The following is a 71,954-nucleotide window of genomic DNA, read 5'->3' as shown; positions in this document are numbered from 1 at the left end:
TAGATACGACTTCGTGATTTTGTTTTTTAAAACAAGTAAATATGAATATCATGCGTACCAATATTTTAGTTGTCTTTAAAAAAACCAACAATAGCCATGTCCATTATCGTAATGTAATATTTATGGTAAGATCCGTTTAACTATTTAACTATGGTATTGAACAAATAGAGACATAGTTTCGCATATATAATATTAGTATAAATTAAAAAATCTCCCAACGAATTTCATTACTTCAACAGCTAGATAGTATGAGTATAATTGTTTGTATATATTTGAGTGTTTTATACACGTATGTATTTACATTATAAAAAAAATGAGTTTAAGTATTTTCAACACTTGTCTATATAACGTAAGCTCTGCTTAGGTCAGGACTAGATGGCGCTGTTTTATATTATCCTGCGCAATTATTATTCTTATATATTTGCCAGAATTCTCAATAGAAACAATCGCTTCCAGTATTATTTTTTGCGAGTTCAAACTAAAAACTACCTTTTGTTACAAAGTGGATTGCTCGCCAGGGGGCAGTAGTCTCATATTATGTCGTTACAAATATAGCGTATGTAATTGGACGACATTTTAATGTTCCAACCGGATGGCTTATTTGAGCAAAGTTGTTCTGTGTTGTTTGTCGTAGTCAGAATTGTGATGCATAATTGTTTAGTGAAGTTAGCAGTGCGTATTTAAATTAAAAAATCATTTATTAATGTACAATACATTTATGTATAGTATCTTCTGTACATTCCAGTTCAGGGTTTATATAGAAATGAGAAAAACTCCCAATAAAAAAAAATAATTCATATTTATTTAAACTAGTGGTCGATTTTTGACCATAATTAATGCCACATTCATTATGACCATAGAAAACTCACAAAACGTCAATTATACCTAAATAGGAAAAACTTTAAAATAACTATAGGGATAATAATAGGCCACGGGTCTCTTAAATAAACAAAATAAGTGCAACAGACAGTCCCATTTGTTGGGGATGCTTTGAAAACGAAGAAACTAGCGCTCACGTAATCCTGGACTGCGTAGCAGTGGCCACACAACGAACTCAAATGCAATGATGCTGTCGCTCCGTGAAGCCAGTGAAGTCATCAGGAGACTTTTGGGAGGAGCTCGGCTTGCTACTTTAGTAGTCTCGGCTCTACACGTACAATAGCCCAGATGAGAAGCTCAATGCGGAGATTAGAGTCCTTATTACATTACATGACTATAGACAAATAATATAATTCTAATCTCAATTTGACCACAGACTTTACCAATAAACATAAAAGTATATATGCGTGTGTATGTGTCAAAAACATGGTATTGTGTGTAAAATTTTCTTTATTGAAAATCCACACAACCTTTATAAAAAGGGGCAAAAAGTTTTATTTCTCGTATTAATTTATAAATTTAATTTGTTAACAATACTTACTTATCTATGTATTAAATCGAAAATCCCGTACATGAATAACTATTGGTATATACGTTTAACGAATTAGCAATTTGAGTTTTAATTTTATTCAAAATATTTCCGTATACAATGTTCATACAAAAAAATGCATATACATTCTAAAAAAATATTTACAAATAATTATTTGGAAAGTTTGTCGATATATAAGTAAAAATACGTTATATATATTATTCATTAACAGCTAAAAGAAAACCTGAAAGTAGTTAACAAGGTAAAATACCTCGGCTTAAGTGGGTCATTTACACTATCTCCTTTTTCCACATTTAGACCACACTTCGAAATAAACAAACTGGGGGCCATTTTTTCGGCATATTTATCGGCTCTTATTAAGCCTAAATGACCCCGACTGAACTTACCAGCGTAATGATAACAATAGAAAAGACAATCTTTTTCTATGGCTGAGGCCATGAAATCCTTATTAACATAAAGCGAAACAACAATATCGGAGCGATTAGCTACTAACACTACTTTACATTGTTTATTTGAAAATCGGTGACCATATTTATTACTACTTTATTTATTAAAGTTAGCTGCAACTTATTTTTTTTTTTTATGTAATGTTGTACCTAATGGTAAATGATAACTCTCGCCTCTACAAGATCTACATGAACATCATCATAATGACTTGCGCTATACACCTCACAATATGCCATTCTGGAGAACTAAGATTCATATCTCTTATTATATTATTTGTTTTAAAAATTGGGGACCATATTGTTTTCTTTTTTTGGAAGATATGTACAATATATTGTTCCATAGGTCGCCAAAAAGCGAATCAGTTTGTTGGCAAGGCTCATATTTATTTATGTTTTCAGTTAAAGGTCTATGCATCTGTAATTAACATATATAATCGTTTTAGTATTTATGACTCAGTGCTATTTGGTAACAATATTAATAAATATGTGTTTATTTATTATATTATTTAAAATAATATTTTGCTATCAAACAAAACCTCGACATTATACCGTTCTTCATTTTATTGTTAGAACCATTTCTAAAATAATATGCTTGCATATTATACAAAAGTTTTGCTCATTTCATCTTATTAGACACTTAATGTGACGCGTGAGGAATCTGTGAAAGCGTTAAGAGGTAACAAACCAACAAACTTGCTCTCACAATTTTATTGTATAATTTTATAAGTTTCTAGAGATAAAATTGTCTCAACAAATAACTTATAGAAGTTTAGGGAGAAATAAATGATAATATTTTCTTTTATTCTACTTAATTTTGTTTATAATTTTATCTGAATATTTTACCTAATTTAGGCGCGTAAAGTCAATGACCCCGTGATCTCTTGTTTTAGAGCCACACCCATAGGGACGTTCATGTTAGTATATTTCACAGTAATCTTTATTTATTGGTGTGTATAACTGTATATAAGTATGTATGTAGGAGCATTTGCTTTACGTTTTGTTATCTTAGTGTATGAATGAATAAGTTATCTTGGTCTAGATTTTTATTAAAGACAAAATGTACATATGAAACGAAATTTAACATGTTATTAAATTATTTGTAAACATAAAATGGATTTATTATTAAACTATTAAAATATTTTTCTTATAATTTTCTATATTATCTAAGTTTATTTAAAATTATTACCTTATTTTTTATCTGACACAAAAGTATACACACTGACAGCACACACAATCTTTTTAGAACAATTAAAATTTTCTTAAAATACTTTTATACAATAAAAACATTACTTGTTCTATTTACGTTAAATGTCTAACTATTCTAAAATAAAGTTTGTAACTATTCAGATACAGTTCTTTTAATTGTATTATATGAAATGAGAAATTTTATACTATTTTAACATCTGGGAAGGTACGGAAGCAAATACAAGATGAAATATTGCTGTTAAAAATATATATAAATATTTAAGTTAGTATGCTAAATCTTAAACATAAAAATTAAGCGTACTGTGTTAAATTTGTAATATTTTAGGGTAGACATAGTCAATTCAATTAAAAATATCTTTATTCATGTAGGTCTATTAGAAATTCTTATGATATGTCAAATCTACCGTCAGTTCGGAATGATTTCGAGATGAGAAGAACTGACAAGAAACTGAGCTCGTATTCTTTTCAATTTAATGTAATATTAACATTAACATGTTTACAATTTTTAAATTCAAATTTGGGAGAATAGAGTAACAGCATATGCTATTGCAAAAGCAGTATGTATTGTCTATTCTTTTGTTATGTTGTTCATTTCTTATTTCATTGTTATCTACATACTTGGGTGGTTTTTAATAATGTGGTTATTATCGGGTTGGATGTCACAGTTCAAGGATCACAGGTTCAGCAATATGAGGGTTAAGATGGCGACATTTAATTATTCTCAAAGGACAACAAAATTGAAATCATACAATACAAGAAGGTATTGTAATACTTTTCTTTGTTTATTCTTTTGTAATATCTCAGGACCTTTCACAAAGCGCCATCTACTCCCAAATTAAGATATTGTGTTATAGGTACTACACTACTCGCAAAAATTAAAGGAACAGAAAAACATTTTAAAAACATTTTACAAACAAAACACAACCAAATTTGTGGGTGATTTTCAACAGGCCCTATTTCAGTAAAAAATGGTCGTACAGAAAAAAAATTAAGCTATTAAAGTTCAAAATTCTAGTTTTCAGATTTCAGGTATCTTATACTGGCTCATAACAATTGTGCTATGTAAAAGTGAAAACCCCTATTTAACGTGTTTATTTGCAAATATTTATTTATTCATTCGTTCAAATAAATCTCAAGAAACGACTTTTGGAGAAATGTTATCTCGTAACTAAATGTAGATATGTTAGGTTACGTTAAGTTTGAGTTACAGATAGATCTATATACCTGATATGAAGGTATATTATTATTACCTAAGTTCAGAAATTTAATATTGTTATTACAATCTCAAATTGCGACTATTAGATCTCGGTTAAGGCAACATTTCTTGCCCATTCTAAATCCCTTGTTGACCCAGTTGTCCGTTGAAAGCTGACAGAAATCAGATTCTGCAAAACGGGAATAATAATTGTATTATTGCGTTCTAGTTGGCCACAGTGAAGATTTAATAACACTTTTTTAATTGATGATAATTTAATGATATATCCGCCTTCGCTAAAGATTTACTCTGGCCGGGTGAAAGTGGAGGATGATAGGGCGAACATGAGGTCAGGTGAGTTATTCCTAGCGACAAATTCAGCAATAATTTATCATGATGGTTTAGTTTAGTAAGTAATCACGTGGAGGTCAATCTGACATAGCAATAGGGCAATCAGTTTTGTAAGTATCCCTTTTCCTCCCTACAATTTTTAAAACACAGTCAGACGAACCTAGAGTGTCTAATCTTAATATTGTTTAGATTGTTGCAAGCTGCTTGGCTATTGAAAGTCTGAGTTACTCACGCACATGACCTTTTTACCAGTCTACTTCGGTTTTCTAACAGATTTGAACTCTCGACCTTTTGGGCATAACTTTCTTTTCAAAACTAACAAGTTGAATAATATACATAATACAGCTTACTGCATCTGTACCTTACAAATTCCATCGCCTTCCGAGAATCCGTTCTGGATTATCGTATCGTATCAAATAACCAGCTAAGTTTTAGTTACAAAAGCGCCCGGATTTATTGACCAAATTGGATAAAGTTAGGCCCAAGCTTGTTTGTATTAGGAATAAGAATAAGAAAAATATCCTTAGTTTTATTTGAATACAATTTTAAATCAATTACTTTGAGAGCGCTATTTTCAAATAATATGTTTTTTGATGATTTCGATAATTGTTTTTTTTACAACAAACCAACGTCGCCGTTATATAAGTCAGTAGAGGAGCCTTTATAACAATTAACGAATATATAATTATGTACCCGCTTTTTATCATAAATATACTGGTAATTATATAAAGAAAAATAATCGTTAAATGGCAAGAAATCTCATGATAAATATTATTAATATGGTAAATAGGGTTTAAAAGATTGTTAGTGTGAAGTAGAGAATAGTGGGACCCAGAGGTCGCATTGCTAGCAATGTACCTATTATTGCAGTGCGACTGCCATATAGGGCTGACTGATCTAGCATTATTTTCACCCTATAATCTGATGACTGATGTTCCATCAACGTTCATCATCAATCATATAATTATCAGCCATTAGAAATAGCATGGGGTTTTTCAAAAAGCCTTCATGAAAACTCCATGCTATGGTTTCTCATATTAAGGTTTCTGATGGGTCGACAACGCGCACGCGACGCCCCTGGTGTTTCAGGCGTCCATAGGCTATGGTAACCATTTACCATCAGGATCGTATGTTTGATTACCAAAGCCGCAGTATAAAAAAAATGTCATCTAGTAGTTACATTATCATAAATGAATCCATTTTTTACTTTATTAATTATGATAGAAATACCTTCTTTCAAAGCGTTTTAAGAACTAGTACTCTATACTAGGTAATTTATTATATCCACGTAATTATTACGTTCAAGTACTTTCTTTGTCAGGAATAATAGGTTTAAAACCTATTATTTCTGACTTTCTGTTTTATTATAATTTAGATAAAAAACTAATGTAATCCATGGTTAATTATTCATAAGCGTTGTAGTACTGTTTTCTCAATGTACAATTTAGAACGTCAAAATTCTAATAATTTATAATTTAGATAATTAAAAAGGGCACCAATAAAAGTAGCGTAAAGAATAGCGAAGATATTGCATATTCTTTTTTATCTTCACGTACATTAACTAAATGTGTGGCAGTATCTGTTTGTGTATTAAGGCTTCACGTTAAAAAGGGTGAGTATGAGGCATTAAGCTAAAGAATATTGGGAAGTCATTCTCACAGTGATGAAATAATTATTTCTTGTAATATTTTATAATACACCACTCACTTACTATATAATTAATTTATTGATAAAATTATAGTTGATGTTAATAAAAAGGTTTATTTTTTGTGTATAAATTAATATCTCTATTAAAAAACAGGGGTAGGTGACACAAAGGTGAAAATTCAGAGTTGCATGTATTTTTTATTGCCACATATAAAAAAATAAAAATTGTTTAAAAATAAAAAATAAATGTTAGTGTTGGATAACCCTTATCACTTAGGGGTATGAAAAATAGATAGTAACCGATCTCAGACGTACTGAATATGCATATAAAATTTCATAAACATCGGTCAAACTGTTTCGGAGGAGTATGGTAACTAAGATTGTGATACGAGAATTTTATACATAAAATGTAAAAATTGATTGATATTTATTTAAATTCTCCTTCGTGTACATCTCCTTAATGTAGTTCCCCGAAATAACTTGTTTAATGGCATACATTTATTTCAATAGCGCACGATTGCTATCACCTACAAAGTGTACAAAGTTTTCTAACGATTTTCAATTTGGCTTTACTACGTAACAACGCACGTGTCGAATTTATAGCGTAATTCGTTTCTGAATGTTACTAATTTAATTCAAACTAATTCAATCGCGTAATTTGAAAATTCAATTGATACAAACGAATTGCTTCGTTTCTTGAATTGTTTCTTTTGTGTTCGCATTCAGAAGTATTTCGTAGATATTTAATAGAAAATATTTATTCGTCATTTCTCATTCTTGTTTTATATGAACAATTCAATAAAACTTGTTGTTAAGTAGATAGACAGATAGATAGATAAATGTTTGTATCTTTGGCACACACAAAAGAACACAAAAACAAAAAATGTAGTTAAACAAATGTAGTTCTAAATATGTTAATACATATTTAGAACTACATTTGTTTAACATACACACTATTCTTTTTTACAAATAAATTGCCTTACTAACAATTTTATATTTAAAATTTAATAATGTAGGAATTATAAGTAATACCTACTTAAAAAGATAATTCTTTTTAAGTAGGTATTACTTTAAAATATGTAGACTTTGTATAAAGTCTTCGGTGCCTTTATCTTACCTTTCCAACCAACTCCGTCCCTACCAAGCTATCATACACACACACGACACCGTCCTCCCTGGCGAAGACGACGACCTTAACCTCACGATACAGCGTCGCTCTATACCGGCACGCCTTACTCCTCTGACCTATAACACAACCAATTCCAACAGGGATTGAAGTTACGATGGCCTGAGTCAAGGCTGAAGCCAACCCCTAGCAGTGTCCTTAGACTAAAGCAGTATCTATTATCATGCCTAACAGAGCCTTTATCCGCTCCATAAATCCTTCCACGGATTCGGAGTAACATATGGACTCGTCCGTTCGTATCGTTCGGTGAAGCTGTGAAGGTCAACAGCATAAGAATAGTTCAAAAAATATTATGGGAATTGGCAAGAGCTCCACCCACAACAGCTTGTCTCTTAATCCATGAATTTATCCATCGATCAATCGTCCTCCGTTGTATATAGTTCCGTATACCGTACAGGTTTCTATTTATTGAGCAAACATTGACAAATTAATCAACAGAAAAAAACTTAGGAGTAAATATAACATTTTTAACAGGATCTCCCTAATATAAATAAGATAAGAGAGCACTAAGAAAATATTGCGCCATAATTTTCACTGGATTACTTACGTTGATGGTTCTGTGAAGTAAAGATATATGACCGGAAATCTAACCGATATTGTCCTGTACTCAATATTCTCAGTACTCACGATTCACTGAGTATATTTAAATGCTATTTGGTTACTCAATTTATATCATTCGAGAACCCGAGTACCATGTGCTAGAGGCAGTTTAAATCGATACTTGACTCGATTCGCCCCACTCGATTGGATCCCGTAATGAAACAGACACAGTTCCTTTATACCAATACATACTCCATGATTGGATACTTGTTTTGTCATTAATTTGATTAGTTTTCATTAATCTTTATAACATACTTTTTTTACTAGATGTTAACTGCAAAAAATGGGTCTATTTCATTCTTACCTATTTCAGCCGTCAAGCAGCAAGCCGCTTGCTTTGTGTGTTACAGTAAATATTATGTTATCTGTGGTTACAGTAATAGGATGAGAAAAAGTAGTGAAATTACAGGGTAAGAGACAAAACCCCTTAATTGTCTGGAATAGCAAATCGCAGGCCCAATAACGTGATAATCGTAGAACTGACCAAATAAAATCAAATTAATCAAAATATCTTCATTCAAGTGTAATGACTGGATGTTGTTGTGAGAGTAAAAACACACACAGTAGGGTTGGAACTTGTGTATTTTGGTTCTTGTATATTGTATTTTGATTCTTACGTGTTGATACTCTAACATACACTAGTTATTATGACTATACTAAACGTTACTTGAATTACGTGACGTTCGGTGAAGAATTAATCTAATGAACACTGGAAAAGTCCAATATTTATTTATAAAATGCGTGTTCCACTAACATATCACATATGTAGGTTACTATTACAGATACTTATGATATGGCAAATCTACCGAAGGTGTTCTACTCACCTGTGTATCAGCTGGCATCTTATTACCATTCTATAAGTCGTTACATACAGCTAATACCGTATTACAGAGAGTGGTAATAGACACTTTAAATATGAACAGCGCCATACATAATACGTAGTCTCATGACTCATAACTAACGTGACCATTTATTCTTTGACTCAAAACGGGACATTTATTTATATCAATTAATAGACAGTCAATAAAGGAAACAATTTATTACAGCTAATTCTTTAAAAAAAAGTATTACCCCCGTAAAAAGGGAGATGTAACATATATAAAATAATAATAATAATTAACTCTTTATTGTGTACACAAAATAAACAATAAGAAAATACAGTAAATAGAAAGTAATTACAATAGGCAGTCTTAACGCTATATGCAGTCTCTTACAGACAACCTAGAAGAGAGAACATATCGTCGAATTAATAGAAAAATGACAATTTTCAAAATTAAAAGCTAGAATTGCCACCTTTTATATAAGTCAATCAAATTAACCACGCCGTCTTAATCATTATCTAAATACTTTTAAAATGATATATGATACTTCTTTGTGAATTTAAAACTTTAAAGGTAAAGATGATTTAAATTAATTTAAAAACTTTAATTGCTTGTCTACAAGACAATATAAAAATGGCACGTTTTTTTATATTCACGTTAATTATCAACAATAATCTACATCACAACCGGCCCGCTCGACTAAACATATTTTCACCGAGTTTCCAAAAACGGGACAATTTTGCGTCCCAGAGTTAATTTCGGGGACACCGGGACTTGTTGTTATAAAAAGGGACAGTCCCGTTTAAAACGGGACGTCTGGTCACGTTACTCATAACATACATAGATATGCGTTGTCATTCCTGATTACTAAGGTGTTATACTACCAAAAATTTTTTTTTGTATGGAGACATACAAAAAAAATGTTGGTAGTATGAACAGCATCCATTTGACTCTATCGCTGATGCTGCTTAAGTCTTTACAATTGAGTGTCTAATTTATATCACTCGAGAACCCGAAAACCGTGTTCTAAGGATTCCCTGAATCGATACTCTTGACTCGATTCGCCCCGGTCGATTGGGCTCCGTAATGAAGCGGACATCGGCCTACTAAATGAACACACTTTGATAGGACGTTTTGTGATCGAATCTACTCAAAATCATGTTAACCTATGTTTTACAATTTTTAATTCTGTAATCAATAATTCTAAATATTGCTCAAATTAAATTGTAGGTAGAAGTACTAAATGAAACATATAGCAATATCTATCTGCACTAAAATACATATTACATGTTTAATACAATACCGGATTAGATGAAAAATTCAATTATTTTGAATTAGACTTTAAAATTAAAAGTTTTAAGTTGAATTCTGAACTTTTCAATTAAATAATTTATTAGGATAATTTACATGGTAAGCATCGTGGAGATAGTACTTACACTTACAACTTGGTAAATAATTAGCAACAGGAGCCAGTAATTCCCATTACTACCGATCCCCTCATCAAAAAAGATCTCTACTGGAAATGTACATTAACCCATTAAAAAAAAAGTACAATTTATGCATCCATCACCTTAGAGGGATGCAGAAAACCAGTGTGAGTATCGCGTAATGACAGGTTATATAATATACTGTTAATAAATATATACAAGACTTATATTGTTATGAATACTCAGACAAAACCGGGACGAGCCACAGAAAGGTAACTAAGTTAAGTTAAAGGCAAGACATAAATAAAGATATAATATACCTACATATAACCAATTTCTACTTCAAAGCATTAATACGGGCATTGTTGTGATTCTACGAAATACAAATTATTCTAAACTCAAATGCAAGAGAAATAATACAATAATCCTCAAGGGTAGCTTGCTAGTGAATCATCCGTATACATTTCTAAGTAAATAATTCAATTTTCAGTGTATCCATGATTCTATCCACATACAAACAAACAAATATACCGCAAATACTTTCCTCAATAAGGAGAGGTATATTTGATAAACCGATGATCCATAAAATTGCGAAACCTCCGTCCGAAACAAGTATCGCGTTTCCCATAAACAAGCGAAAACATAATGCCCTAAATAACAAATTTCGCGAAAAAGCAAAACGGTAAAAATTTCCTTCACTACCTGTTTACTTGACAGTGAGGATAACAGAAGGTCTCCAAGGTAAAGACCGTTGCAGTAAGGGCTTCACGGAACAGCGTTGTATAATCAAAGTGAGGGGCTCTCCTTTGCAAGGCTTGAGATACAATGAGTGCATATTTTAAGTAAATAAATTTAATGTTTAACTATTAAGGCCACGATTACTTAAGCATAGTAATATATAATTTTATTTGTTAACAGATTATCGTGGAATAAATACTAAATTATACAGGAATGCTAGAATACATAATACAAAACACATTCATGTAAATTTTGCTGTTACCGTAGTCATCAAGCTGAAACCAACATAAAAAAACTAATAAAATTAAGAAAATTACGGTAACATACAACGTTATAATAATCCCGTTGTATTGTTTTTCGAATAAATAATGACCTCGTTATATTTGACAAAGTATAAAATAAATGAAGTTCTAAAATTTATTTTTTAGATGATGAAATGTATATATTTTTTTTTATAATATTTAATGTACAAACTCTTTGTAAGATATGAATATTACATATTATATAATAAACTATTATTGTCATACCGTTCCAGTAAATTTAATATTAAATAATTTAAAATTATAATTACGGAGGCGCGTTATAATTTTGTTGACCAAATTATACGTATCATTATAAAATCATCTGCATAAAGGAATTAAATTTCTATTTAATTCCTGACTCCGTTTTTCAAACTCATTATATTATTTCTCTATAAGAAAAGTTTTATGCACCCATTGTATCACCATCCTAAGTTTGTAGCAATTTTAAGATTGAATTTGTGTGACTTGTGGGTTTATAAATGCCTCAAGTCTCACTACTGCGAACTGTCACGCAAGAACTTTTATCGCTACTTGAATATAAATTTAATGGAAACCTATCAAAAGGCACACTTTAATCGGAATTGAGTTCAAGAATATTTTCAAAAGCGGACACCGATTCCAGTCCCATTCCAAACGATGGCCTGAGTTCAAACTCTTCTTTTTACTTGAATGAAATATCTTATAGAGTTCGCTCGAGAAGAACCAACTGTGATACTCCTATTTACGAAAAACTCCATCGAAGGTATCGTGAAGTTTTTCGTAAATGACTGACCCCTATTTATGGACTCTTAAAAGCTAATGCACCCAGCATTAGCTTTCATTCGCCACAAAGTTTGAACTCCTAACAATACTCCTAACAAGCTGAAGTCGAATCTATCAGACAGAAGTTGGTCTTCAACCGCTCCATGAGTACCAAGGTCTTCGGTCATTTTGCTCGTATAAAGTTTTAAAGGTCAGCTGCATCAGTGGCATTAACATAGTAATAAAAAAAAATCTAAAGGAAATACATGTACATATGAGGTGACGAGATGCAATGGGTAGCGGAGCGCGGATAGAGCCCATAAAAGTCAGTTATTTATTTTAGGAAGGTGTAATTTTACATGTTGCTGATCATATAGACTTGTCCTATATCAATTAATAATCTTCACCAGTTGGTTCTATATATATTATATTATTTTATGTTAAAATAAATGTTTGAAATAATTGTCTTTGCGGCGTAATTGAATAAAGACTTCTTTTGTCTGCGGCATTCGAGATACCCGCTTGATCCTTCATTACGAGTAATTGTTACGGGTTTTAGTGGTTGAATGCTGACTTGAATTCAACCTTTATTTGCTATCTTTTATATTCACGAAACTTATGAGTTTCTAGAATTTATTATAATGAATCTTACTTAATCTTACTTTGTCGATAATGTCGTCTAACTTGCTGTGTAATCTATATTTTGTTTTGAAGATTGACATTTAAAGACAAAAATTGGCTACAATTACAAAAAGGGATGGGCAGTGCTGCAAGAAAAGCTTTGAAACAAAAATCCATTAAATTGTTCAGAATTTTATTTCTAAATAGGCGAATATAAGAAACAGGTGAGAAGGGGATTGTTATTAATGTGGACTAATGATGGGTTCAATGCTCTCAATGTACCATGTCAGAATGACACCAATGCCATTGCATTTGGAATCCATCGTGATAAATTTCTGTTGAATTTGCACCATAAATAAATAAATAACTCCGGACAAATAACACAGCGCCATCTAGTCCCACGGTAAGCTGAGCTTGTGTTATAGGTACTAGACAACTGATATAAAGTAAAATACTTTTTATTTTTATAAATATATAATATTCATAAATAAATGTATATAGAAAATACCCAGACTGATACAAACAACCATACTCATGAATACAAATTATTGCACCATGCTAGGAATCGAACCCGCGACTATCGGAAGTAAAGCGGTGTGTAAACCGCTACACCATCGAGCCCGTCAAACATATGGGCTAACTGAACTGAGCTTATGCTCATCTTACTATCCTCTCCTGGAGCCCCACCATCATAAACCGTTAACGCAGGCGGCACCTTTTATTATCATCTTATAAAAAATGTAACGAACATAACAAAAAATACAGTCGAAATGCGAATGTTGCTCATTTTATAGTCGGCTGAAAAAGGAATATTTATCTATTCCATTAATATCCTATACGAACAATAATAAAGGTAAATATATTTAGTTACAAAACAAGTTTTGTAAAAGCGAATATTTATTACTGCAAGGTACATAATAAATAACGATATACCCTCTTTATTCAAAGAACGGCCATAAGCCGAAACCCAATTAACGATGCGTGATATGATTTAAGAGACGTACCGCTTAGTTTTGTTTAAATATGGGCCATGAAAATGTGTGTAGAGCGTGTAAGGGTAGCTTTGGTTTGAATAGATAATAGTGTAATATAACCTATTATGTTATTATCTTATATAAAAAATTCTCGTGTCACAGTTTTCGTTCCCATACTCCTCCGAAACGGCTTGACCGATTCTCATGAAATTTTGTAAGCGTATTGAGTAAGTCTGAGAATCGGCCAACATCTATTTTTCATCCCCCTAAATGTTAGGGGTAGTCCACCCCTAAATTTTTATTTTTATTTTTTAGACAAAATTTATACTTTCTATTATTTTATGATACAACATACAAAAATACATACAATCCTAAATTTTCACCCTTTTATTATCAACCCCTATTTTTCTATAGCATTATTAATTTATATGGCAAAACAACGTTTGCCGAGATAGCTAGTTAGATATATACTAGTGTTTAATAAGTGGGACTTCTTATTTAATTGGAATGGTAAATAAACTGATTATAAGGTATAACTGCTGTCTACATACATGAATAATAATAATAATAAAAGGAGTTTATATCATACCGATAGTTCTCTCATCCATAGGTATCATACGTAATCACTTACATCATAGTCTCAAACAATTAAATTTAGAAAAATCACTCTACACCACCCTTCAGAAGGCCGCCATTTTGAATATCTGTTGAATTGTACGAAAATTTCTGGAAATAGACGTAAATGACAAAACACCTATCACCTAAATTAAAAGGTTCACAATATATATACACACCCACGCACTCACACGCGCACACATGCATACATGCACACATACACACACGCACATACATACACACATACACACACTGCACTTACTTGGTTTTGGTCCGTAAGTGTGGTATACGCCACAAAGCGTAAAACCCCAGCAAAAAGACTGAAAAAGCGAACCACACAAATAATAATAATTCTTTATTGGAACTAAAAAATATAATACAGAATATAGTAATATATAATGAGTAATATCCTATATATACTCATAAGTCTAAGATGTCATTCCTTTTCTCCTGTAATTTAATGCCTAATCATAATATTACAACCGAAATACAGTTTACAAAGCATTTTGTTTGCGGCTGAAATAGATCAGACAGAGATACGACTTTTTACAGTCGACTTCCGGGTTTTATAGAAACAACTATTTTTAATATGGACAATGGTAAAAAATGTTGATTCCGAAACGGGTGGAGAACAACGATCGTATTCCAATCATTCCCGAGTCCCGTTCCAACGTGTATTGAGATAAGGATGAACTCAGAGGTTCGAAGCCCTAGCAGTGCCCTCAGGATAAAGTTGTATCTGTCAGGTAGGAGTGGGCCTTCAGCCGCTCCATAAATCCAACTGCGGGTTTGGAGTGCCTTCCGCACTAGCCGTATTAGATCGGCGATACTGAAAATGCAGGCAAGATTACAAAAAAAAAATATATAATTAAAAAAAATGTATAATAATACACAACAGTGTATATAATATTTTTGTGTAGTTACACACGGGCTATTTGCTAGATTGATATTTATCTAACTACGTAGAAATATGATATTTCTACGCAGTTAAAAACGTTCTGTGAGACGACCTCGGTGGTCTAGCGGTCCAGCACTCCGCTTTACGTCCGACGGTCGCGGGTTCGGTTCCTCGCACGGCACAGACATTTGTATTCATGAGTATGATTGTTTGTATTGGTCTGGGTGTTTTCTATGTATAATATGTATGTATTTACGAAACAAAAAAATATCTATGTATTTGTATCAGTTATCTAGTAACACAAGCTTTAGATAGCTTAACTTTAGTCCCACTAGATGGTGCTGTGTGAATTGTTCGGAGATTATTATTATTATTATTAAAGAGGCTACTTAAATGTTATTATTATAGTAAATGCGGTATTGCCATCCTCGTTGTCTACCGATTTAGCACTCCGCTATACTTACGATATCCGCGGGTTCGATTCCTCGCACGATATAAAACATTTACAAGGGGACGGTAAATTTGACATATTATACGAGCTTGTAATCAAACTACATGAATAAACATATTTTGAATTTGTATTAAAGAGTATATTTGTTTGTACTGTTCTGTGTGTTTTCTATGTATATTATGTATGTATTTGGATATTAAGTTTATCTAATTGTTGTCCAGTATCCATAACATAAGCTTTGCTTAGGGACTATATGGTGGTGTGTGAATCGCCAGGGATATTATTATAATATCACATTAATAGTAAACAACCTTAAAAAAACTTAAATAATATATATATTGTACATTATTGTTATAAGTTTATATCACCAAAATTGATTAAAACGACCTATACAACTGAAACTGTTGCCAGTAATTTTATAAATAGCTATTCCGTAGAGACACAACTTGAGCAATGTAGCATTCTAGTAATCCGTTACTTAGCGTAACTTAAATCTTGTTTCCCTGATAACCGTTTAAGGCAAACTTTCTCTATTAATATAACAAATTATTACATATCCAGCAGATGTCCCAGTGGTATGTACAGAATTAATACGAGTAGAAATTAGTTGAGAATATGATATATGACTTGGAATCAATATTACCCATTTATGTAACAAGTTCTTCTTTAGTATTACTATCTATATATATAGTATAGAACAAAGTCGTTTAAAAGTAGGCTATTTAAACAGGGTAATGGAGTTGTTTGCAGTTCGTAATAGTTGAGTGATTCAAGAAGAAGGTTTGATTTTGGTGAATGTATTAAAATTATAAGACTACTAGCTTTTTCCCGCGGCTTAAGCTCGCGTTAATTTATCCCCTTAGGGGTAGAATTTATAAAAATCCTTTCTTAGGGACCATACGTTATAGTAGCTTTATACATGCAAAGTCTCAGCCCGATCGGATTAAAATTGACAAGGTTTCATATAAACTTTCATCCCCTATTTTATCCTTTTGGGGGTAGAATTAATCAAAATCCTTCTTAGCGGATGCCTACGTCATAACATCTACCTGCATGCCAAATTTCAGCCCGATCCGTCCAGTGGTTTCACTACGTCAGTCACCTTTGAGTTATATATTCAAGTTTCACCATATACATTAAAGTTTACTTCGGTATAATAAATAAAGAATCATCAAAATCATCTGATGAGTTTACATATTTTGTAATAAACGAGTCTTTAATATTCACGTATTGAGAAAAAGTGAGTGGTCCCCTTTTTATGACAGTTTATAGAGTCACATGCGTAAAAGTCATAATAAGCTGTTGTGTTTAAAATGCAAATGGAATACAGTGTGTGGAATTTTTAAACGATATAAACGCGGTGAATGTTTATCATTTGAAATGATCATAAATCTTTATGGGCACCATGAATAAATATTAAAATGGGAGCTATAAAATGTCAACAGTAAAAATATGGATGCCGAGCGTGAATTACCAGAAGTAGGTCAAATTAAATATTTACATTGGGCAAGAGAATTTTAATCTTTACCGTAAAGGTACCTTATTAATGAGTATACGCTCATTTTTACCTAGAAATATTATAAAATTATAAAAGTATGCTTATATATTTTTCATAACAAAAAAAGTGTTCACAGTTTATTTTCTTAATAATTCTTCTCCAATATATATATAATAAATCAACGCGAAAAACAGTTATGTAAAAGTATAGTTGACTTCTATCACTAAAACGGCTTATATAAATTAATGTTTTTTTAATTCGAATTTCTTCCTTTATCTGATTGTCTAAGAAGGAAGAATCAGAACCAACACATATATATACACTGTCATATTTATAATAAATATAGAATACGCAAACAACAAACACAAACTGTTTATATTTGTTGTTATCGTATGGTGAGGCAGTACATTACACCAATCACCAACCTCTACCCCAACAAAATTGTTACCAATTCTCTCAAACAATTTGCCAAACAACAGACTTAAGAATACAATGTTAGCCTCAGTATCTTCAAATTACCGCTCGCTTTCTAATAACTTTTAATTTAGAGTTTTAATTCTTTTCATTTAAGCCTGCAAGCCTGAATGCGCCTGAATGGAGTAAAAACAAAAGAAAAACCAATGCGAAAGTCTAAAGAAGTGAAATTGGCGAAATATCGGCGCAAGTTGCTGGTGACATTGAGTCATTACTTATCTGAGAATGGTTTAAATTACAAGATACAGAGATTTTAGAAAAATAATTCATTTAATAACTTATGCTTTAGATTTTTAAAATAATGTACCACATTGATTTACATAAAATGTCCTACATGAATACATACTTTTGAACTTTTAGTTAGTAAACTATAAGTTTAGTAAACTAAACTGTAGTTCTTACTCTTTAATCAAAGTAAAAATTATTTGAATAATATAAGTTCAATGACCATTCTCTAGCACTTTAAAAAAAGTATTTTAGAATATTTAAAGAAAAAAGTTATCTAAAAAGTAGTGAATACTGGGGTCCACCTGCGACCCCAGTATTTTTTTAAAGTGCTAGAGAATGGTCATTGAACTTATATTATTCAAATAATTTTTACTTTGATAGTAATGAGTAGTAATGGGCGGCAGGAATAGTTTACCATCAACTGAGTGCATGCTCATTTATTACGAGTGGAGTATTTGGTTTGGTTTTTGGTTGAGTTTATCTGTAACTATGGTTTTCTATACTAATGTACTCTGTGCTGTATATAGATTGAAAAACTGCGTAATAAAAATAGGGAACCTCCAAAATTAAATGTATAAATATGGATTTGTTTTAGGCCAACAATATTTTTATCGATTTATTTCTCTTTGCATTATATAAATTTTTACCACGTGTACATAAGTACATCAAGAATCCGCTATAAGTTTGTAACTTGAACAATTAGTTAAAGGCGTGGTTCCTATAATGGGTGTCTATAATGGTTCCCATCAACGAATTCTCTTTCCATTCAAATCTCTCAATGGTTATTGTTATAGCGACATTTCAACAGACTTTTCGGGTTTTAATGTTATTTTGATTATCGACACTTTTGTAGGTGTCTTCTTGGTCACTTTTCTTTGAAGACGTTGAAATTACTATATTTTATTTCCTGTTATAACAAGTTTTTGTGAGGTGAATAACAGAGAATGATTATATCCCTTTATTTCGGCGTCCATTTTATAACGGAAAAATATTTTGTGATGAATTGTCTAAATATTAATTTTACTGAGTGCCTAGTTTTTTCAGAGTTACAAAGTGTGACACAGGACATTCACCCCTTTTCTTTGTCTTTTTTGATCTTATCACAGTAACACTCTATCTATCTTCTAAAAACGAATAATAAAGATGTTTTTAAAAAATATTTATATGATTTTTGCCAAAATAAAACAGATATAATTTTTTAAGAGACACTTACCTCAATTAGTAACTGGACCCAAATTGATTTAGCCGTTTCCACGATTAGCGTGCACAAACACACACATTTGTACAGACTGAGGTAAGGGTCTTTTAAAAATCTGTCTGTTTTATTCTAATAAAATAAATAAGTTATAGTGATACAAAATCACTATGCTATAAAGATATTTGAAAATGTATGACAAAATGAAGTTTAAAATTAATTATAGGAAAGTATGTACAGAAATGGATAAAACAAGAGGGATATAGGAAAGAGTAATTTTAGGTTCCAATGTTTATAATGGTTGTAGAAAATCAGTAAATAATTATTATATATGTCCTCTAGTCACAGAGCTTTTAGTATGGTACTAGAGAATTGATAGAGATACTTCAATATATTATACATTTATTGTAAATATATACATGATATACATAACAAACACCCAGACCGATATAAAAAACCATACTTATGAATACAAAATTTTGTATAGAAATATCGAATCTGCACCATCGGATATAAGCTATTGTGCTAAACCCGACGCCGTCTTAATAACAGAGTATTAAAGTTTCTTTTTATATACCATTTTATCTGTAACTTTAATTTTCCAAAACATGTCGTCTTATCAGTAGAGCTGATTATCTTTTCGTCCTGTAAAAGTTTTTTTATATCCTTAACCCCTAAACAGAGTGCAGGGTGTGTTAAAATTTTTACACCCAAGTTTTAATAGCCGAAAGTTTAAACTTTTAAACGCGGCACCGTTTGGTGCAAAAGTTAATTCATTAGCGGGACGACAGATGGCGTTAAAGGGAAAAAGGGGTACCCTAGCTCCATGTTATGATACTCAGCTTTGTCGCCACTCGATCTCGTCTGCGAAATGTACGCAGTTATGCGTCATTACCAACTTTAAGGATGACATAAAAATGTAATTGCGTAGCGTTTAGAGGTATTTATATTTCACAATTATACAACCCTTGATATAACCCCGATGGCGCGTCTTTGTGATAGACAAACATATAATATTATGTTATCTGTGGTTATAGTCATAGCGCTATATTACAAAAATATTTGTCAAAAGAATCTGAATCTTAAAATTATTTTAATTTTATTAGAAAAGAAAATATACAATAACTGTATTTTATTTGTTCGGAATTCAACTTATAAAAAGTAACTACAGTAAATCAAGCAATGAACTCACATTGAAAAAAATTGATGAGCCATTCAATATTGTAGTTAAGGGCTCATCATGATATCGAGTGAGCATGACTAACTCAAGTCATCTAAACAAGCAACAACTACGTAGCATTGAATAAAACAAAAACGTAAAAATAAAACTGTCTCGTTAACTATTAATTAATTTAACAGAGGTTTAATTAAAACCGTTTCCGCAACAAAACCACAATAACAACTAGAGTATAATAATGAACGGTTAACGTAAAACGTGCTGTTATCTCAGCCACGTATAAATCAATACCAATATTTTTATCGAATAAAATAGAAAATAGCGGATTTTTTTTATAGTCAACGTTAATAATTTTTAATGGCGCATGTTGTATCGAGATATATAAAAATAACAATTTTTTCTATTTTATATCGGCACCATCTACTGTTTGTTAAAATGTTGGTAAACTTGATACGGCGCGATGAATTTATTAAATTAATTATTGAGGGGGAAGCAGAAGAAAAAAAGAAGAGGGGAAGACCAAGGCACAGTTACATAATGCAAATTAAAGAAAATTGGAGTCGTGTGATTAACATTTAAAGAGGATGATGGAAGATTATGGGAAGTGGCAAGAGCTCCAAGACATGTGCATAGCTCTTAAATTATGAATGAATGAGCTATCTACAATTCTACAGATCTTTAGTAAATATATAATTAAGAACTTTCAATTGCGGTAACTTATCTGCTTTTTTAATAGAGATATAACAAATGCAGTTCGTCCATTGATATCATCTATAATAACGTCTTTCATTTAGATCCATTCAGCAGTTTAGACATGAAAAGGTATCAAATAAACAGACAGATGAGCATACTTTCGCATTTAGAATATTAGTGAAGACTATAAGAATTTAGTTTGATCTGAACTGAACTAGACGGATGGATGGTCACAAAAAAATTATATATTAATTTAGGACATATTATGTTAAATATAAATATATCCTATCTACTGAAATTTGCTGTAGTCAAATAAAAACACAATTTCATAGATAACCTATTCAAAGTCGGTTGAAAATATGAACAATTCAAACAAGAATGTACCGAGAGTTATTATGACCTAAGAAAGGTATTATGCCGTAACCAAATTGGTATGATTAACCTTAGAGATAAATGTAATTGGATAGTCGGCGGTTAGCTAAACTAATCCTCTCAGTAACCCATACAATATCATAATTCAGAATATACAATGGGTTCGGAATATCATAAACATTGTATAGATAACACTATATTATTAATAGTAGTAATAAACATTACCTATATTTTTATTTTGAATTTTTCGCCGTTGTCTACAATTGTAATAATAATAATGACCCTTTATCAAATAATTTTTACAAAATACATTTATTCATGTAGTACATTTTAGCCGCTTATGAACGTCTGAAGTTTTTGTGTTAACTTTTTTCCTACCGATTTTTCTTTAAAATTCTATTAAAAAGAAAATTATACATATCGCTTAATTAGGATATTTACCGTAATATTATTTATGATGTTCTGATATTTTAAGGTCACAAGTTTGATTTGTATAACACTCTTCCTTAACACAAAATAAATCAACATAATTTTTGGTCCTTTGAGCCTGACTACTGTAACATATATATTTAGTAACACACAAATTTTCAAAAAATCTATAATTTCTGTTTTATTTTACTATTGTTATTCTTCTTAAAAATAGTTTTTGTTCTAAAAATGACCAAATTTTCTTGTAAGATAGAAAATATTAAACTACAGTCCACCTAGATAACTCGTTAAAAGTTAGGACGCTTGTGTGAACGTTGAAATATCGAGGAGCTATCCCGTTTAAATAATTTATACAATATTTTATTCTCTTTAGACAGAAGTCAGAACTGATTTTGAAGTTACTCCAATTTTTGATATTTTTTTTTTACAACAAAAATACATTTAAATTGAGAATATATCCGTTATTTAAATTGATCAGTCTTATTAGCTTATCACCTATACCTACTATAATTATAAGCCTATAAAAGGGGTTTGCATCATTCAAAATCCAACTTTCACAAAAGTAGTAGTCTTTTACTTTTAAACAAATATCTGAAATAAATTCTATAAATCTCCCACCATGCCTTCCCAGGCTGAGATTTTTGTCATTGTTTTTAGCATCATCCAGATTCAAACTCGACGACCTTTGAAACTACCAACCAAAGTAGTGTATAGGCGACGATTATGCAACAAATAAATTACTAATATCCAATTCAAATGACAAACTATAGTTAAACTTTGTAGTAGATTCTAGAATGCTATTTCTATTGAATAAATATTCAACAATTTAATACTAGGATTACGAGTTGAACTATGGGCCTATACCTTCTTCAAAATAACAATGCTGTTATTAATTTTGAATTAGTATGATAACTGAATAGCAGTAAGTGAATATTGCATTAAAATAGTTGAATGGGTACTAATAATAATTAGAGCTTTGGCTCAATTTCCATTTATATTAATGTTGAAGCCTTCATCTTTGTGTTTTGTACTATGATCTTCTAATTGCGAGTACGAACATAGACTGTATTTTATTAAAAAAAATAGACAATGTCACATCTAAGAGCAAGACTACAATAATGTTACAAATTAAGTTTCTATAACATACATTAAGAAATAATACTAAATCGTAAAGATTTGTTTATTTTAATTTAATTGCAATTCTATGGCAAACAAGCCTACACGATGCTAAACGGTAACTATTGCTTATGTATTATACATGAACAACACTACGGGTATCATGTTATCATGTAACACTCGTGATCCGTTCATGCATTCCAGAGTATTAAGATTATTATAACCAAAACATAGCTTATAAAGCAAGCTGCTACGCGGCTGAAATTTGTAAGACTGAGATACCCACGTAGGCGACTTATTATATCTAGTATTAGGACATCTATTACATATATGATTTAACCCGGCTTATGACGAGAACTAAGAAAAATGAGAGGCTTGGATTCGAGGATCGCTACAGAATTTCCTCATTTCACACATCGTTGGACTTTCCATATTTTAGTTCGACCTGCCCCGACCGTGATATAATGTAGATGAATTTTGATATCCCACTCAATAGTAAGATTTTTACAAGATTTTATTTAACTTATATACATTTCAGTGTCTTATGTAATTGCATATGCCGCATCTCTAACAAAATATATGTTGCAATATTGTGAACTAACCAGGTAGGCTCGAAAAAAGTGCTGTTACTCTTTGCGAGAATGAACTCAATATTTAATCTTCTGTTTATTAATTTCTAAGTTATTAAATAGAATTGTAATTTTGCATGCTTCCTGAATACGAGGCGATCATTTGTACCAAAACACTTGTAAGATCTAAACTTGTAAATGTTCAAGCAAAAAATATCATTTATAAAGTCTTATAAAACTTTAAACGTTCCGAGCATTATCCATTAAATTCATTTGCCTTTTTAATGTACAAATCGAATTTTCCCAACTGCGAAACATGCAACACTGTAGAAGATCTGTATCACATATTAATGGAGTTTTTCCGAGACGCATTTAAAAGGAAATTGTATGTAAAAAAAATTGGATTGTACCGGCTTGATGTTGGTATGTACCACGGTGTATTATCTGATCCTGTATCACCGCCAGCAATTTTTTTTTTTTAATTGTATAGTATTGTAGTAGATAAGATTAGTAATAATATACCACGGGCATATTATTATATGGCACTGGCATTATCATATTATGATAAAAGTCCCTAAATGTAACATTAAAAAAACTCTTATAAACTCTACTATAATCAATTTAATTAATATCATTATAACACTTACGCATAATTGAATTTAAGTATGACAATATAACCGTTCAAGATTTCCATTCGCTTATAAGAAATACTGCTAAGTGCTATATTCTATTGTATGAAACTTTTCCAATTACAAAACTTCACGACTGATGGATGATCCGTTCAGTACTTTTAATATAGGAGAATTCTCAAAACAAGATTGTCGTTAATATTGTACAATTCTTACGTTTGATACAATTTATTTTGCTCTTTATGTAATAACTACCCACTACTTCATACCGGTTTACATGTATTATACATATAAGCCTTCCTCTTTTGTTGCTACAAATATATTAAAATGCGTTGCGTAGTTTAAAAAATCTAAGCGCACAAATAGCGGAAGTCACTTAATTTTATACTATGTAACGATGATAGTAATGATATCTCAAGAGAATTCATACAGCAACATTTATTCCATAGCTAAGCAGATCTTATGTTATGTATACTAGAGAACTGATATAAATACTAATACTAATTATTGATACATAATATAGATATATACTTTTTCATTAATTATTCTATGGACCCCATAAGGGAAATAAGTCGGAAAAATATATTATATTAAATACCGACTGACTGAAAATGACTGCAATCATTCAAAGCAAAACACAGATTGCAGAACAAGCGGCTTGGCAACAAAATGGGTAATACAAACACTCCCACACAGACAACTATGTACAGAATTCCCGCCCAAATAAAAAACATTTATGTAGTAAACAAAATTTATTTATAAAAGACATTCGAAAGAAATAAGGAAAAGTATTTATTAAGTAGTCATACTTAGCTTAAAGAGTTACTTAAGGAAAACAACAGAAAAAATATTGGAATAACGTAGCCGTATTTGTGTTTCTATTAAAAGACTCAATATTTCTTATAATTTTATTATAAAGCATAATAAGCATTTTAAAAATAGAAACAATTTTCTGATTTACTTCTACCAACTGATAGTGTATCTAGATAGCAATATTACATTTATAATTCAAAATTCTATACATCGTTACAAGCTTGAATTTACAAGTTATATCACTAGAACCTACATATGTAGTCTAACTCCTTCATTATTTGTAGTCGGTTAATAATAATAATAATAACCCTGGAGAATGCATACAGCGCCGTCTAGTCCTAAGTTAAGCAGAGCCTGTGTTATGGGTACTAACTAGACAGATAAATCCTTAAATACACTTTTTTTTTTGTAAATACATACAAATATACATAGAAAACATCCAGACCGATAAAAACAATCGTACTCATGAATACAAATATTTGTACTACCCGAGGAATCGAATCTGCGATGCCATCGGTAGTAAGCCGGTGTGCTGAACAGTTAGACTACCGAGGCCGTCAAAAGAAATAAAATACTCTCGTTCACATTGTAATATGTATCCATCAAGTTTTCATGCTTTCATTATGGAAAATAATGTCAAAAGTGAAAAGTCAGAGACGTGACACAAATTGTGACATTATGAGACAATATCAATAATGTAATCTAATGTGAAATAAATTTTATGCAAAGATATGCTTTTAACAGGGTGTGAATTGCGCAATGCTATATTTATTATTCGTTTCGGCAATATTTTTCGACTTTCTGAACGCAGTCTGTAAGTTTATAAATTATATGTTATTCGTACTGAATTTGAGACATATTTTAAGTTATATTTTTTCCTATTTATAGAAAATACAATATACTGTATATTTTACATTGGCTGTGCCCGCGGTTTCCTCTGCATGAAATTTATAGCCTGTGTGTTAATCTGATATATAAGCTATATTATTCTAAAGTTTAATTAAAATACATTTAGTAGTTTTTGCGTGAAAGAGACAACAAACATCCATCTATCTATATCTTATCCTTTCAGTTACATAAAAATGTAAAAAATGTAATATTATTTCCATCATTACAATATCAATATTTCATCCTGTTAATAATTTGATCTACTTTATTTTCGTTTAATATTTATAAATAATTAATACAAGTCGATAAGTATCTAAGTCTCTGTAGAAAGTGTATATTTGAACCTTGTTAAAAGGCTTTTCACTCGACCTGCAGGTTTACGCTTGAATCCAGTTTCAATATTGATTTAAATCCAATCAGGTTTTGTACCGTACTCTTGAAATGCAATCAAGAGTGAACCGAATAAACCGATTGCAATCTTGTTTAGACATATAATACTACATGCGTTTATTTTAGTCAATGACAAGACTATATAATAATATTAGTGGGTGGTCTATGTTACCAATCCATCTATAAAAGGTACCGTTCAAATATACACACTTACGTATTTATAATATCAATATGCATTCACAGCTTTTTATTACTCTCAGTAAAACATCATCTCTTAAACTGGACCTGATTAGTCATCGGGTTCCAAGTAACCTGCGTCATTTGAGACGGCGTATATGCCTAAAGATCATGCAATAAAAACTTATAAATATTACGAACTAATAAATATATTAATTAAAATTTACTATATGGTTAATTTATATATAATCGAAGTAGAACCCAGAGATATACCAGCGAAATCGTTCTACGATCTTCTAAAAGCCTATCCAGAACTGCAATAAGTGCTATGCTAGAACGTCTATCTAAAGATGCACTACCAGGCTCCTATCACTGATCTGATTTGGTTGGGTAGAGAGAGAAAGGAGCGATGAAGATGCATATTAACGTACGTCGGCAAAGTGTCCTTTAAATCTACACCCGAGTCACAAGTCTCGAGACCTGCTCAGAGTTTCCTTCTCTGCCATACGATGGATCGGGCTCCAGCACGATGAAACTATGGAATGCTAAGAAGTTCGTCGCCCGAGGAAAGTCAAGTGATTTTCCAATACATTGGGATATTTACTAATTGTGAATTTAATTTACAATGGCGTTTTCTTTTCGGATATTTACTTTAAAATACAGTAATATACTTAATTGTATACATATTATTCTTTCAGACCTTTTCGATTACGATGACATAACTACAAAAAGAGTTATAGAAGAAATGGAGTTCGAGCCAACGATATCGCTGACAAAAAACAAAGAAAAAGGACTGTCAGTTAAGAATATTAATTGCGATAACTTCTCAAAATACGCGGTAAATTGTACCATTGAAGCTGCACTTTTGTATAATTCAAGTAGAAAAACTCCACCGTTGCCAGCTAAGATTATGGATTGGTGCAGGTAATGTTTTAAGTTTGTTTTTGAAGTGAGCATTTTAAATTAATGCTTTGTCTTCTTATTGTAATGAAGCAAATAGCTCGTACATTTAGGAAGCATCATTCTAAAGGAAAGAAAATAATGCAGTACAATATTTTTTCAATAGATTAAAATATACATATAAGGAAATTTAATATTGCATACAAAAAATCGTGATTTTCTAACACTTTGTGCTTTTTTTTCTTTCTTTCTAAATGAAAGAAGTACTGTATATACTAATAATTATACTGTAAAATAACAGTAGGCTCGCACGATGTCAGCTTGGATTAAAACGGTATCCAGCATAATGTTACCATACTTTCACAGTTCTCAGGTATATCGTTCACCACGACGCCGATACTTTAACAAGGTCTCCTAAGTACCTTGTTCATAAGTATAGCCGTACAAATATTGTTATATTATATAGATTTATTAGTAGACCTGGCCATCGTCATCCTATCGAATTATATTAACTTTATAAATATACAAAACCAAAGTGTTCTAGTAACTTTGGAATATCTACACAAAAATTAATTCAAATAGGTCCAGGTATGTAGTATTGGTAGGAATTTAGTAACAACTATAAGCACACATGTATTATATATGTAATATAGTAATTTAAACTATTTATTGAAGTTTATTTTTGTATCTTCATAATTCAAGACATATGTAATTAAGATAACGTTTTTAAATACACAAAATGAGTGTAAATTGAAGCAAATGAAATGGCAAGTATCGATTGAGCAATGCTCAGTTATCGATTAAATTCTATACTGCGGATATAGCAAAACCTTAAATATAATATACTGCACAAGCCAAATATTACACTACAGGATTGTAACACGAACTGAAACAATTTCCATCACAGCGAATGTTCGTCACCGTTTTTATAACAACGTAGATTGGTACAAGGAAATTCATTTCTGACAACTTTCCCCTCGAGTCGCATCAGAGTTAATCTCATGTACACGGTACGTGTATCGGCTTAAAAAATTCCCGTCATTATTTGGATTTATTCGTCGTTGTGTCTTTGTGGGTATCAACATGATGAAATAATAGTTTTTTTGCACCTTTGCGACTTTTATTCAATTAGGTAGTCCCAGAAGCTTATTTATAGATTGTCGGTAAAATCAACACTTGTTATGTTGTACATTTTAATCGCCATTATTAAATTCAACATGGCGTTAGGTGAGCCCGAGCTTAACAAAAATCTGCAGATTTTGCTAAACTGAAGGGGAAACGCTACTATACATCCTATGTACTCGTAGTTGTAGCCCACTCATGCAAAAACGAAATATCTCCTTTGGAAAGCATACACACTATCCTGAGGAGATAAAAACCATCGTTTCTAAGAATAACCTTCAATTCTTATCCTTAACTAAGTAGTGAGTGAACTAAGTCTAAGCAGTGAACTTTTAAAAATGCGAAATTGATAGTTCTATACAGGTCGCAGTGCTACAGGTGGCACCTGATAATATCCCAAAACCCTCAATATTAGTGTATACATCACCAAAGAGTTCGATAAAAATGTACAGTACACCAAAGATTTTTTAATGTCAGTTGGATTTGAACACGAGACTTTTCGATGTAAATCTGGGCAATAACTACTAAAAAGGATGATAAAATAACTATTGTGTTCCATATTATAGTAACTTTAGTTCTAGTTCCAACGTGAATGAACGTTAAGTTATAAAACGTTAATGTCGTTTTGAAAATAACCTGAGAATTTATGCAGGCAAACAAGCTATTTCGCTACGAGTCCAATGCATTCTACCGTTTTTATGTAACAATACACGAATTCAAAAGCATTCTCGTTGTTTACCTCAAGCGTTTAAAAGGATTAATTTCATATTGTACTGTGTTTACCTTCTTTTTATGTAAAGACTGAAACACGTATGTACATAGTGACATAATTAGATATATTAATTTATTCTATATATTTTGCATGTATTTTGACGGTCTTAGTGGTCTAGTGATTTCGAACATTACCTTACTTTTGGTCGTGGGTGCGATTTCTCGAACGCTGTAAAAACTTGCATTTATGAGTATGATATAACTAATATATGTTTGTATTGCTCTGGGTAATTTCTATGTATATTATGTATCTAATTACAAAAATGTATTAATATCAGTTGTCTAGTACCCACAACACACGTTATGCTTAGCTTGAGACTAGCTTGTGCTATGTGAACTGTCCTGAGATATGACTACCTGATGTTTAGTAGTAAATATTACCTATACATCCCACTACGAACATCATGCCTTCATTTAAACCCTGTGGAATCTCTCATTGGTCGTGATTTAGTAACTATGTCTTACTAATGTGATGTATTCTGGTCCATATTCTGCAAATACCCTATTTTTTTTTATTTAGAGAAGAAATAACCTATATTAATATTCTTAAGCGGACTATAAGAAACTGTATATAAATAGTCTAATCGAAAAAAGATAATTCAGTGATTTTCAGTCGTGTGTACGAATATAACTGTCAGAAGCAACATTGAGCAGTCTACTTCTATTCCTATGCTTCTTTTCATATGCACTTGTATTAAAAAAATAAATGCCACTGATTATTTGCATCACATCTCGTTTTTAGAGCAATCCGCCGGCTCACAAATTGTGCCATAGACTGGAACGCGGATTGTAGAGACGTCACCGAGAGTCACTTCAACGAGGAGAGCATAAGGGGCCACATGCACGTTGTTGACAATGTGTGCGACGACGAGTGGTTCTTATCACGTATGTCTGTTTAGCACGCTCTTTTAACCAACTTCAAAAAACGAGGTAAAGAATTAATTGCAATTTTTTTATTTGCAATTTGATGATTCGAATCCTCGCACGGTACAAATATTTGAATTAATGAGTACGATTGTGTAATCGGTCTGGGTATTTTCGTTATTATGTATGTTATGCATGTATTCACAAATATACACACACATGTATATGTATTTATATCAGTTGTCTAGTATCCATAATACAAGCTCTGCTTAGCTTGGGACTAGATGGCGCTGTGTGAATAATCCTATTAATATTAATAATATGTTCGCTGATTTTTATTACATGTAATTTGAGTTCATTAAGAGTAGTATTTTTTGTATACAAACTTTCGTATATATAATCATTTTTATTGGTCTGGGTATTTTAAATTAATTAAGTATTTGTGTCAGTGGTATAGTACCCATTAAACAAGCTCTGCTTAGCTTAGGACTTAGATGTGCATCCTGAATTATCCTGGTTGATTATTATACCCGTATATTCTATAATATGTTTTGATGTGTCTTCTAATGGTTATAATAAGTATGTTTTATTCTTACAGAATATGATGACTTACCACTCTGTATAGAGGCTACAGAAGACCTATGGGAGTCTTGTTATACAAATTTCAAGATATTAGTTGAAGAACAAAAAAACACGACACACGAATGGACTCATTTTGAAACACATTTCTATTTATGCTGGTCAGTATTTATATGTACTATATTTAAATTATATTGTATTAGTATCTCTATGGAGAAGAAGATTGTTAGTCATGTGGAGTGATAACCCCATTGTTAGCAATGTCAGGATGACCTCCACGTGGTTCCCTCTGAAAACCATCGATATGTTCGGATAAATCCATGGTAAATTTGCCACGATGTGCTAACTGATGAGTATGAGGTCCAGTACCTCATACTCATTTTATCATCCGCCACTGGTACCCCGCCAGCGTAAACCATCAGCACGCGGAACGAATTATTATTTTTATCTTATACTAGTTGTGCCCACGTTTCCACCCTCATAAAATTTATAGCCTATGTAGCATTCTGGTGTAAGCCATATTATTGTAAAGTTTCATTAAAATCCATTCAGTAGTAATTGAGTGAAAGAGAACAAATATTCATCTACACTTACAAACTTTCGCGTTTGTAATATTAATAAGACACTGAACAATTTGTGACGTATACAACTATTGTTAATTTTGTATGAAATAAATTATTCTATTTGTTATTTTGGCAAAGACACAGAGAGACATATCTCAACAGTCAGCGTGTCCAAGGTTTACTTATAACATTGCACTGAGGTAGAAGTCAAACTCTCTAAAACGTGACAAGAATGCTTATATGGAGATAAGAAATTGGATAAAGCAAGATATGGAGAGGGCATATGACACTGTCTAAAATGTACAGATGAAACATTAATTTATTTTAACATAACATGTTCACATTCATATTTCACTCAGTATATTTAGAATCCAACGTGGCAGGGGGCGAGCCTATAGCCATCTCTCGGATTAATTGTTCAAATGATATCGGTGTTGGGTTCATCACAACAAATAAAAAATACTTAAATGACTTTATATAAAAATTATTTCATTGTAGAAAGTCAAATGATATAGGTTGTATTTTATTACAAAAATATAGTAATTCCTACTACTATTGCACTCGTACGAAGAAATTCCTACAAAATGTCTTAGTTTGTAATATATAAGATTGTACATAAGATTGTAACAATAGAATAGATAAGTTTCAAAATGTAAAAATACTTGGAAGGGAGAACACTTATGTACATACATACTTGTTCATAATAATAATTATTCAAAACCAAGTAATAAATGAGTAAATAATAAGAATCTTCAATTTGACTGAAAGTAGAAATTAGAGAATACCCTCAATTCCTACTATTCTTCTATTTGTTCTAATTGTTTTAAATAAACTGACACTTCATACATTCACATAAAGCAGAAACTAAAGTAAGGGACTAATGATAGTGTCATGTTTGACATAAAGATAGACAAATCAATGTGACACTTTGAAAAAAAGAAGATATCAAAAGAAATATTTCGATAGGCATAATATTACAAGTGAAATATTATTTGTCTAGTATTTTTCGTAGTCAGTACTTTATCTTTTACCGGTCCATTTGGTATGCGCTGATTTGAATACATTAAAGATAATATAAATGGTTAGAAAACTTATTATAGTATAATGAATCTTAGTATTATAGACACAAGCGTAAAAATAGTATTTATCTGTATATTATGCTTGTACCTTTTTACGACTATATGAACAAATATAAATTCAATTTTACTATAGACTAGCTGTACCCACGACTTAGTCCAAATGGAATTTATCTTAATTTTTCTAAAATAAAAGTAGCTTAAATTACTCCGTATTACGTCAGCTACCTGCCAAACAAGTCACGTCAAAATTTGTCCAGCCATTTCAGAGATTATCCGGAACAAAGAGACAGACAGATAGACAGACAGACAAAACAGACACTCCAATTTTATTTATATGTATAGATATACGTATATAGAATATCTCACAAGAATTTAGCCTATCTCAAAAAAGCGTATAATTTATTTAGCAGCTAGTTTTCTTAGTTTAAAAAAAAAATATAGTAGTAATAGAAAATTTAGATAGAACAAGCCATTGAAAAATGTTTTAAAACAGCGCTATTGTCTTAGCTTTTCCATCACTACTACGTTATTGTGAGGTTTATTTTTTTCTTTATTTAAGCGCTCGGGCTCAATTCCGCAGATGTACGCTGGACTCGATTTTTGATATTCCAACAAAATGTACCCACGAGCAAGCTGTCACGTTACAGAAATTTTCAGTGATTGTCTCCGAAGGTGACGTTTTTCAGGTGAGATTTCATTTTACCTATTGATGCAGAAAATGTTATTGATACTGAATATGAAATTATAATTTAATATGGGTCTATGTCTATGTAATAGATCTGATGTCTATGTAATAGGTCTATGTCTATGTAATATACATAGACCCATATTCCGATTTCTCTACTCGCCCAGAATTATTACTGAATATGACATTAATTAATTTATATTGTAATTTTGAACCTTGTTAAGATTCTATTGTCAAAAACTAAATGTATGTGTGTGTGTCGAACGCGTGATAGTATGTATGTTTTTTTTAGTATTGTGTTTATGAGCATTATTACAAAATAACTTATCTCTTTTAATATCTTTTTTTATTGTGCCAAATGAATAGAGGAGTTCCAACCATTCCTGTAATTTTCATAAAATGGGGTACAACATTTTTGCATTACCTGTTAATGTACACTACAAAGTCTGTACAATATATCAATACTTTTAAAGTTTCGAAGTTCGTGCCAGTAATAGTTAAAATAAATAAAAATAAAAGTTAGCCATACAAAAAAAACGTAAAACAAATAAAACTCTGCTATAAAAATATTTAAGAAAAAATGTCAATTCATTTATTAAATATAACCAATTGGTTTAATTCCTAATTCACGACTTTGTTTGCCTAATTTCATTTCCCATCATCATATAATTAAATTAGGCATACAAAGTCTATATACGTACGAGTATACGCATTAAGTTTTAAGTGTTCAGCCGATTTAAGCCAAATAGAAGATTTCAACCGCCTTTTTATCTTTTTATTTATTTATCAACCAAAGTTCAAAATGCTATTCGTATCTTTGATATTTAAACACAATTAGTACCTACATACAAGACGATACTTCTTGAATACCAGTCTTCAATCTGTCGTCAATCCTGCGGGATACAATAAATTATATATTTCCTAAAGGAGTACGTAGTGGCGTGGGAGAGAAAATCTAATTTGCAGTTCACTTGGAAACTTGTCGACGTGTCTTCAAAATTTCTTGTGAATTTTTAATATTGTCGCAGAATATATTCTGCAGACTGCTTTTTAAAATATCACCGGATGTTACACAGTTGGCATTCTGTATTTATTTCAGAATATGTATATCGCATTGCGTCATCTAGGTCCAACCTAAATATATGGTAATAGAAGATAACTATAGATATGATATGTATAGTCTACAGACGATCCTACTCGAGTACAACGAGTATTGAAATTAGCCTGAGCCGAGGTTCGAAAGATGTATCCGTCCATAAGCCGATCCATAAATGTAGTATTCCAAAACTGAAAATGAACCTGTGATAAATTTCAAACGCGTTTTTATCCGTAACTTTGGTTTCTTAGTTTTAACACCATTTCAATTTAAGTCTACTCTTTCACGAAGTGACATCTAATTCATACTTTATGAAATATGTTAAAAGCGTCTGCGAGGCTACCATGGTCAGTCAATTCTCCGACGACGGTCTCGATGGTCTAGTAGTTAGCATACCGCCTTACTTCTAATGGCCATGAATTAGATTCCTCAAACAATGCAAATTGTATTCATTGATATGATTGTTTGTATTTATGTATATGAATGTGTGTATTTATGTACATTATGTATCTTTCGGTTAAACATTAGGAGGTAAACGAAGGAGTTTACCTCTCAAAAAGACAGATCAAGGTCAAGTTTTTTTAAATAATCGCGCTCCGCTCAACATGTGACCTGGTGTGTAAACATCACACCGGTAAAAACCTGTACAAACAAATTATTTATTATTTATGTAATTATTTTTTCTCTATGTATAATATGTATGTATTAACCTAATTATTTAGTAAACCTAGTTATTTAATATTTGTGTTTTTACAGGATTGTGATCATAATATGCTATACACGAATTGTCCTGGTGGAGATCCTCGTCCAACACGCGAAAAATTGGCGAAATTAATGAATACGGAATTAACTAATACTGCAATGTCCAATGGAGTTTCGCCAAATCATATTTTTTTTGTGATACCTATTATATATAGTCAATATTAAAATGCTTATTAATATACTATTTTATATTTACTTCAACCCATTTTGTACAGAGGGAAGGGGATTCTTAGTAATGTCGATCATATTGCTAGCAATGTACCATGTCAGGTCGACTTCCACGAGGTTCTCCCTGGAAACCATCATGATAAATTCCTAGTGAATTTGCCATAGTGGGCTAACTGACCTGACCTCATGATCATCTTATTATCCTCCGGTGGTGCCTCGCCAGTGTAGATAGTTAGCGCAGACGGGTGCACCATTCGATTATCATCAATTAAACAAACATTGCATAAAGTTTGTGTAGGTACTACAGTCTCACCTATTTCAGCCGCCAAGCAGCTTGCTTTGTAAGCTATTTCGATTGTAGGGTTCAGATTAGGTAGTGAATTTATAGGAGGCATGACATTACTCCTCTGGAATGTAACGCATGATTGCTAGTGTGGGTGTCACATAAGAACTTGATGTTCGTAGTGTCGTTCATATACATAGGCAATGACTACCACATACCATCAGGTGGGCTGTCAGTTTGATATTCCAGTTAAAATAAAAATATGTTGTGCTTTGATTATGCAATAATTACTGAAACAAAAAACATAAATATCAATTGAATTTCGTTATATACATTATTTAGTGTGAATCAAGTATTCCATTGAACATTACTTTTCACTACCAGTTTAAAAATAAGATTTTAATAAAAAAAGAAAGATCTTTACGCTTGTCAAATAAAACCACAGCGGTAGTTTTTCCTTGCGATTACAACTAATCTGATAAAAGACCTTGTTCTCAAAGCTCTTGAGTTTCACGTAGAAGAGAAAATCCTTGGTTGTCGATAAGAAAGCCCTTATGGGTATGTTGGATAATGCGACTTTAATTCGAGTTCAACAACTCATAAAACGAGGGTATCTTCGATGTATTTAAATGTAGCAACATAGTTAAAGTGTAATTTGTTATAAGTTACCACAGTTTGAGAGGCAACTTGATAAACAAACTCCTGCTGTGAGTTTGTATGAATGAATGTATATTAAATACTTCATTAATATTATACAAGTAATTAGAGATATTACATGAACAAAAGTTATGGTAAATGTTAGCTTTTCAAAATGATTTTATGTTTATTTATTTATTCATTTATTTCGGATATCCATCTCTTATGATGATGTAATCTCGGCCTATTTCGGCCACGGCGACTGTCTTCAACACCGGTTTTGCCGTTTATGTGCTCGCATGTGGCTTATGTAGTCAATTTTGTTTCATATATTCATCCATATTATGTTAATAAACAACTTATAAAGCTAGAGGTTAGGTTAGCTATAGCAATTGATGCTCCAAGCGTTTCTTAGGGTTCTTCGGTCTTATCAGATGTACTAGTACCGAAGATATTACTCCCGTTTAACACTCAATTTAACACTGTGTTTCAATTATACTTGAGGAATGTCACACGCGTTTCGGGCCGTAAGGTTAGGTCTTTGTAACCGTCGTGGTAGAGGAACGCAGGGTACGCAAAAAACAACTACCTACACTTTTGAACAGATAGGATCACGAGGATATACATAGGCTATTTTATATCCCAAAAAATATCTAAAAAGATTCGCCCCTTTCAGATTAATAAAATAAAGATAGGGAATGAAAGTTTGCAGATCAAGTCACGGTTAACAGTTAGTAGAATTATAAATAAGACTTTGTCAGCAATTATTAATAATTATATTTTGAATTTTCATGTTTCATATGGATTGTCACGTTATCAAAATGCAATATCGTCCTATTTATTGACTATAAAGGCGCCTCGCCTTACCACATGACCGTCATTTAGTGTTTATTGCGTCGCGTAATGACGACATCGTACCACGACGCAACTCATATTGCCACGTCATGTGACACAAAACGGGAGTTTTATATGAAATCAAATTCAATGTAGTTACTTTGAATTTATTCCTAGAAATACTTTTTTTTTAATATTATACTGTATTTATTGTCCTTTGTTAATGTGTGCGCAATAAAGAGTTATTATTATTATTAAATACAAAATTCCTGTAAATAGTCTGTTTGGGTACTTCTGAGTCATAAATTTTCTATTTATTTCATAAAAATATAGAAAAAAAAACTATATAAGTTGCAATGTGTTGAGAGATTAAGAGCGTTGGAGCATCGGGACTTATCACAATCGACTCGACCACAAAGCAATACATAACGTATGTTTTAAAAAAAATATTTGGGCATTTAATCAGTTCTTTAGTAAATATATTACAAGGTCGCAGTCTCAACTGTTCTGGGTTATATAATATAATATTTTCTTCATAGAAATTAATTTAATTTTAATGGAAATATCTTGATTATACAACCCATTCGCAATGCTGTTTCAGTTAAGTAACAGAGTCCTACCTAGTTTATTCTATTATCACCTATTCTAAAAAGAAAGATTTAACATGTGTCGTAATAGAAAACTGCTACTACCTCGGCTAAAGGTATACAATGATTATAAGATGAGCATAAAGTCAGTTCAGATAGCCCATTATTGTATATTCACCAGAAATTAATCACGATGGTTTCCAAGGAAACCACTTGTCGGCCAACCTGACATGGTACATTGCTAGTAATTGATTCACTAGGTCCTTTGGCTAAGTCCCTTTTTTAATAGAGTTATAAAAAAAATCTTCTTTCAATCACATTTCATCTACATATTTTTTTATACGCAGATCCTTACACAGATTTATGTAATTAATTTGGTAAAATTTTTGGTTTCACCTTTTGTCCTTTTGATGATAAGGACAAAAGGTATTGTGCTTTTAAAATCCACGTTATTGCGTCTATCCTGCTGTAATCCAGAGTTGCTTAAGTGATGAGGAGTGTTTGTCGACCGAGGTGAAGTGGAGATCCCTATCAGCCTACACCTGAGCTTGTAGCCGTGTGGTAATCTACTGACAAATTTTATGTAGTGAAACTCGTTGTTAATTTTTTTTATTAAATAATAATAGTAATAATAAACTCTTTATGATATCATTTATAAAATATCATACTAATTCCTTCAGCTATAGTTATGTAAAACCTTAATACACAAACAGATAAACAGCAAAAAGACAATTCTGAATAAAACCTATTTTATAAAATTACGGAGTGACTTCGGAGTTTGAAAAAAGTAGATGAAGGAAACAGAGATAAAACACCAAAAAATTACCTATTGATACGGCAGTAGACTCGCCCCTTGCCATGTTTGACTCTAATATACTCAGAGAAAGTGTTGCATTCTAAATTGCATCGATCATTTAAAATGCCTCTGACTACCCTATATGCGATTTATTATCGCATGATGATGATAGCAGATAGGGTATGCATGATGCATAACTGTGTTTTGTTTTGTTCGTGTAAATTATTTTTTAACACTTACTCGTGTATTGTTAGTATTAGAAATGTTTTATGATTCTACTGGGAAACATCTCGCTGTTATAGGCGCGTTGTTATTGCAGCTGCTACAATTCTGAAATAATAATGGTGACCTGCCTAACTTTGGGTTAGTATTACATTTAGAGTTTCGTAGCTCAGGTCAAAATCAAATTAATTTCATCATATTTACCTATCATCAAGGCACCCTTATAGGTAAGACAGAGAGATTCTGGTGTTTTTTTTTTCTAACTTTCCAGCATTTCCGAACCCTTCAAGAAATGATTTTATTCCTTCTTAAAAGGCCGGAAATGCACTTGCAATTTCCCTGGTGGTTATTCATGGGTGGCGGTAATCACGTACTGTTAGATGAGCCGCAAGCTCGTTTGTCCCCTGTGCTATAAAAAATACTATTCTAAACCTATTGGCTACAGCTGGCCTTTATAGCTTCACCAAACGATAGACCGCGAGTGCAGATGGCACTCCAAACCCGTAACTTATGGAGCTGCTGATGGCCAATTTCTGCCTGATAGATACAACTTTAGTCCGCTAGGAATTCGAGCCAGCTCACACCAGTCGTAATTTCGATCTCGCTAGAATTGGACAGGGATTGATCGGAGTGGAGATTCAAGTGCTATTGGTTTCTTCTTCTTATATACATTCCTTGCTTTAACAATCATAACTCGATATCAGAATGGAGATTAGATTTAATAGCGATATTTATGTAGATAGATGAAATATTTATTTAAATATTAGTCAGTTAATTAACTCTTTTTTTTATTTAAATAAGTAGCTACTAGTGATGAATAAAATTATTATATAGACTATGTTATTTTTATCAATGAAAATGAAAATTTTTCTTTTATTTTATTCCGGCTTTCTTTCTCTTTTAGCACCCTGGTTTATTCCTAACTCGTAGGGAGTTTCATATAACATTATTTCAAACCAGGTTCATCAGTAACTAAGGATCAACTCCGTCAAGGAGGAAATCTCACAAACAATAAAAAAATATAAAACACAACTGGACAGATATCTGAATAAGCTCGGTATTCGGCTGACACTACCAGATTATATGTCACGTCTTAAAATACGAGAACGTAAAATACTACACTTCAACAACCTAGCACAAGATAGAATATGTGTCTGGATTTCCAATGGAGATTCACCTCTCATGAGATTTTGCAACGGTCAACGAATCTATTTATAGACTGAAAGACTTAATGCATGAAAAAAAAATAGTTTTGTAGTGATCAATTCTTATATGAAAAAAAAATCGTGGTTCAATGAGGTAAAAAGGTTTTTCTTCATAAATGTAATCAAAAATTAATTGCGAATACTTTTTCTATTGCTTGCCTTTTTCTCGACCGTCGAAACATGTCGAAGTTTTAATTAAACTCCGTTAACACCACTCCGTAACCTTACATTTTTTGTGAGCATAATAATATTTATTTTTATTATACGCAAAAGAATTATTATTTTATATTTTTCACGCATTTGGATATATAGATAAATAGCTATTACGCGCGAATTGGTGATTTTAGGTTTAGTAATTATAGTGATTTTGTTTAGTAATTATAGGGGACAATACTGGCCACCAAGAAAAAACAAGTGGTGACTTAAATTTAGAATATAAACACATATTAAAAATTGGAACTGCAACGAGGAGGACTCTCCGGTGTGTAAAGTTGCGTTTACGTTGCAATGCTACTTGACAGCGTCAATTGGCGTCAATCACAATATTGACAGATGACGTTATTTTCACTACGTTACATACGAAAATCGATGCGATCGAAGTTAGATAATTAGCCCATGGATCCATTATTATTTAAAACAAGACAATAATAAAATTACAACACACCCATACGTCCTTGAGCAAAGATGAGCAAGTTTAATGTTACATTGCTGTACATTTGGGATGTACATAGTGTAGAAGACATTCTTTTCTACTGAAATCCCATTTCTCCTTTCTTTTACAAAAACTCTTTTCTTTTCTGTAAACTCTCAATTATCTATTTGTCTCTTTGTAAGAATTCGTAATCAAACAAAAAGATTATTATTTATACATTTATTTTCTACAAGTGACAGATACATACCATATTGCGTCATTTCGCATAAGCTCGTCGTAATTCCATGCAAATAAGAGCTCACCACAGAATTTCACGTCTAGAAATTCGAGGCTATTATGATATTATGCTAAAAATTGACCTCAGTACCGTCTTTGAAAGAGGATATTTTTGTGTTTTATAAGAACTTACAAAAAGTGGATTGTAACAATAATATATATTATGTAACAATTATATATCTTTCCGGCTATTATCACAGATGGTATAATCAGAAGCGTTAAATAATAATAATAAAACACCTGGATAATTCACACAACGCCATCTAGTCTCAAAGTAAGTAGAGCGTGTGTTATGAATACTAAACAACTTATAAATACTTAGATTGTTTTGTAAATACATACATAATATACATAGAAAACACTCAGACCAACACACAATTATACTTATGTATACAAATTCTTACCGAACACGCGACCTACGAACTAAAGCGGTGTGTGAAACAGCTAAACCAATGAGGCAGTCAAAATATCATACCTAATAGTGAAAGTAATATTGAACATGCCCACATGTCGCTGATTATAAGAAGTCAACGAGACAAAGGAGATTATACCGGCATATCCGAATTTGCTGCTTTATTTGTCTCGCCATTTTATTAATCAAAAACTTTGTCAAATAAACATCCAAGTCTTTAGTGTCCATTTTAAACTTATTGGTCGTCGAACTTACAACTCACGAGTACACTGCCAGGCTATAACTCTTTATAAAGTGGATTATCGTTAATATTTCAAGAACTAGTATCTGTCTCAGAGCTTTACTATCATATATTTCCTAACAATCGGGATTTATATTAAGCTCTTCAGAAAAACACGAGACTGGATGAATCCCTCGGGAATATAGTGATTCCTTTTATCAAAAGAAGCAGATAAGAAATTTCATAATATATATCGAGACAAAATCATATATAGTCTCAGGAGAGTTTCGTTATACATTATGTTTATGAATCTGGATTTGATTGAAGGTTAAATAGAAAAAATATATCACATGATTAGCCATGTAGACTATTGTAGGTGACACTGAGTGTTTTCGATTTTTATATCATTTTTTTATGACATGGAGCAAACGAGCTTGCTTGCCGTTGCCGCTCATAAGCACTCGCAACATTTTACTATAAAGAGTGCTCTTCTGAAATACACGCCGAGCAAATAACTAACCATTTTGATAAAACCCTTTCCAAATACCAAAGCCTATCTTAATACAGTCTAACAAATCAATCATATTTTATCAGAAGGAATTAGGAAAAAAAGTATACTATTCAAAAGATATATTAATCCATAGCAACAGATTATTGTGTTAATATACTCGTATATAAAACTAACAATCAATCTTCACTCTAAATTTCAGTACAATCTATTCAGTTGTTTAGTCGTTAAAATATGACACAGACTGTTAGCACATGAAACCTTTTTTTGTATAAAAGCCATAAAATAATTGTAATTAAAAATAAAATAAAAACTTCTTTTCTTTCTGTCAACACGGTCTATCATTTATTATTAATTTTATTGATTTTAAATGCATTATAAATAGATCACAGTTAGAAACACAAACACAAACAGACATATTATTATAGTATTAGAATGATATTTATAAAGTCCACTGACTTTCCAGAGGACCATGATTTATGCTTTTAATTCTGAAATTTTGTGTAATTACAGAATTAAAGGCAAAAATCATGGTACTCCGGAATGGCAATAAATTTCGCATGGTTATATGATATTCGTAGTGCTGTTTCTGTATATAGGTGACGGTTGATGCTTATCATTAGGTGGGCCATCTGCTTGTTTGGCATTTAAATTAGATATAAAAAAAATTGATTAGTCGATTGCCGCTTACATAGATTAGTCGATAGTATTTTTTATTATACTACGACACATACGGCCCGTCTGATGGTAAACTGTATAGTAAACTTTTACTATGCCTATGGATTCCTGAAACACCCGCATTCTAATTGCATAGAAAAATACAGTAAAATAGAATACTACGAGTATTAAAAATACTAACATTTTTATTTTATTTTTATTTATTTATTCATTTCACTTTAATGCACAAAACAATGTATACCATAAGTCCGCCACATGGACTTAACACCAGGCGTTATCTACCAGTCAACCATGAGTGGTGCAGAGAAAGATTGTTGGTAATATTCATGACGGTTGTTAATATTAACGGTCGTATATCATTACATAGTATAAAACAAAGTCACTGTCTGTGCCTATGTATGCTTAAATCTTTAAAACTACGCAAAGGATTTTGTAGAGGTTTTGTTTTAATAGATAGAGTGATTCAGGAAGGTATATATATGTGTACACATGTACAAAGCCGGGGCGAGTAGCTAGTAAATAACATATATATATCGTATACGTCTATGCCCTCTGTTTACCCCGAAACGAAACCCGTACCATAAATATAGATAGTTTTATGTATTCGGGTAGATAACAGGATAAAATGTTAAAAGACGGCACGGCGAGTATGCATTAATTAGTGTTGCAAATTTTGAGGCCCGGCCTGTGGGTAATATCCCGCCGACACTTAATTTGCAACTTAAGTAGGATGCCGAGATTAGGCACTCACCTTTTTGACCTTTATTTCTATGCTGAAGTGCTTTGACTTTTTGTCAATTTTGCTTTACTTTACTCTTTACAATTATTTTCTCGACTTTTGTCTATAAAAGCTTAATAATAGAGTGTTTTGTATTTATTACGTCTACGAGTAGATCATTGCAAATTTTTATTATATCTTATTAGACAAAAACCTACGAGATGAGTTATTACATATTCACATCTCCTACATTCTGTTATTGTTGTATTATTAAAATATATGGAGAAATAAAAAAAATAAACTAAATACCAAGGTAAATTTAAATCCAATTGTTTTCATTTATTAATATAATTATGTAATATTATGTTATATGTATATACTTCAAGGTATCGTCTAAAAAACTGATTAGGTTATTTTTAATAACATCTAATATCTATAGATATAAATCAATAATGGAAAATAGGAAATAGACTTTATGATATTAGTTTTACTGACCTAGCTTACAAAATATTTTTACCTTGTCACTAGTGTTTAGTTACTAAACGACCTAAATCTACGTATGATAATAATGTTAGTTTATCATGTACGTACATGATTATTATCCACCGACAAACACCCCTCGTGGTTTAAGTTTCACAGGTCAGTGTATTTGTAGGATCGTAGCTTGTAAACTAATGAACCGATAATAATACGACTTCTCTTATTTGGAAACTGACATGATTGAGATAGGGCTTAGATACAACTTATAAAGTTTTAATTTTTATGTAACTTTAACAAAAATTTAAAAAGATACATAAAAAGTACTTTCAATGAACTTTTTATGTATCTTTTTAAATTCTTCGAAAACTCGAATAAGTTGTACCTAAGAAGTAAAACCCTAACTGGGCGTCACTTAAAAACTCAATGTTTACAATTATCAATTCAGTGAGAGTTCAGTGAGAGATTGACGTTAAATGAAACAGTTGAGTTTCTTGTCAGTTCATCAAAACTGAAATTGTCACATAAACTGTGGAATAAGATAAGAGAATAATACAGAATACTGATGTGCGAAAATTTAATAATATTCTACGTGAATAAACACTTTAGAGGTTTAATTTATATAATAGTGGTGTATGTAGCTTGATACGCGTGTCAATTTGTAGATAGCTGTCAAACAACAACAATAAATAAAGCCCCCTCCGATCGATCCCTTGACAATTCAACAGGGATCTAAATTCACACTGCCTTGACAAAGGCTCGGACCAAAAGTCAGATACATAGTAAGCATAATAGAAATATATTAGCATTCTGCATTCCTTCTCTATATAAACTATAATTGTTCAAAATTTTATACTTCTACGTCCGCGCAATCTTCGTAAAAAGAAGTACAAAGTTTTTACACTGTTTTTTATTATCTGATTACACTAATAATGAGTACATAGCGATTTCTATGTTAATTATCGCATGACTCTTACTTGATATAATTACAGTAATTATTTATATAAAAAAAACATCTATTAAAAAGAGCAACACACAAGTTTCTTGCTCATTCTTCTTGTGATGAATCTGCATTCCGAATGAGTGGTAAAATCAAAATATGACTATTCAAAAGAGCTTGTAATGAGTTTATTTGAATAAAGATTATTTCTATTTCTATTTCTATTTACTTTATGTATTAATTTTAAATATTTAATCTTTATACATTAATATATACATTATGTTTTGTTGACTCCAATGAACGAGTAAGTAATTTGACTAAAATAAATGGCGTTTAAATATTTGATGGTGCTTCCTGCATCAATTTCCGGAAGAGTAGTAACTACATAGTAGGATGCAAACTTGTAATTAAACGTGATTTGCTCTGTAGGGGGATTCAATATTGTTTTGTTTTGCCACCAAACAATCCAGACTTACTAACTAGCTCAACAAGCTTAATTAATAACCGAGTGAAGTTAATATTAACTCAAGTATCGTTAACTCGTGAGTTTAATGTTTAAATATTGTATATAATTAGATTATCTCTTTGTCTGTGTAAGGAATTAGATGTCCCCGGTGGTAACAGTTTAACACACTTATTTCCCCTAGGTTCAGAACTCGTAGAATACAAATATTTTGTATTCGTTTGTTTGTTATTGTTTGTATTAGTCTAAGTGTATTCTATTTTTTAATGTATGTAAAAAAGCTTAGTGTTATGTAGTACTGAGGTAATAGAAAATGTTTTTAATAACAGTTATCTAATACCCATAAATTAAGGTCTGCTTAGTTTAACTTCATATGAGTATTTCAATTAATTTACACAAATTCGTTAATTTGTGTAAATTATAATCATTATTATCATCCATAAGAAAAATAAATAAATGTTACATTATTTTTTCTTATGGAAGATAATGGAATAGTGTACCCGCCTGCGCTAACAGTTTACGCTGGCGCCTAACGTGTGGAGGATGATAAAATGATCATGAAGTCAGCTCAGTTAACCCATCGTGGTAAATTCACCATGAATTTATCACGATGGTTTCCAGGGAGAATCGCTTGGAGGTTTACCTGATGTAATACATTGCTATCAATGAGGTTATTGGTACACATTACTAATAATCCCCTTACCCCCTCGCGAACATGTAGACAGAAGTATGTATATATATATATTTGTATTAGAAATTAAAAAGAAAACAGGAAGATTTTTTTCATTATTATAAAATCAGATTACAACAAATAGATCGATTACATTATTACACTATGAATGTCGTAAATCATCCATTGAGATGAATAACAGAACGATATTACCTTTTAATGAGAGAGACGTTAATCCGCTAAGTGAATTAGCTCTGAATACTTGAAAGACAATGGGTTTAATTGTAAAGCCTAGATAAGTCAAGAATCTCATTAGTAGTTGACCTCAATCGATGTAGGGTAAGCGCACCGATTATCATCGGAGCTGTAATTATGGCGGTGGATTATTATGAGTGACAAATGTATATATTAATAATGTATATAGTCTACTTATTAACAAGTCTGATTAACTTTGATTTGATTTAATGTCTATGCAGTGGATGTTGATATTATATAGCCCGTATTTATTTCATACTAAATTTAATAAATAAATTACCCTGGCCAATTGACACAGTGCCATCTAGATCCCACGGTACGGTAAGAAGAGCTTGTGTTATGGGTACTAGACAACTGATATAAATACTTAGATTTTTTTGTAAATACATAAATAGTATATATAGAATACACTCAGACCAATACAAACAATCGTAAATACAAATCTTTTCAAAGTGCGAGGAATCGAACCCGCTACCACTGAAGTAAAGGTGTGGCTAAACCCCTAGACCACCGAAGCCGTTATTTAACTATTAATAATATTTCTGTCCTTTTTTGGTCTTATTTTAATATTATTATTTGGTGATAAAAGTGCTATTGTCATAACTACTACATATTTGCACGGTCTAATATATCTCTTACATTTACTTTTTCTATTGTACTCATTTCATAATTAATGCTATTGAAATCCTTAGTCACTTATAGAGTTAGTATTTTAAGCAGAAAAAGAAATACAAAACGAAACTAATTGTTGTTAGATAAAAATAAGGAGTTATTTCACTTATTCTGCTGCAATATTAACTTCCAACTTGTCTAATAAAAGTTCGAGCTATCACCCTATTTCTTTTTACAAGTACAATAATCTCACGCGTAGTAAGATCTAGTGGTTGTACGTCGGCGTGCGGCCAGTATTAAATTCTTTCGATGTAGAAATATCAAGCAGACGCGCAACTTTTAGTCGTCGAGAAATTGAAATTGCTGGTACTGATGATTTTATGAAACAAAAATGGCGAACTATTGGTCCATCTGATGGTAAGTAAATAAGTAATAACCGTCTCATATATACTTATCGTCGGTAAAATAGAAAAATGGGAATATTCAAAATGTACATTTTTGTCTTGTCTTGTAGACAAGCATTTAAAGATTTTAAATTTATTTAGATTATTTTTCCTTTAAATTAGTTTTAAATTTACACAGAAGTATTATATATCATTTTAAAAGTATTTAGATAATGTTTAAGACGGCGTGGTTAATTTCTTCGTCCTTTGTCCTCCGAATCTTATATAAAAGGCAATTCTGGCTTCTAATTTTGAAAAATGTACTTTTTCTATTTAATCGACGATATAGTACTACGCTGATCACATTACATGACGTCCATGATACAGATAATGCATTACTATTCAAGAAAACTAAAATGTTATGCCATCACTGCCCTACAGCTGATACCAATTAAGACTTGACGTAAATATATAGATATGTAGGATCATCTGCTTTTTCCTTATCCCATTGATTTGAATACATCTTACAAAGATAGCTGAAGACAGGCTGGTGGATAGGCTGGTAAGACTAAAATTATGAACTCTTTATATCTTATACCATGATATCAGAGATTTAATAATAATTTATTTATATCGGACGACATGATCCATCTGTGTTACTAACAGAGTATAAACTGGCGACTACATATTGACCTAACTTCGCGCATTAGGAAACTTGTATGGACCTTCAAAAAGTTGAGATATGTGACAGATTTCAATCTGTTACGAACAATATATTACTCCCTGGCTCAGTCAGTATTCGGTTACTGTATTACAGTCTGGGGTGGAGCTTGTAAAACGCATATGATATCATTAGAGCGAGGATCTCTTCTAAAGACAATGACTTTCAGTCACTATAGATTCCCTACAAAGGCCTTATACGAAAAATGTCAGATACTAACAATTAGACAACTATATATATTTCATCTGACTTTAAAACAGTATAACATAACTCCATACAATACAAATGACAACAAAAAAAAAACGCACTATAACTAATGTTTGCGTTCCTATCAAATGTCGTACAGCCTTTGCAAGACGCCAACAATTTTTCATGTGTGTATATATATATAATAAAATTAACAAAAAATAAATTTTCATTGTCAAACACACCATATAGCCAAAAACAACCTTAAGAAATGGTTATTAACACTAGATTATGAACAGACAGAATTATTGATACGGTAATAGCACTTCTATAAGCGTTTCTATATTATCACCAATTTCTCAAGACATACACACATACACTCGCACTCACACACACACACACACACACACACACACACACACACACACACACACACACACACACACACACACACACTCCTATGATTACACCAACCTACGTAAATTGTAATATCATAACAAACTCACTTAAATTACACCTCAATATGGAAGAGGACACTGACTTCTGAAACACAGGTATTTTCTATACCTACCTCAGAATTCAGGGACTTCTTAAGTATTTGTATTTGTAAAAAAAAAAAAATTTTTAGACAATAAAGATTATGATTTAATACAGTTAATACAGAGTAACTTAAAAACTATATTAGTGCGTTACATTAATTCAATTAATATTATACAATCATTTTGCCTATCGTCGCTCTAATAACTCCACAATTAAATTTTACTCCAATTATCTTCATAATACCATTGGATGAGCCCTTTACTCTGTTTAACAAAAATGCAGTCTTTTTGCGCATGATTGCAGCGAAGCCGTCAGTTCGAGGTAAACTGCTGCCAACATGCTGGCCGCGCTGCAGTAATAGGGCAGTCCCAATAGCATTCATAGACATCTGTACATGCAGAGCATTAAGCGTCCTTCGTGTGTAGTTGATCCATAAGCTGTTCGTGTAGAATGATTGGCAGTAAGCCCGAGATTTATCTGTCGCTCGTCTACAATTATCGTATCCTAGAAACAAGGCATTGTCAATTTGTATCAGAGGTAACAGGATTTTTATATTGATTTTATTGGAAGCAGCGTCTTTGATACACTTACCAGAAGTTACGTAACGTTCTAGAAGATTTTGTACAGTCTGTAATACAGTCTGTATTAGTAATATCTGTTCTATTAAATGACTCGGTGTGAGTATTAATTATCGGTCCCCAGCAACATGCTGTCCACCTTCATCAAGGATGACTCTGGCCGAAGGGAGTTGTATACCACCGCTACGGTAATGCGAAATAAATAAATTAATTAAAAAATTAATATGTGTAAAATGATTTAAACGAGGTAAAATAGTATATTCATTTGGATTATATACATTATTATATCTTTATTGATGTTTTGATTATATTACGTAAATAATGGTATTTAATACGCTCGTATTAATTATAATTTTTAGTTTTAAATTTCATTAATATTCTATTAAATAATTAAATTTTGAATTTGTATATTTGATATAAAAATTTTACATATTTATTTATCTAAAAATAGTATTAAAGTTTAATATTCAATTAAAATAATATTGCTTAAATATTCATTTAATATTTTAAAAATAGAATTCGAAATTTAAATTCGAAAGCGGAGTCCTTACAAATCCTAAACTCATTATACCCATCACATATAAGATGCGCGAAGTTCTTTAAACTTTTATTATGTAACTATAATGGCAATTAAGCTACCAATCTGATGAAAATTACGAACTACTGCCTGTACAGATGATCAGCATCTCACCTCTCATCATCATGGCATTATATGATGCAAGTAGTAGCCTCACTCGTTACTATTACCAGAAAACTAAGGAGTCGTCCCGTCACATATGGTACTGTATTTTAATGGAACAAAAATGTCTATTGTCTGTAATAATAATACTAACCTTGGACAATCCACAAAGCGCCATCTAGTCTCAGGCTAAGAAAAGCTTGTATTATGGGTACTAAACAACTGATAGAAAATTTTTGTAAAAATATACGTATTATAGATAGAAAACATCCAGAACAATCCAAATCTTTGTACTATGCGAGAAATAGAATCTGCCACCTACAGAGATAAGGCGATATGCTAAACCGCTAGACACCCGAGGCCGTCAATTATTATTGTATAAATTCCTTGATTTTGATTTAAATATATACGAGTATAGAAGCAATCAATCTGCCCTAAATCGAACTGATCATGGCAAGACTTCGTCATTGATGTGTAACGTATTGTCATCAAAATTTACACGAAAATACGTCTCCAAGTTTCATGCATGATGGCAAGGTGAGAAATGCCGATGGAGGCATTGTAACGATTCTTATCGGCTCCGGAACAGTAAACACATGCTAAATGCGAACACGAGAACAGCAATTTACTCTTAAAGGCCACATGGCTATAGAAACAGCGTTTCTATTCCGTAAGTAATTTAAAACTATGTATAATTATTATGACTAATGGTCGCCCAGTGGTAGAAATTCTATCAGAATTGATTTAACATTCAGTAAGACTATAGACAAATAATATTGGTCTATTCTCAATTTCTCCACAGACTTTAGCAATAGACAAAAAAGTATATATGTGTGAGTGTCAAATACATGGTAGTGTGTTTAAAGTTTTTTTATGCTTCATTAAAAAAAAATCTGCACTCATTCACTCTATATAAATTTCATACTCCTCTGTACTAAATTTTTCTTTCACATATTAATCAGGGATGTTATGGATATGAAATTTAGGATATGAAGTTTATTATACCGGATATGGATACGGATGCGGATATGAAATTATTTCGGATTAGTTTCGGGCAATTTCGGTTGCAGATATTCATATTTTGACGACCTCGGTGGTGTAGCGGTCCAGCAAACCGTTTTACGTCCAATGGTCGCGGGTTCGATTCCTCGCACGGCACAAACATTTGTATTCACGAGTATGATTGTTTGTATCGGTCTGGGTATTTTCTATGTATACTATGTGTATGTATTTACAAATAAAAAATATCTATGTATTTGTATCAGTTATCTAGTACCCATAATACAAGCATTAGCTAGCTTAACTTGGAACTAGATGGCGCTATGTGAATTGTCCTGAGATTATTATTATTATTATTTCAAAAGGAAAATACAAATAGCTAATAAAATGGTTACATAACGTGTCTCAATTAGGCTCCGCCACTACCCGATTTTATTCGAAACTCTTATTTCGGATTCGGTTACGGTTACGGATATTTTTTTATATCGGATATCCGATAGTTTCGGTTACGGTTACGGAGCTCCCTAACATCCCTGATATTAATACAGATACATTGAGAGCACTAAAACTTGCTTATTGCTCTTATTCCCAATATGTGCCCAATCTTATTCCCAATATAAGTCATCATTAGCAGGATATACCACGAGCAGGTGAGGTTGACTTGGACCACTATTGGGTGGTTTTGCGCTCCCTTACATCACACTCGTACATTGCTCATAATGCAAGCTGTTTAGCAGGTAAAATAGGCCTGACAGAGACACTGTGGTAGACCATGCCCCATATCTCGCGTCTAGTGGCCATACTAAACGATTTTTCGGAAGCTGATATTAAATCCAATGTGCGCCCCTTTATTGTGACTTTTCTGAAAGCGTTTCGCGTCATATTAACTCGTAAAAGGACGACATCAAACTCGATATGCGACAGCGTGCCGTCGGAACTTAATAAGAGCTAAAGAATATAGCAAATTATAACGCGATTACAGATAACATAATTTTGTATGAAAGTCTCGGCGTATTTACAATGTGAGGTAATATCTGTAAACAGGTTGGATATATACACATATGTGGGTAACTAGCCAAAATAGAAAACCTAAGCTGAAATAAAATATGTATATCACAACTTCATATTTAATAGATTTGTCAATATCTTTACTAAATATATAGATTATTACTAGTTGTTACCAGCGAATTCGTTTGCTTTTTTGAGATGGTAGAACGCATTAAACTTGTATATTGCACAAAGATGTAAACATACAATGGACCCGGCTCCCGCACGGTGAGTTCAAGGAATGCTAACAAGTTCTTCATTCAAAAGAAATTTTATCAATACTTATTAATTATTAAATCTGATAGTGTCTTCATCTCTTGAAAACCTTATTGAATTAAGAAATAGCATTAATTAAAAATAATAAACAGCGACATGTGTGTCAACTTTTTCATATTGAATTTTATAAATAAAAATTATATCAATATGCACTCAAACTTCTGTACTTTAAAAACATTACATGGAGCGTCACAATATAATATGATAAGCCGTAGGTCATGATAACAATAACGTCACATCATAACGTTATGGTTGATAAAGAACTAAATAAATTAAATTATTTATAGCAAAAAAATGAAAATAATATTTATTTAAAAGTCCTTATATTGGGACTTTTGAATAGTCGTATAAAATTTTGTCATTTAATATACTCATTCAGAAAGCACTACTGCACCGCACTATAGCAAAATGAAAAATGAAACATTTACTGGAAATATTATAGCACAAAAATGTTTAATTATTTAGACTCTCTCGACAACGAATGCTATTATAATAACTAAAATAAATTAATGACTTCTCTGTTTCTAAAAAAGCAACTTTTTTGACTTTCTTTAAATTTTATTTTTATTATTTTCTTTATATTAAAGTTAAAATTAGGCAAACCTTTATTAAATTTTATATTACAAATACGAAGAAGAGTTATAAATTCATATTTTTCTTCTAACAGCCTTCACGTAAATAGGATCAATAGATCTTAGAATAAGATCACCGGCGAATCGAACTTCCTCTGGTTTGGTTATCGGTTCCAGTTTGTATCGCCTAATCACCGCTGACATTGCTGATTTCATTTCCATCATTGCGAATTTTTTACCTGAAATAAATAATTATGTTTATTTGTAATAAGAAAAGTGCGTTTGCCTAAATGTTAGAATTATATACTTTGGTGGTTACTTCTGGTGTAAGCAAGAGTTAATAAATAAATTATTAATACTATGTTTCATTCATAATTTAAGAGTCATGCTCTAGTCGATGTAGCCCTTTCCAGAATATTCCATCATTTTCTTCAAATATTAATACGATACGATTCAAATTTTGTCTTTAACTTGCTTGATATAGCTGTGCCTTGGTCTTCCTTCTTCTATTTTTTCCTCAATAGTAATTTTCATAAATTTCTTGTACTGTATCAAGTGTTCAGACACTTTTCCTGATCTAGTTTCAATAGTATTCAATGTCTTTCTTTTTTTCTTTCCACTGTGTAGTACTTCTTGATAAGAACTTTACATGGCTACTAATCCAGAATGATTTCTTATTCCTGCATGTTTCCTTGTTTTTGCATGAAATTATCGCTCGAAAGTCTTCTCGAATATTAATATATGCTTCTTAGAAAATTTTCCGCTTACCCATTGCTATTTAACAATAATATCATGAACAGTACACTTTAATAAATACAATATTTTCAATCGGTATCTTACCTATACAATTTCTAGGTCCAGCACTGAATGGTATATAAGCATACGGATGTCTACCTACACTATTTTCAGGTAAAAATCGTTCAGGCTCAAAAGCTAATGCATTTTTATATAAATCTTCCCTACGATGTAGGTCAAATATATGTATCATGCAATCAGTATTAGCTGGAATCGTGTAATTACCTGCAACAGAAGAATAGTATTATTATACATTATTAAAAAATAAAGTGGAATTATAAATTAAGTACGGAAAAAATATTAATACAAAAAATTTGGCGTTCATAACCGGTTAAAATGTCCTATATGAATAAATATTTTTTAATAAAGTCGCTGTCGCTGTCTGTCCGTCCCTATGCATGCTTAAATCTTTAAAACTACGCAAGGGTTTTTGAAGCGATTTTTTTAATAGATAGAGTGATTCAAGAGGAAGGTTTATATATATAACACATGTACACCCGTGCAATGCCTGGGCGAGTAGCTAGTTATTACTAAAATTACTCAAGTTTTACTTGGTTGGTTAATTATTAAAGAATGTGTCTAAAAGTACATAAATTATAATCATATTTAACCATAATTTCGCTATCACCTTCAGTTACAACGAAGAATTCAAGATATCAAATCTGGCCGACACCAAGAAATCTTCATGTGTCAATTTATATTACGGACCGACTCTCCGGTGAACGAAATACCGATATAAAACCAAAAAATATTCCTGGAGACGGCAGTAGGCCCTGTTATGTTGGATTCAAATATCCAACGAAATGTGGAATATCCAGTCCATGCGTTAACTACAACATCTTAAAAATTGATCCACATCATCCTTTATGGTATCTGGGATAACAGTATTGACAGTATAGTCGTTTTATAAGTTAACCATTAGATGACTCTAAGTAGGATATTTATACAATATAAGGAAACAATATTAATATAAAAAAAATTGACTTTCATATGCGGTGAAAATGTATTAATTAATGATATGATATTAGATTTGATTTGATTTAATATAAAACTACACTAAGGAGTTGTTTTTTTAGCTTAGGAATCTGTGAACGTGTCAGAACGCTATGGATACCACCAAAATATTATATAATGACAAATGAAACATTAATCAAACTAACTTATTATTCTGTAGCGGCTGTTATTACTAATATTAATATAGTACCTACTTACATGTTTACTTCTCAAGTCATAATAGACTTAGAGTTATTTTAATTCTGCAATTCCAGACCACGATTAACTCATCATCTTATACCGAACGATCAACACTAAGATTTCAGATCTCTAATTATCAAAAATTGTATTACGGAATAGTGATCCTGATTAAAACTAATTTTTGATAATTAAAGATGATCAATTCGAGGCAAAATACGCATCGCAAAATAGATATATGAGCTAAATTGATAAGTTTGTAGTTATATATAGTTGGATACGGTTTTCACCAACACCAATATATGTGAAAACCACATCCAATCGACAAGCTTGACTTTAAATGTAGTGTTTGTTTAATAACTTATAAAAAGTAATTCAATTAAGTTTCTTGCCAGTTCTTCTGGCAAGAAACTCAATTGAACGGTAGGGTAAAAAAATAAAATTATAATGTAAAACTTGACGTTCATAAGCGGCTAAAATGTCCTACATGAATAAATTACAAACAAAATAAATGTGGGCTTTACGAATGTCATAAGTTTAGTTGGTAGATATTATAATCACAATCCAATAATTAGTGAAATATACTTCCGCGAACAAATCAGTATTCACTCGTATGTATACTCTCTATATGCCACTTTTGGGAACTAAATTGTGATATTTGAAACGTACTTACTGAAATATACTTTATTTAAAATGTCAAAGCTAATTCATGGTAGTATTATGCAAAGATAATGTAAAGTAAATAGAACTCTGTTTGCCAGTAAATAAATGTTAGTATTGCCTGATATCAGAAAGTATCTAATACCTCCTATTAACTGTACTGTAAAGTATTACAAACAAAGAAACAAACTTACTTAATTTTACCCTTTCATTCAACATCCTTGCCACAAAGTGCACTGGGGGATAAAGCCTTAAAGTTTCTTTTATACAAAGTTCCAAGTACTTCATTTGTGATAAATCATCGGTAGTAGCAGATCTTTCTGAATCACCAAATATACTCTTCATTTCTTCATATACTTTATCCTAAAATGTATTGATGATGAAGTATAGTATGTTTAAGTTATTTTATTTAAGATATATAAGATTCAGGTACCTGTACATCTTGATGATTTGCGAGCATCAGAAACAAAAATGTAATTCCAGCGGCTGTTGTATCATGGCCCTATAAATATTAATAAAGATTAGAGACAAAGTAAGAATAAAGAAATAAAATTTTATGAAATACGTTACAAAAAGTAAAAATAATACAAATAGTACAGTATTTGTGAATTAGTAACTATACAGTTTAACATTTTACAACCTAACAATTTATGCAATATGTCCCCTGCGATCGATCCTCCTTCCAATTCAAACGGGAATCGATTTTACGACGTTCGAAACCCTAGCGGTGCCTTCTACTAAAGTCGTGTCCATTATGTCGGAGAGTTGGCCTTCAGCCGCTCCATAAGTCCTTCCGCAAGTTTGGAATGCCATCTGCACTCACCTCTTACCGTCCGGTTAATCTGTAAAAGCCAGCTACGGCTAACAGCATTAGAGTAGTTCCAAAAAAAAGTAACATTTCTGCTGATTATTTTAGATTCCAATTACCCTTTGAATATTAATATGTATTTCTACTGGTTAAAATTGTATTTTTGACTAAAATATTGAGAGAATCCGTCAAAGTGCAGAACTCTAATCCAAATAAATATCAATTTTGAATTTGTTTGAACTGATATCAAAGTAAACTCAATTACATGTACCTCAAACATGAACGTATCTACTTCTTCTTGTATGCCACTCCTATCAATTAGTCCATCATTTTCAGCTGCTAATAATAAATCTAAAAAAGCAGCTTTCCTTTTCCTTTTATAAACGTCATTTTCTTCTGGTTCCGTTAGAGCAATTGTTGATCCATTTTCCATTAACATTTTCTTTCGTTTATTAATTACATCTGTTGTGAATCTTTGCACTATATCTATATATTTCTGTTGCATAGCCTTCAATGAAGATAAGCTATAAATAAACTCGACAAATAGATATACTTTACTGAAACGTTGTGCTAATATATTTCCAAGACTCAGTATTGCCTTTTTATAAGAAATTCCAGAAGCTGACGTTTCTTCTGATAACTTCATTCCCATAGCAGTTTCTACCCAAAATAAAATATTTTGTTAACTTACATTATTATCCATCCTTTTAATACTCAAATATATTAGCTAATAATAATAAGCTATAAGGACAAAAGTCCTCGAGGCAACATTGTTTAGGCTTCATATGTCTCCTCACTAGCATTCATACTAGATTCTAAATCTAACGCAAATAATAATCTAATTTATAAAATAATTAGTCAAATTTATTCATCACGCTAATATATAAACACGTTTAGTAGTGAATTCACAATGGCTGATATAATAATGGTATAATCCTCACCAAAATAAAGCCTTTAAAATGAGTGTGTTTGTTCTTTAAAATAAATAGTATGTCTTACCACATATAGTGTTTAAAGTATAATCAGTGATGACTGGTTTAATATTAAAAATCTCTTCTGAGGTATCAGCTAAAGTATCTGTCAGTCGTTTACTGTTTTCCTCCATAACTACGTGGAATTGTCGCAAAATATCAAAATGGAAAGCAGGTGTCAAGATCTTTCTGCGTTGTTGCCATTTTGAACCTGAAATTAGATGAAATAATGACCAGCTATCCTGTGTATTTTTAGCAAATCTTGCTAATATTATAAACGGAAAAGTTTGTGAGTATGGATGTTTGTTACTCAAAAACTACTGAACTGATTTTGATGAAACTTTTCAGTAATAAAGCTTATACATCAGAAATACACATAGGTAATAATTTACAAAGATATTAAGCAAATTGGGCGAAATATAATGATAAATGTCAGGTAAGTGTGATGCCGACGCAGTTGCGAGAGTCTGCTATTAATAGTTGGTAAGATCAAGTCGAGACAAACTGAACTACCCAATTCCTAGTTTCTGCAGTTTATAATGCGTTTAAATATTCTAATGGCTTATATAAGAATTTGAAACTGTCACCTCATTTAGATAATATCTTCATAATAAAAATGATAGATAATGTTTTCGGTTAAAAATTGAAAAACTAAAAAAATAAGAGAAATATATATATATAAAATACATACCACTACTAAGTAGGAGCCCTTCTGCGAGCCATGATTTGATGAATCCATACAAACTAGACTTCTCAGAAAATTTCATACTAGATAATATAGTCTGAAAATTGATAAATAAATATATTATGAATAAAAAAAATACTAGTAGCTAACGTCGCAAACGTTTTTTAGCCATATAAATTAAAATCGCTATTAAAAAATAGGGGTTGGTGACAGAATAGTGAAAATATAGGTATGTATGTATTTTTGAATGACACATTATATTCATAGGAAAAAACTTCTCCAAAAAATAAAAGAATAAATGTTAAGGGTGGACAATCCTATTCACTTAAGGGTATGAAAAATAAATATTAGCTGATTCTCATATGCATATAAAATTTCATAAAAATCGATCAAGTCGATATAGAAGAGTATGGTAACTAATATTGTGACACGAGAATTCTATATATAAGATAACAATACCAAAATACAATAGAGCAAAATAAGCAGGATTTCTTACCTCTACATCTTCCGGATTATAAATATTTATAGATTTAAAGGGATAAGAGTAAAATCTATATATTCCTTTGAACCTATTAGCCAACGAAGTTCTTAATGTAAACAGTTTAGCTGAAAATTCATAACCAATAAAATATGATATAAATATGTTTTACAGATGACCCAGAGTTGTACATAATAAATGTATGCATGGCCATATGTTCCTTTGCGGTTTTGACAGTTAATTAAAGTTTAAAAATCTTTTAATAATGAATACGTATTTCTTATACACGCATATATATATGGCAGACAATACCCAAATTAATACAAACGTAAATTCAAATGTGTGATAAGGTTTGGTAAGGTAAGACCGTGTACAGTGTATAAATATACCATTCGTTTACAATAGATTACAATATCTTTTCAGCATATATAAATGTAACTTTACAATCTTTTACATCTATACAAATAATTAAAATTGAAGTATTTGTTTGTTAATTCAAACGGTTTTTCACTAAATGCATATGAAAGTATTTACAGTACATCTGGATCTATTTTGATGGGACTTTTACTTGCAGATAGCTCGTGTTATAAGGAGTATCTAAGGTTACTTTTATTTTAGAAATACCTAGTTTATACCTAAATATTATGTGAGTTTTCAAATTACCTGGAGGTACAAATATTTCCAAAGCATTCCCAATAAGAAATCTGTCCTTCATCCCTGGCACCTTCAAGAATATTCTAGCATCTTCATGGTAATTAATATAAAGGTGCAAAAGCACCAATATTAACGCTATAATCAATAATATGTAAAGCATAATTTCACAAGCGGCTCTAAAAAAAATAACTGTATACTCATTGACCAGTATGTTTAAATACGATGCCTTATCATGAATATGCAGATAAGACAATTATAAGTAATACCTAAATTTGAATGTAAACATTATGCATAACATATATTTTAGGATTTTTCTTCCAATTTAGTCCATAGATTAAATTGAAAAAAATCGCTTGTGAACGTCAAAATTTAAAACAGTAATAATAGAATATTTACACTATGTAAATATTTATGCCGAATATTTTTTTTAGTATTCTGGCTTAAATGACGTTTGTAATCACCGTAAGTATATCATAATTGCGAATTTTTCAAGATAAATGTAAATTTTAGGCTATACTAGCCACCCACCTCGGCTTCGCACGGGTGTACATGTATTATGCATAAACCTTCCTCTTGAATCACTCTACCTATTAAAAAAACTAAAGTAGTAATTTTAAAGATTTAAGCGTACATAGGGACGGACAGACAGCGACAGCGACTGTTTTATACTATGTAATGATACTGAAGTAGAGACTTGTTATTGTGTTACCTAATAACTGCTATCTACAAGAAATGTGATAATCATATATCTACTGTTAATACTCCTACTAGTATTAACATCGCATACAGCTATGACGCGCTCGTCATTCTACTGCGGCTGCGCGCCGTGCAATATTGTGTATCTGTGGTACATTAAGTTTGGGCGGTAAAATAAAAAAGTCAAACGACTTATTCAGCAGACGAACGGATTTCCTTGTGCTCCTAATTCTTAATTATTTTATACTGTTCTACATAACTTTATGTCTGTTTTACTTTTATTATAATATACTTTCTTTTACCACCTTATTGCAACTATACATGTTTTTAAATATTTTGTTTATGCATTTTCTTTAGCGTATGTTACAAATAAAGTTTATTCTATCGATCTATATATATTTTCTATATACATACACAACAAACCAAGTATACTGCCCCTACTCACATACCTAACACTACATTAATATTACTATATAAAAAGTTTGAGGTTTTATTTTTTTGTATTATTGTTAAAGAATAAACTCATAAAAACCTGAACTGATATACATATATATATAGCCATATTATTTCTTTTTGTACCCATAGCCGCCCGGCAGCTTTGTACGCTATTTCGTTTATTGGCTAAAATAAAACAGTTAAAGTGCAGTACATAGAGACATGACGTCTTGGTCCTATGAAATGGCAACGCATGTATTATTTTAAAACTTTCGTGTTTACTATACATTATTTATATTATTAACCGGATCTTAATACGAACTAATTTTATGGCAAATAAAGGTATTTACCTCTCTCGACGTTTCTGGTATCACCATGGACACTGGACCGTCAGCTTGTTTGCTTTCTAAGTACATAAATAAAATCAGTGAATAGCATCACCCATATTTCATTGAGATGTGCCACAGCATACATTTAATACTGTATTTGGCAAACATATAGTATTTCAGACAGAGACAGATGCAGCTACATCTTATCTTTATTAATGTCATGCAAACAAATAGTGTGAATATATTTTTAAATTATATAATGGGCATAACTGAGTGTAATTATAGATAGAGATTCTTCATTTTGTCTTAGTGAGTTAACTAACAGTGTATTCTGTGTAACGTTTATTCTTAAAACATATCAAGGATTCGGGATCGAAACCACGGCTATCGGAATGTACCTAATTGAGTGTCAGGATCTTAATTTTTTCTTTCAAACAAAGTCAGTCTTCTTTAAGATTTTGCTCATATTCCACAGTAAAAATGATTCATACATCTTATATATTTTTTTCTAGGTACATCTCTCCTATTTAAATTGCATATTACAATACTTCTTGCTCTATAGGCAGTGTTTCCGCCACATCGCACAGTTACTAGAGCTTCATAGAATTCATTTAATTGATATTTGATTAGTACTTTCATGATGTCTAAGCCTTCCAGAATGATAATGCATAATGAAGTTCCACATGATTATGTACCGTCTGTGGTTACATTTGACGGTTATTTTTTTTCTTATGGTTGATAATGGAATGCTGCGCCCGCCTGCGCTAACGGTTTGAGCTGGCGGGTCACCAGTGGAAGATGATAAGATGATTTCCAAGGGGAACCGCATGGAATTCAACCTGATAAGGTACATTGTTAGCAATGGGGTCATCAGTCCACATTACTAACAAACCCCTTTCCCCCCTTTTGACGTCCGTTGGAATGTGCCAGTTATATAAAGTTAAAAGTCAGACGATTGTTTATCGTTTTAATTGCCACTAAAAACATTCACTATCAGGGTCAAGTTTATTTAATATTATTTACATTTTTTTATCTGCGCTTATCTGTCACATTGTAGTGGAGATTTCTATTGTTAAACTAGTGATTCCCGCAGCTTTGTATGTGTAAATATTTTTTTAGAATAGAAAATCACTTATTCAAATAAACTTAATTTAAGCACTTTTGAATAGTCATAACAATATGTTTTTTATCTACCACTCTACACTATATTTAATTTTGTTGCCAACTGTGATGGCTATCAAAGGACTACCACAAATAAAGAAATGTAATTGTTACACTGCTCGAGCCATTGCATCTCTTAAATTTAATTTTGGGTAAGGTCCAAGACATTGCTATCTATACAGAAGCATTGCCTTCTTCACTAAATAAAATACAAAATATACCACCTATAATAAAGCGTAAAAATAATAGTAATGTATATAATAGTTAGTGAGTAGCAATTAGCTGTAAACTTGAAGTCCTCGGTGGCCCAGTCGTTTAACATACCACTTTTATTATGGCGGTCGCGGGTTCAATTCCTCGCAGGGCTTGAACATTTGTATTCCTGACTATGATTATTTGTATCGTTCTAGTTACTTTATATGAATATTTTTAATTAATTATTTACCCTTGTGTGTAAAAATGGCTGGAGGAATTACAATAAATATACCTTATTGTAATTCCTCCAACCATTTTTACGTGTAACTTTAAGACACAGACAGATAAACAGACAAACGAAAAAATTTCGACGTCGTCATAATTTTACAACTGTACTATGTGTAAATAAAATGTTATAACGATAAAGATATTTCTAGTTAAGACCAAACGTTATCTTACTAGTACTTTAGATATTAGTTATATCCCTATTACAGTTTAACCTCTTCGTAAAAATTCGTCTATGTTTTTAACTGTGTCTATGTCTCACCTTTTTCAGATGCCAAGCAGCTTGTTTCGAAAACTGTATTCCAATTGAAGAGTGAGGTTAGGTCACTACCTAAATTATAGGATAAAAGACCTTAAGAATATCAACTAACAGGTGCTCTCACAGAATAAGATGGTATCCGTAGTGCTATGTGATAGCCTCAGTGGTCTAGTGGTTTCGCACATCGCTTTACTTCCGATGGTCGCCGGTGCGATTCCTCGCATGATACAAGCATTGTCCGTATCAATCTAGGTGTTTTCTATGTATATTATGTATGTATTTACAAAAAAAAGTATTTATATCTGTTATCTAGTACCCATAACAGGAGCTCTGCTTCTCTTGGGACTAGACGCCGTTGTGTGAATTGTCCAGGGTTATTATTATTTATTTTAATATATTCCCTTTGATGAGATGCTTCTTTTGTCCCTGTGAGGGGAACTGGTTACAATTTATTTATTATTTTGCACATAAAATTATATACATATCATTATTCAATCATCGTGCTGGTCAGAGATAGATAGATAGATAGATAGAGATAGAATAATACACATGTTTTGTGACAACTCTCTCTCCATTTATTACTTTGCACACAAAAATTGAGAGAGGTGGAGTTTCTACACATGGCGGAAAATAAGCTTACGATACTGATGATTTGATGCATTCTCTACAATCAGTCAACCGTCGCGCTGATAACAGAGTTAAGTTACGCATATAATAGTGTGACCTACGTAATTACTTAATATCAGGCGGACTGTCAGCTTATCTGCTATTACATATAAAATAGTATTATCATGCCCATAGCAACAGACATTTCTTACCACTACTGAAGTTCATGAACTCTGCATTATTTACGGCTTATATTGTGACTAGACATTTTTATCTTTTGTTTCAGACAATGATTAAAACATCTGAATAAATTAAACTTATAACCTTCAATGTGTAATACAACGATTTTAAACTAATGTGATAATTACAATGTTATGACTGTCAATTATGAGAGTATTAAAGTCATAACATAATTATTATCTAGTTCATTTAACCTTTGTCTACTTATTTTAGACGCCAATCAACTTTCTTTATAATCAGTCTCTCGCTTGAAAGTTCAGATACATAACACTTACTGCATATCGAACATTTACTATTGATTTATATATATATATATATATATTTATTTGTATATTAATATTATTCACATATATAATTATTTATTTAATATTATGTATTGTATATGATTATGAACACATTTAATCTTATATTTTATATTTTTCTTTAATGCAGTGCCTATATAACTCTCTTGCCCTATGGTTTAATGTAAGAAAATGCCACAAAGGTTTAAGTCGACGACCTCTAGCACACCGCTTTATGTCCGATGGTCGCGGGTTCGATTCCTCGCACGGCACAAACATTTGTATTCATGAGTATGATTGTTTGTATCGGTCTGGGTATTTTCTATGTATAATATGTATGTATTTACGAAAAAAAAATTATCTATGTATTTGTATCAGTTGTCTAGTACTCATAACACAAGCTTTAGCTAGCTTAACTTGGTTCTAGATGGCGCTGCGTGAATTGTCCTGAGATTATTATTATTATAAGTCTGCCATGTGCACCTTTATTTGTATATTTGTGATCATCTTTACTTTATTTTTTTAATAAATAAATAAATATACCATAGAAATTGCAGAATACAAGACATGACATCTTAGTCCACCGGAATAGCTACACATGAGTGATATATGTATATGTTGCCGTCACAGGATAATCGGATGTTCGTAGTACTGTTTATATATATAGGCAACAGTTACCAGTTACCGTGGAATAGTCAGCTTCCTTGCCATTATGTAATCACTTACCATCATGTGAGCCGCATAAGTAAATTACGTCATATATCTATATCGTATATATAAGACATCGTATGTGTATAAAAAAAATTCAAAACATTCTTTGAGTCTAGACATGAAAAAGAAGTGCTATAATAACAACTCTGCCTACGGGTACTAATCTGTTTTTGGTTACATATCTAGGATTATTTTTTCTTAATATCAGTGTTTCTTTCACCAGAGACTCAGTCCGAAATATAACAGTAGAGACTAGTTTGTGCCGTCTTTCAGATTTGAAGTTACGATCTCTTAGGTTTATTTCAGGCTAGTAAATCAATAGGCAACGATGCTATCACGACTAAAATGTATTATCAAAAGCCACTTAGTGCGAAAGTATGAGCAGCAGAAATATGGTTGATTGATTGATTTTCTTCGTTTCATCAAATATTACCATATACTTGTATGATATATACACATTTACATATATATATATACATACATATAAATAGAAATATTGATGATGATGATGATGATGATCTACAACTGTACCGCAGTTTTGACCTACCATCTGTTGATAATGCTATCTCCTTGATCAATACGGAACTCGAGTGTATTTGTGGCTTGCTAAGGCATATGGTCTGCTTGTTATTTCATTTCCAAAAAATCACAATCGATTATAATTGGCAGAATAGATATATGCTTAATTTATTAGATTCAATGCACATTTCTTCAATAATATACAATGGGGATATAATTTCTTATGTTAAAACAGTAAAGGACTTGGGTGTTTACATTGATAGTGACCTCTCCTGGTTTTCTCACATTAAACATGTGAGTAAGAAAATATATGGGACCATTCACTCCTTAAGGCCTCTTCAGAGATTTCTTCCATTTAAAACGAAGGTCAAATTATCTCATACACTCCTTTTACCTCTCCTAGATTATGCAGATGTTTGTTTTCTTGATGCCACTGGTGAACTGCTCAACAAAATGGAACGTCTCCAAAACATGTGCATTCGGTTTGTTTCTGGTTTGCGTAAGTTTGACCATATAACTCAATACCGTAAACAGTTAAAATGGTTGCCCTTTCATTTTCGACTGAATGTTCACACTCTCAGTCTTCTGTACAACATCTTGCATAATCCTTCTGCACATTTCTCCATCCGACAGAAATGAACACTCGATCTCAGAATAAATTACTCTTGTGGACTCCAGTACACTCTGGGCAGGCATATTCCAGCTCTTTTGTGGTGACGGTTATTCGATTATGGAACTCTTTACCTCACGAAATACGTGCCAGTTCTAGTATTGAAATATTCAAATGCCGATTAAAAGCGTATTATCGTTCACAATGCTGACGTATTTTTATATTATATATATTTAGGTATATATTATAATTACATTTTAACTTATGTCTTATAATTTATTTATGTACCATTTATGTATGTCTATTGATACTTATAGTTAATATCATTAAAACAATATTTTAATATCATCCTGTTTATCGTTGCACATATGTATGACTATTCTATTTAATACATGATCCTATAACATTTTCTAGGTTTGCTGGTTAGAAATCTGAATTTTTGAGAGATAATTAATATAGCCCTTGTACATTACATTTATTCTGTACAATTTTTTTTTATTATGTGTGTGTGTGTACAATAACGAATAAAGAATAAAGAAAATAAATAGATACATACTTAATGTTACATTTATTACAATACGATTATAGTCGACAGAATAATATATTTACATTATTTACATCTATGAATACATGAGATACGTAATAAAGCATAATATAATTCATTTAAGATCTTTTAACTATCTTCACGTAAATAGGATCGATAGATCTTAGAATAAGATCACCGGCGAATCGAACTTCCTCTGGTTTGGTTATCGGTTCGAGTTTGTATTGCCGAATCACCGCTGACATTGCTGATTTCATTTCCATCATTGCAAATTTTTTACCTGTAAATCCAATTTGAATAACAACTTTTATATCAGTTGTCTAATTACCATAAAAGACACTCTGCTTGCTGTGGGACTAGATGGCGCAATTTAAATTGTCTAGGGGTATTATTATTATTATTAAAAATTAAATGAGAATAGAAAGTGTGAAAGATAATATGTATAAAATAAAGGAGATTTCCTCAAATAAAGGTTCGTAGAAAATAAATTAGAATTAAACACTAGAGTACTTAGAACAAGAGCTCCACAATATTTTTTAGGTAAAAAACAATCTTTGTTGATCTATATAATAAAATTTGTGTTCACGTCAAATTTTATAAGACCCATTTATCATTTTAGTTATGAACAGACAACAGACTGTCACGCTTTAGCATTTACAATATTACTATCGATAGATATAGACAAAGTAATGTTGATTGTTGATTTTTATAACTTTACCAATATTTTATCTTACCTATACAATTTCTAGGTCCAGCACTGAAGGGTATGTAAGCATATGGATGTCTATCAACACTGTTTTCAGGTAAAAATCTTTCAGGCTCAAAAGCCGTTGCATTTTTATATAAACTTTCGCTGCGATGTAGATCAAATATATGTATTAAACACTCAGTGCCAGCTGGAATCGTGTAATTACCTGCGAATATAGGTGAAAATGATTAATTTCAATTAATTAGAATTTAAGGGACAATGATTACACTGATCTTATATATAAAATTCTCGTGTCACAATGTCAATTACCATACTTCTCCGAAACGGCTTGACAGATTTTTATGAAATTTTATATGCATATTCAGTAAGTATGAGAATCGGTTACTATCTATTTTTCACATGATAAGGGTTGTCCACCCCTAACATTTTTTTTTATTTTTTGGACAAAACTATGTATATTATTTTTTTATAATGTGGCATTAAAAATACATAGAACCCTAAATATTCATCCTTCTATCACAAACCTTTATTTTTTAATAGCGATTTTGATTTATATGGCAAAACGTTTACAGGGTCAGCTAGTATGAATATAAAAGTAATTAGTGTTCTGTAGTCTAGTTTACAGCTTTAATTTTCTATAGATAATACAAAATGTAAATATTAATAATACGAAAAACACTTACTTAATTTAACTGTTTCATTTAAAACTCTTCCCACGAAGTGAACTGGGGGATAGAGTCTTAAAGTCTCTTTTATACAAAGTTCCAAATATTTCATTTGAGATAGATCATCAGTTGTAGCTGTTCTTGTTGAATCTCCAAATATACCCTGCATTTCTTCATAAACTTTTTGCTGTAAAGTACATTTGTTTATTGTTGCATATTTGGATGTTGTGACAATCTGCTATAATATGTCGACTATAACACTTTAGAGAATCTTATTAATATTATTAATGCGAAATATTGTGAATATGGATGCATGTTTGTTACTCTTTCTCGCAAAAAGTATGAATGGATTTTGATGGAACTTTACATTAATATAGCTTATACGTCAGAATAACCTATAGGCTAAATTTCACGCGGGTGAAACCGAACACAGCTGTGCTAGCTAGTAGCTAGTAGTTAATATTTGTAGAAGTTCAATTGTATAATTAAGTTGAATATAGAATGTATAAAGTACAAAAAAAGTAAGTACGTAATTTCTTCAAGTTACGAAATTTGGATATTTTGTAAAATACTTTGGAATATTTTGTACTAATAATTATCACGTTTCTGCCTTGTACCTCATAATAAACCTTCCTACTAATATCATAAACGCGAACATTTATGAGTAAGGATGGATGTTTGCTACTCTTATACGTCAAAACTACTGAACGTATTTTTATGAAACTTTATAGTAATATTGCTTCTACATCGGAATAACACATAAGCTATAAACAACAGTTGAAACCGCACAGCTAGTATGTTATAACGTTAACGGGTTAGATATTAATAATAAAAAATAAGGTATTAGAATTTTTAATTAAAGACCTACATTATTACCGACCTCCCAATTTGAATCAGTGTGTAATCAATTCTTTGGAGTCACTGAAGCCTTGTTGTTTGATATTTGTATTTTTATGCGTTAATATAAACATATTTTATTTACAAGATATCTACTCTAATTAAGAATATACCATGATCAACCGATAAAAAATTCTAAATGAAACCGTTTCACAAATATATCTACTACTAATTTACGTGTATACAAGCAACAAATAGTTATTAGTGTGAAGGAACTTAGCAAAAATATAGTATAAAGATATACCTGTGCATCTTGGTGATTTGCTAGCATCAATGTTAAAAACGTAAGTCCAGCTGCCGTTGTATCATGACCCTAAAAGATAAATCAATAACAACAATAATATTATTTTTTAATATAAATTAGGTAATATATTTGGTTCCAATATTTTGTTTTTAGTAAACCGATAGCATTATGATCAGATAAATTATAAAATAAACCAAATACTTGATGAAGAAGTTAATAAATTATTGTATTTATTATTGTCCCAATCATAAATATGAGGTAAAAATAATACACAATATTGCAAATGCGATTGAACAGTAATATAATGCACTCAAAATAATTTTTATTTTTTCATATTAAATTATTATTTTTATTAGACATTGCAGCAACATTACTTAATAAATTTATGTTATTTTGTTTAACTCCGCTACTATTACCATGTATGAGATTACAAATAAGAGAGAGAGAGAGAACATTACTAGAAACATTTACGCCCTTCCCTATTGGTGATTGTTGTTGTCACAATGTTTATTTAATATTAAAGTTCTGTACACCAAAAATATATAATAAAATTCTATAGAAAAATATAATATATGAACTATAAAAGTATGTGGCCAGAACGTCAGCAACAGTGATCAATTAAACAAGATAATATAAATCTATGAAGTAATGAAACGGACTTGCACAGAGGAATACCAAATTGTGTAAAATATATAATAACAATTATGAAATCAAGAAAATATTTAGATAATACTGAGTATAAGAAAATGTTTATTGCTATGATTCAAGAAAACAAAAGTTTTAAATACCTCAAACATGAAAGTGTCGACCTCTTCCTGAATGCCAGATGTGTCAATTTTTCCTTCACTCTCAGCGGCCAGTAATAAATCCAAAAATGCAGCTCTCTTTCTTTTCTTATAAACACCATCGTCTTCTGCTTCTGCTAAACTCATGTCTAAATCATTTTTCTTGAAAGTTTTCTTGCGATTAATAATAACATCTGCTGTGAATTTTTGCACTATATCTATATACTTCTGCTGCATGGTCTTGAACGAAGATAAGTTATATAGAAAATGTATGAATAGATACACTTTAGTGAAACGTTGTGCAAATATTTGGCCGAGTGTCAGTATTGCATTCTTGTAAGATACACCTGCTGCTGACGTTTCTTCCGATAATTTCGTGCCCATTGCAGTTTCTATGTACAACAAATATGAATATTTAATTTTATATATCTTTACATATTATAAAAGAAAGCCGCTGTCGCTGTATGTTCGCTTATATCTTTTAAATTACGCATTCAATTTTAATGCAGTTCTCAGTAATAGGTATAGTGATTCTAGAAGAAGGTTTGTATGCTAGTTATACATAGTATAAAACAAGCCGAAAACTTCAAAGATTTGTAATGCATCGTGACGGGTTATTTTTAAAGTTTGTGTTCTATACACGTTATTAATATATTTAAACGGACATTAAAAGTGGTATCAACAAGTGACTGTATCGGTGAATGTTTATTTCCCGGATCTACTTGATTTCTTCATGCTGGATAGCTATACGCGGCTTTAAAGCGTGGTTCTTTTATAAAAAAAACTTTATAAATGATTATGTAAAGTTATTATAGGTAATTAAATTAAAAAGTGTAACTTTTTAGGTGGGGATTACTAGTATGAAGTAAATAAGCTATCTTTTATATTATAAAGTAGATATATTATAAATTACTGCAAGGTGCAGTAATTTATATGTATGTATGTCTCACCGCATATAGTATTTAGCGTGTAGTTGCTTATAATAGGTATAATATTGGTTTCCCCTGAAACATCCGCCAAGGTTTCTGTCAACCGCTTACTGTTCTCCTCCATAGTTATATGGAACTGACGTAGAATATCAAAGTGGAAGGCAGGCGTTAAGATCTTTCTCCTTTGTTGCCATTTTGCACCTAAAATATTAAATAATATTTAGCTTCGAGCCGTAACGGTCTCAGTGGTCTAACGGTTTAGCACACTGCCTTACTCCGATCGTCGAAGGTTTGATTCCTTGCATGATACAAATATCTGTATGTATAAGGATGTTTACATTAGTTTGAATGTTTTCTATGTTATATTTACGCCTTGGATATGTATTTGCAAAAAAATATTAGTATTTGCATTGGATGCTCAATTGATCTGTCAAGGGTTGTTTCAGCGAATTTCTTTTACAGATTCTGGATTTAAGATTCTAATTTCGTGTGCACAATTATAACATTATTATATACGTGGATAGTAGTAAAAGGTGACCGTCTGACCATCGTCCTAGGATTATTTATTTATTTTATGCTACTAAGCCCATATTACGATTAGTTTCATGCTTTATTACAGATCTTCTTTAACCGTTGAGTCAGTGATAAATATAAATTGACATACTATATTTCGTGTTGGCCAGATTCGAACTCACCTTTTGTTTTCTGAATAGGGGTAGTAGTAGTAGAAAGCACTACCTCATACTATATGTAGGCAAATCAATCACTACAATCCACAACAAATTAATATTTTTTATAAGGTTATGTACAGTCGTGAATATGAATAGAATAGAAAATTATTTATTCAAATAAACTTACATTGAAGCACTTTTGAGTAGTCATCACATTTTTTTTATACAACTGTTCATTTGGAAAGCTGTCTCAATACAAGATGAACAAGTAAACTTGTGTGTTCCTCTTCTAAATAATTTAATTCTAACTTTACATTTTGAAGTTGAAATGCAAACACAAACTACCAACTAGTACTAATTAATTAGAGTTAAAGAACTAAATAAGACCATACCTTTACTAAGAAGGAGTCCCTCTGCCAACCAAGGCTGGATAAATTCATACAGAAATGACTTCTCATGGAATTTCATACCAGACAATATAATCTGTGAAGACAACACTTAATTTAAAGCTATACTAATATTATAAAACTGAATAATTTGTTTTGTTGCGCACACAAACGTAAGGAGAAACAGTGAAAAATATTGATATTTCAAAAGTAGTGGAGTAAAATTGGCTAGGCGAGTACACTATGAGAAATCGGTCCTAATTTTGCTACACACGCGGTAATCTAAGAAGTATGATTTTTGGTTTTTACCTATGCCTATGACTATGACGGTGGTATTCACTATCCCTAGTGAGTCTAAGACCGTTATGTCTCTACACATTATTCGTGAAGGCAAATAAATATAATTATTACTTCTTTTGTTATGGAATTGGATAGGCAAACAAACTGATGAATCTTATGGTAAATGGTAAATGTCGGTTGTATACATGAACAGCACTACGGAGATCACGTTATTTAGTGTCACTCATAATATAACACTCGTGCATTGCCATTCCAAAGGTACTTGCACTGGTTTATCTAACTTCTCAACTGACACACATCATACAAATTAAACTGCTTGGTAACTAAAAATGCATGAGTTACCACACGCAAGTTTATTCTAAATCTATATTGGTAATAATACGGACTGATGAGTAATTCTTACCTCTATGTCTTCTGGATTGTAAATTGATAAAAATCTAAACGGGTAAACGTAGATTCTATATATACCCTTGAACTTTTTAGCCAATGCTCTCCTGACATCAAATAGTTGGTCTGAAAATAAATAATTTGTGTGAATTCTAAAATGGTGCACAAATTAATAGAAATTGGACATAATTCATCTTATTGTATACTAGTTGTTACCCGCAACTTTGCCTATAATAACTTGTATTAATTATTAACAAGTAAGTAACAGTGTCAGGTTGTACGGAAGAGATATCTTTCAGGCATGAACCTACCCTTGCGCACATAAATATTCATAAACTATTTTAAATTATAAGTGCAATCATCTGCTTCTTCCTTATCCCATTTATTTGGGGTCGGCGTAATATATATTATAAATGCAATATCTTTATTTTTAACACTCTTGTATTTATATATAAATTTCAATAAATCTGTTGCAACGCAATACAGTAATGACGTAGCTAAGCAGAACATGTGTTATGGATAACTGATATACCTACTTAAGTACATGTTTTTTTTCTG

General features: G+C 31.4%; 3 protein-coding genes across 3 annotated transcripts in view; 1 reads left to right on the top strand and 2 right to left on the bottom strand.

Annotated features, from left to right (window-relative positions):
• Nucleotides 1-25,509: 25,509 nt before the first annotated feature.
• On the top strand, nucleotides 25,510-34,855 carry LOC131850120 (uncharacterized; the record flags this gene model as incomplete). The annotated part of the gene is made up of 6 exons (XM_059200287.1): nucleotides 25,510-25,655; nucleotides 26,995-27,220; nucleotides 29,832-29,974; nucleotides 30,552-30,693; nucleotides 32,734-32,860; nucleotides 34,712-34,855. Coding segments are annotated over exons 1-6 (837 nt in total), but the record flags the coding sequence as incomplete, so codon positions are not given.
• Nucleotides 34,856-52,385: 17,530 nt separating this feature from the next.
• LOC131850131 (cytochrome P450 4C1-like) lies at nucleotides 52,386-58,712 on the bottom strand. Its single transcript, XM_059200302.1, has 9 exons — nucleotides 58,562-58,712; nucleotides 57,917-58,026; nucleotides 57,427-57,517; nucleotides 56,764-56,946; nucleotides 56,036-56,424; nucleotides 55,390-55,458; nucleotides 55,151-55,319; nucleotides 53,151-53,330; nucleotides 52,386-52,549 (listed from the first exon to the last, which is right to left on the bottom strand). Exons 1-9 carry the CDS (start codon nucleotides 58,710-58,712, stop codon nucleotides 52,386-52,388), a joined length of 1,506 nt encoding a protein of 501 aa, XP_059056285.1.
• A 6,830-nt stretch (nucleotides 58,713-65,542) lies between these two features.
• The window catches only part of LOC131850132 (cytochrome P450 4C1-like), an 8,825-nt gene continuing 2,413 nt past the window's right edge, over nucleotides 65,543-71,954 (bottom strand). Inside the window, exons 2-9 of the mRNA XM_059200303.1 lie at nucleotides 71,413-71,522; nucleotides 70,716-70,806; nucleotides 69,674-69,853; nucleotides 68,727-69,115; nucleotides 67,939-68,007; nucleotides 66,816-66,984; nucleotides 66,158-66,337; nucleotides 65,543-65,703 (exon numbers count right to left, since the gene is read on the bottom strand). Coding sequence (XP_059056286.1) covers nucleotides 65,543-65,703; nucleotides 66,158-66,337; nucleotides 66,816-66,984; nucleotides 67,939-68,007; nucleotides 68,727-69,115; nucleotides 69,674-69,853; nucleotides 70,716-70,806; nucleotides 71,413-71,522 — 1,349 coding nt within the window. The remainder of the gene's footprint in view (nucleotides 65,704-66,157; nucleotides 66,338-66,815; nucleotides 66,985-67,938; nucleotides 68,008-68,726; nucleotides 69,116-69,673; nucleotides 69,854-70,715; nucleotides 70,807-71,412; nucleotides 71,523-71,954) is intronic.

The sequence above is a fragment of the Achroia grisella genome, unplaced genomic scaffold (assembly GCF_030625045.1).
Source record: "Achroia grisella isolate CSIRO2021 unplaced genomic scaffold, CSIRO_AGI_Agris_v1 utg702, whole genome shotgun sequence".
NCBI classification, from domain to species: domain Eukaryota; kingdom Metazoa; phylum Arthropoda; class Insecta; order Lepidoptera; family Pyralidae; genus Achroia; species Achroia grisella.
This window is presented reverse-complemented; position numbering and strand designations above follow the sequence as displayed.

What these genes read in the sequence shown, in the direction of transcription:
- LOC131850131 (XM_059200302.1), bottom strand. Translation starts at nt 58,712, where the DNA reads ATGCTTTACATATTATTGATTATAGCGTTAATATTGGTGCTTTTGCAC. An exon ending in CAAATCATCAAGATGTACAG is followed by an intron (nt 55,320 to 55,389) that starts GTACCTGAATCT and finishes AATACATTTTAG; the next exon opens with GATAAAGTATATGAAGAAAT. An exon ending in GAATGAAAGGGTAAAATTAA is followed by an intron (nt 53,331 to 55,150) that starts GTAAGTTTGTTT and finishes CTTCTGTTGCAG; the next exon opens with GTAATTACACGATTCCAGCT.